At 34.2% G+C, this 72,089-nt stretch overlaps 4 protein-coding genes across 10 annotated transcripts; 3 read left to right on the forward strand and 1 right to left on the reverse strand.

Annotated features, from left to right (window-relative positions):
- The first annotated feature begins 4,600 nt into the window (after positions 1-4,600).
- LOC112755405 (amino acid permease 6) lies at positions 4,601-12,781 on the forward strand. The gene is made up of 7 exons (XM_025803479.3): positions 4,601-4,875; positions 5,462-5,695; positions 6,603-6,696; positions 6,809-7,023; positions 7,742-7,887; positions 10,628-10,855; positions 11,786-12,781. The coding sequence occupies exons 1-7, from the start codon at positions 4,773-4,775 to the stop codon at positions 12,209-12,211; spliced, it is 1,446 nt and encodes a 481-aa protein (XP_025659264.1). The 5' UTR covers positions 4,601-4,772; the 3' UTR covers positions 12,212-12,781.
- Positions 12,782-24,763: 11,982 nt separating this feature from the next.
- LOC112755406 (uncharacterized) lies at positions 24,764-32,854 on the forward strand. 4 transcript variants are annotated; one of them, XM_072221363.1, is made up of 7 exons: positions 24,764-25,371; positions 25,454-25,780; positions 27,178-27,238; positions 31,303-31,527; positions 31,602-31,937; positions 32,035-32,135; positions 32,338-32,854. In XM_072221363.1, exons 6-7 carry the CDS (start codon positions 32,073-32,075, stop codon positions 32,713-32,715), a joined length of 441 nt encoding a protein of 146 aa, XP_072077464.1. In that variant the 5' UTR covers positions 24,764-25,371; positions 25,454-25,780; positions 27,178-27,238; positions 31,303-31,527; positions 31,602-31,937; positions 32,035-32,072; the 3' UTR covers positions 32,716-32,854. The 4 variants fall into 4 exon arrangements, with proteins under 4 accessions (XP_072077464.1, XP_072077463.1, XP_072077465.1 ...); XM_072221364.1 differs by having other exon boundaries at positions 24,862-25,371; positions 31,756-31,937; XM_072221362.1 differs by having other exon boundaries at positions 24,804-25,371; positions 31,303-31,937.
- Positions 32,855-55,596: 22,742 nt separating this feature from the next.
- LOC112755409 (early nodulin-93) lies at positions 55,597-59,734 on the forward strand. 2 transcript variants are annotated; one of them, XM_025803489.3, is made up of 4 exons: positions 55,597-55,903; positions 56,583-56,644; positions 57,074-57,149; positions 59,285-59,734. In XM_025803489.3, the coding sequence occupies exons 1-4, from the start codon at positions 55,792-55,794 to the stop codon at positions 59,383-59,385; spliced, it is 351 nt and encodes a 116-aa protein (XP_025659274.1). In that variant the 5' UTR covers positions 55,597-55,791; the 3' UTR covers positions 59,386-59,734. The 2 variants fall into 2 exon arrangements, with proteins under 2 accessions (XP_025659274.1, XP_025659273.1); XM_025803488.3 differs by having other exon boundaries at positions 55,606-55,903; positions 58,724-59,734.
- Positions 59,735-60,069: 335 nt separating this feature from the next.
- Positions 60,070-66,559, reverse strand: LOC112755408 (endoribonuclease YBEY, chloroplastic). Of its 3 annotated transcripts, none has more exons than XM_025803483.3 (12): positions 66,023-66,559; positions 65,116-65,367; positions 64,907-65,002; positions 64,242-64,419; positions 64,022-64,105; positions 63,841-63,941; positions 63,624-63,716; positions 62,064-62,135; positions 61,717-61,836; positions 61,584-61,634; positions 61,219-61,407; positions 60,070-60,645 (listed from the first exon to the last, which is right to left on the reverse strand). In XM_025803483.3, exons 1-12 carry the CDS (start codon positions 66,419-66,421, stop codon positions 60,478-60,480), a joined length of 1,803 nt encoding a protein of 600 aa, XP_025659268.1. In that variant the 5' UTR covers positions 66,422-66,559; the 3' UTR covers positions 60,070-60,477. The 3 variants fall into 3 exon arrangements, 2 of the variants coding, with proteins under 2 accessions (XP_025659268.1, XP_025659269.1); XM_025803484.3 differs by having other exon boundaries at positions 64,022-64,090; positions 66,023-66,537; XR_011874609.1 differs by lacking the exon at positions 61,584-61,634 and having other exon boundaries at positions 61,219-61,426; positions 61,696-61,836.
- Between the last annotated feature and the right edge of the window lie 5,530 nt (positions 66,560-72,089).

Below are 72,089 nucleotides of genomic sequence, written 5' to 3' on the forward strand. Positions count from 1 at the left end.
CCAAATCTCGGAATCAACGAACCACTAAGCCAGGATTCTTATGATACAGATTCACAGTGCGGTTACACTACTTCGTTAAATAGAAATCAAGTCCGAGTAACAAAAACACAGTCAGAATTCACTACTCACGATAATCATTGTTAAGATATTATTCTGCGCATAAACTAACTTAAGCATCGGAGTCCTTTTTGCAAGTACTCCTCACTACTCAGACAAGACTCGCATTGGTGTCACGATCTTTGAGCGAGAGCAGCCATGCAAGCATCCTTGTAGCTGCCACCGACCTATACCTTGGCCGGAGCCCTAGGCAGGAACAACTCATATATTTCAATTTTCAAACATTACTAAGATTTACTTTTATGTTAATTTATGTATTTTTTTAGATCATTATTTTGATAGAAATGGATTATATTATACCATATATCTCAATACGTGTATTAATTTGTTTTGAGAAATTTTGATTTATTTTAAAAAAAATCTGTATATTTATCTTACAAATTTCTATGTTTATGTTATTGTCATGTTCATTAATCTAATGCAGGAAGGGACATGGAGTTACTAATTCATCTTCCTCTAAATTGTATAAATTAAACAATTCCTACTCAATAATATGAATTCCAAATACAACATATAAACAAACTTAGCTAAAAGTAATAACATTTATAGGGAAGTCAAAACTCTCTGAGATGCGGAAATTTCTGCGGAGACTGTTCCGAATGGGAATTCGATTGTGGAGAATTTTTTCCATGGAGATGGGGATGGGGACAAAATTCCCCTAAAGCAGGCGCGGAGACTCGAGCGGGGATCCCTGCCCCGTCCCCGCTATTCTCCGAAATGTATGAATTTCTTGAATTATCCTTAATAGTTTATTTCTCATATATGTTTTTTAGTCATTTGTCACACACACATATATATAGAAACCTACAACTCCTAATCTTTATTTACATAACCCTTCTTCAATTTAGAGATCCCTAACGCTGTTCATACTCCATCCAACCTCTCTGCAGCCAGCCGGCCACCCCCTCGCCACCCTTCTCACCGCATCGTTACACCTCACCGTGCCATCACCCTTACCGCGTCGTAATTTCTATTTGCAGTGTTCCTTTTCGTAACTCTGCCGTCGTGTCCATTCTTCTCTCTGTTGTCGCGTCTCCCACCTCGTCCACTATTTTGTCTTTTGCCTCGTCGTTGCGTCCCCCCATTGCGTCATTTCGAAAGAAGTCACCATCGTGTCATTTAGACTTTTTGTATAAAATCTTGCAGTTTTTGTATAAGATAGATACTTGCAACTATATTCATATAGAAACCAATAATTAGTTAGAACTATTATCTAGATGGAGAATTGGGTCCCCGCAAAGAATTGGGCCCCGTAGAAAATAGGGATGGGGAACAATATTCCCCCACGACGGAGAATGAAGATAGAGATGGGGAGCAAATCTGAGGGCGAAAATGGAGAACAGGGAGGCATCCCCTGTCTCCGCCCCCGCCCTGCCCTGTTGACATCGCTAAACATTTCCCTACTAAAACAGGATAACGACAATAGACAAAGTGATTAACTTAGATTAACGAGGACATTTTAGAAATAATAACAACAAAACGCGAGTAGCATTAGCCACATAGCCTCCTCCACAGATAAAAATATAGAAGATAAAAAAAATCTATATTTAGTATATATACTATATATTCAAAGTGTTTGAATATTACAGTATACACATTTTTCTACTTGAGATGTGAAATTAAATTTTTATTTTATAAAAAAATACAATAATATGAATTAAATTACATGTTTTATATTTGATAGTACATAAAAACTTTAAATAGTATATTAGGTCATCATTTCTTTCAAATTTTTAAAATATGGACGGAATACAAAAATTTTAGGCAAAAAAGTACAAGTTAATATGTACGTATAAAAATATATAAAGTAAATGTGATTATTTTCAATTGATAGAGTATATTTTATGTCAAATTTAATATTAAAATAATTTAAATAACTAATCTTAAATTAAAAGATATTTAAACAGCGTAAATAATTAACTTTATCCAAAATGTACATCTAGATCATTTTAGAATAAAAATTAAAAAAAAAATGAAACTTACTAATTAAAAAAAAAATGTATTCAACCTTATCCAATACATACGACTTACCAACATAGACAATTAGTGAAGAAAAAGATTCTCTTAAAATCCATCTAATTTTGTAGCTAAATGGATAGCAAGAAAACGTTACTTGTTCACATGTTCCATGCATCATTAATGAGCAATATATATATATATATAAACTGTTTAAAATGAGATTAGCCAAAGGGATATTATTGTTGGTTCCTATCCTAAAAATTTGACATGTACTTAATCAGAGACCTATTCCTTGCAATGTGATGGCCAATAATGTGACAACTTGCTTAGTCTCTTGTGACAGTAGAAAACAAAGGTTGTTGGTTTTTGTATGTCAGAAGTTGATTAACACTTGATCATCCAATTTCCTTTCTTACTATCCTAGGTGCTCCTCAAAGGGCTCTCAAGAAAAATACAAAATAGAAAAGTGTTGTAGGCTTGTAGCTAGTAATAAATAGTTTTGCTTTCATTTGGAAGTGATGAGGCATGCTTTGTCATTACTTGAAACTGTTAATGTTAGATACAAATCTTGAGTTCTTGTCAAAGGAAAGAGATGTCATGACATTCTTGGCAGAACAAATCTTAAATGTAATTTAAAATTTATAAAATTTACATGGACTATGCTATATGTCTCTGTGGGGAGACTTATAAATATTCAATACAATTTAAATATCCAACATAGTAATTTATAACTACTATAAATAAGAAAATTTTAATATTTTTTTTTCGGAAATTTCGCAAGAGATGATGGTGAAAAAGAAAATGTTGATGCATGAAAGTGTCGCATGAAAAACAATATAACAATGAAGTTTATTTATTTTTTATTTGAAAGATGAGGCTAAGTTGAGAAATACTAGCGTGTTAATAGAATTTATTATTTTTAACTAGTAGTTAATTAGTAATATTTAAAATGAGTAAACTGTTATTTCTAAAAAATCTTCCTTAACACAGCTACTCTTAGATATTTAAATGAAGTTATTATTCTTTTTATCCAATATAAGGGAATCAAGGTAGAAAGGCAGGGCCATTTGCGTAGTGGATTTCTGGCACTTTGAAAAATAAAACCCATAATCAATCAGTAGCTAAAATAGAATCAATTTTCCAAATGGATGGAGTTAAACCAAAATTCACAAAGAAGTAAGTGTGGGGTCCACACCCACACCAGAATTATTTGCCACCTTCAATGGTTCATAACCATACTAAGAAATCCCACGCCTTCAACCCTCCAATTATCTGAATTTTAGCTCCTAACTCTGCCCATTATCAGCTTTTCAATTTTCTTTTTGTACCCAACTATGGAGCATGTACATTTCGGTGGAAATTTCGGTGCAGTCGACTTTACATAAAGTTGATAACTGAAAATTGTTAGATATAAATTTAGTCAAATTAATTAAATTATCTAATCGTTTTTAGCCATCAACTTCACGTGAAGTCAACTGTGCCTGAGTTTTCATCTTCACTAAAATATATGCATTTTTTACAAGACACTTTTTTTTACTATATTTTTGAAAAAAATAAAAAATACTTTTTGATATATTTAAATAAATTTAAATATTATCATATAACAGTATATTCAACTTTATTTTTAATACGTATTTTTGAAATAAATTTAAAAATAATATGTTATTATTTATTAAAATAAAAAATTATTTTAAATATTTTATATAATTAAAATGATTAAAACTTACCTAATATATATATATATATATATATATATATGTGTCTTTTAATATGTCCAATTCTGTAGATTAAGATTTTTTAAAATAAAAAAGTTGATAAAATGATAAAATAAAAAATTAATTGATACGTATTTGAAACTAATCCATCCTAGATCAGAATTGTTTGTTACAAGACGAAAATTTAAACCTAAATTAATTAATAGAGTGTAAATTTGTATTTTGTATTTATATTAGGGGTAAGTTTGAAAAGTTTCAAAAAAAATTTTTTTGAGCTTTGAGTTACAAAAAATTATATAATGGTGTTTGGTACCATTTTTAAGATATGTTTTAACTTTTCAAAAATTATCTAAGAGCTTTTGAAAAAAATTAAAAAATTTGACTTTATTCTCTCATTCTCAAAAATTATTTTATCATTTCTATTTATTACACAACTTTAAAATAAATACTTCTATAATAATTTTTTAAACACAAAATAATTTATTTATAAATTATTTTTAATATAAATCCTTATATTTTAATTTTTTTTCAAAAGAATTTAATTAAATTATTTACCCAATCTTACCCTTAGTTTCCATACTTCGCAACTATTGAATATTAGCCATTTATAATCTAATGAAAAATTAATCACATGCAATTTGATAATAAATGTTTGGATTGTGTAAAAAAACTTTTTCAGTAAATTCTGAATTACATGTGCCGCCCAAGCGACGCATCATTTTCCGCCCAAGCGACGCATCATTTTCCGCCCACTTTGACTGTATATTCTCTTATTCTCTCATTTTTCTCTATTTAAGAAGTGACTCTCTTTTCTACTTCTCAAACTATCATAGTTTTCCTTTTCTCATTTTTACACTATATTTTCAGAATATATCTGTTCCTCCATATACCAAACACCAACAAATACAAAATAGAGTTCTTTCTGCCCCTCATCTTTTCCATTGCGATACTAAGAAACAAGAGAGAGGAAAGGAATTGAAGATGGCAACTGCATCTGAGAAGAACAGCATGTATATAGAAACACCGGAAGCTTTTGGAGATGCAGGCAAAAACTTTGATGACGACGGACGAATTAAAAGATCAGGTAGGTATTTATGGATTATCAATTAATCTTACATAACCTTTGCAATAATTTGACATACAAGAATTAGAGCATATACATGTACTAGATTTCAAAGCGGTAGAATGGTTCATATATACTAAAATAGATTGAATTATTAAAAATAAGTTTTTTATAACATGATATTAAAACTTTTTTGATAAAAAAATTTAGAATTCAATTCTGATTGAATCCAACAAAATGCAAACAAAATAAAAAAGAAGGCCTATAAAAAAAATTCTAACAAACTCAAAAAGAGATACTATTGCTAGAGAAGACATGGCCGAGCTAAGTTAAATTTTAGGGAGGTGTCAAAAATTAATTTTATAATAGAAAGAGAATAAAATTAATGTTTTTAAAAGAGGTTAAACTAAAATTTGTATACCATTTATAAAAGAAACATTAAAGTTTAGGGTCATTATCCCTTTTGTTGCATGAGACTCTGCCCTTTTAAATGTATTTTTTTATTAATTTAAATTTTTAGAAGAACTAATTTCATAATATTATTCAGTTTCGTTTTTTAATTATCCTTTGAAACGATTCAATTTCTATAATTTCTATTTAATTTCAGGGACATGGATAACGGCGAGCGCGCACATAATAACAGCAGTGATTGGATCTGGAGTTCTGTCGCTTGCATGGGCGATAGCGCAGATGGGTTGGATAGCCGGTCCGGCGGTGCTGTTTGCGTTTTCTTTCATAACATATTTTACTTCCACTCTTCTTGCTGATTGCTATCGCACCCCAGACCCTGTTCATGGCAAACGCAACTACACTTACTCTCATGTTGTCAAAGCTTCCTTAGGTATCAACTAACAACCACCACAAGGGAAAAATATAAAAGAAACACATGATACATAATATATATTATTAAATGTAAAAAGTATTATTTCTTTTACTAAAAGTCTTTCCAGTCATCCTGTTAAAGTTAAATATTATTAATAATTTAAAATTTTTAATTTAAGAGAAAGTATAAAAAAGTTAACTTTTAATTAAAAAATGCTGGAATATTGTTAAAATTTATTATTTTTTACTATCATCTTTGGCTATTAACTTAGTTCTTTTAATTTAGTAATCTAATAACATACTTTAACTCATATTTTTTAAATATTAATAATAAAAAATAATAAATTCTGATAATATTTTTTATTTTTAATTAGTCAATATTAATTAATTTTTTAAAATTTAATACATTTTTATTTTTTTAGAGAATTTAAAATAAAAAAAAAACAAATTTAAAAAAATTGACTTATGTTGATCGGAAAAAATTAACTTTCTAGTACTTTTTTAAATTTAAATAGTACTTGCTTCTGCTTAAATATTTTTCTTAGGAGCGAATGAAGATTACAAACAAATTACTAAAGAAAGAATCCAAATAAAATTATTCATGAAATATATTATTTTGTTGTGATCAAAGTTTTTTTTTGTTGTTGGAGGTATTCAACAAAGCAGCTCTTTTGAGTATAGTTGAGAAGTTTTAGAACTTTTTCTCGAATATATGAAATATTATTTTATTTTGATAAAAATATTCATCTTTTCAGAAAATGCTTTAATCACTTTACTTTATTATTTAGTAGAAAAAATGAAAACAAATTTTTTTAATCCAACAATCAATTAATATTTCTCTCTTCTTAATCTGTTGAACAATCAAAATCCTAACTACTAGCTAGTGATGCATCTTTAATTTGTTAAATTATGTGTATCCTTCACAGGAGGAAGGAAATTTCAGTTATGTGGATTGGCTCAATACATAAACCTTGTAGGCGTAACCATTGGCTACACTATAACTGCATCAATTAGTATGGTGTAAGTTTCATCAACAACTTTCTGACTTTATTATTAATTTAAAGAAGAAATTAAGCGCTTAAATTATATACTTTACATGCGTATCATGTGACGTCATACATTATTATTTCAGGGCGGTAAAAAGATCGAATTGCTTTCACAAACATGGACATGAAGACAAGTGCTACATATCAAACAACCCTTTTATGATAATTTTTGCGTGCATACAAATTGTTCTTAGCCAAATACCGAACTTCCATAAGCTCTCATGGCTCTCCATCGTTGCAGCAGTTATGTCCTTCGCTTATTCTTCAATCGGCCTCGGCCTCTCTATAGCCAAAGTCGCAGGCAAGCATAATAATATTGTACTTTTCTTTTGTTATTATATTAGAGATATAATTAATATGTTTTTCTTATCGGCTTAATTTTTTGAAAAAAAAAGTAATTTTCTTATTGAAACGTTTAGATTGTGTTTGGAATAGAGACTGAGGTTGAAAGACAAATATTAGGAGATTGAAACTAAATTAAGTCTCTCTATTATGTTTACTATAAAATATATTAGACTGAATTATGTTTAAGTATTATGTTCGGTTTAAAATAAATATAAAAATTGAGATATAGATTTAAAATGTTAAATGAGAGTATTTTTTTAAAGAAATGCTATTAAAATTTTAATTTCTAATTTCAAAAATTATAGTCTCTTCTATCTCTACTTTTTAAAAGTATTGAAATTAAAGAACTGAAATTTTGTTTCCAGTTTTTAATTACCAAACACAATACTAAGTTATAATAAGCTCCTAATTTCAGTTTTAGTCTTGAAAAACAAATATTACCCTAACGTTGGATCCTTGTTAGATCCCAAAAAAAAAAAAATTTAGCATACACAAATTTTAAAAAAATCAAATAAACTGAAAAAGACTTTTATTTTTACATAGACATATTAAAAATATAATTATTTATGTATTTTTTTTATTAGTGTAAATTTTGAAAGAAGTAATTTCATGATCTTATAAAAAAAATCATTAAATATGTATTTGGATGAATGTAATTTTGGAATGTGTTTCAGGTGGTAGTAATCATGTACGGACATCGCTAACAGGGGTGGAAGTTGGGGTGGATGTTACAGCAACAGAGAAGGTTTGGAGGATGTTTCAGGCTATCGGTGACATTGCCTTCGCTTATGCTTTTTCCAATGTGCTTATTGAGATACAGGCAAGCAACAATATTTATTTCTTTTATTTATTTATTTATTTATGAGTTTAATTTTAATTCACTGATAACATTTTTAGACCATTCAATTAGATTTATTAGTTTAATTTTTTTTAAGTCATTTTTGAAAATTAATTATTTTTACTAATATCACACTGCAATACACAATTTATTATATATGTACATTAACCTGTATAAAAATTAAATTATTTATTATTATTATTATTATTATTATTATTATTATTATTATTATTAGATCACTTTAATAATATGTTAATATTAAAATAAAGTGAAAATATATTGGAAAATTGTCCATGAAGGTCATATATATTTGTTATTATTGGATAAATTTGGAAAAACAATAATAAAATCATTCAATAATTAATTAGTAGTTAACATGAAGTTTAGATATATAATTTATAAATCTTTTGAATATGCAAATTTTCATTGATTAATTATTAATTGATTTTTTATTCGATCGTATGCTTGTTAATGTATAGATTTATATTATCTGTATTGTATTAAAGCGTGTTGGATAGTTGGAAACCTTACGTTACGTGTATTTATGGAAAAAGCTATACCCGAATACTACACATAGCGCTACACTGCTAGTGATAATGAGATTATGTAATTCAATATTTTTTTATAGTATTTTGTAATTCAATATTGTGACAAAGGTGAGAAATTAAAAATGGGCCCAAGTTTTTCTTCAGGAGAATCTAATTCAACGTAACGTGATGCATGCTAGAACTTAAACAAAGGACAAATAATATTATTAGTTAAGACAACATTGATTGAAATTAAATGCATGATGACCTAGTTAATTAAAATTGGATTCAACAAGCAACTAACTACTGATTTTGACCACTGTTCTTTTGTTGTAATATTATTATATTTTATATTTTCTTTTTCTTTTAATATTATTATAGTCTATAGATTCCGTTTTCTCCTGCATGATTATTTCATGAGAAGTGTGAAGTGTGAACTAATGTTGTCCATTGACCCCACGTTGTCCACCCGGTCAAAAATTTGGTCTAATTTATTTTTAAAATAAGACAATAATATTCATTATATATAATATAACATTATTTTAATTTTTTAACTTAAAATAAATCCACTAAAACAAGTCTTATGATCCTATTGCAAGGAGTATATAGAGATAACGTAGAATCTTAGACGTTTCTAATAATAAAGAATTTATCCACCTAAATGAGTAGGAAAACGACATTTCTATATTTTTGTGTTAGAGTTGTTGGAACATTTGAACTGATCATGTAGAGGACAAATAATTGCTTTGTTGGTATTGAGATATATATTTTGTTAAACAAAAATATTAAGTATAAATATATGTATAATTTATTTTATTTAGATATATATTTTATATTAGTAATTAATTTTAATATGTATTTTGCATGATTGTTATTAAATATAATGTCCATATATATATATATATATATATATATATACTTTCGTTGATTATAATGAGGCTAGAGTTAAATGAACCTTATCGAAGTAGTGATGATGAAGTGATGATGAACTTCTCCAGTTCTCATCCATCAAAATCAAATAAAGACAATTGGTATATATTCTTATCAGATCAAAACCTAGGATTCTTTGTAATCTTCACTCTTTTATCTATCTCTAGTTTATTTTCCTTGGGTACTGGAAAGATAATAGTTATCTATAGGAAAGATGCCAAAGGCAAATTTTGTCCCAACACAGTGATCCTTATTATAATTAAAAAAATGCTAAAAAAATCATTAAAATTTATTATTTTAACCATTATTTTTAATTATAAATCTAATTTTTAAATTTAATAATTTAATAATATATTTTATTTTACATTTTTAAATATTAATAATTTATTAGTAATAAAAAATAATAAATTTTAATAGTCTTCTAATATTTCTCATAATTATTTACTAGCGATTAACGTGTTTCTTTAGTTGTTTTTTGGTTTTTATTTAACAAATAAACATAAAAAAAAATTATAGTTCAGTGTTAAAAAATTTGAAAAAGAAATATAATTTGAGAGAATTAGGTTCCATTCTCTATAAATCATCATTTTAAAATTAGTTTTATAAAATTGTGTAAGAAAAAAATAAATGTGAGAGTGACAAAAAAAAATTTTCAGAGAATTAGGTTCCATTCTCTATAACTAATAGACCATATAGACCAAGAATTTATTATAAGCCACGATGCTGAAGCGTGGCCTTTCCGTAGAAAGTGTAGCATTTTCTTCAAAAGTCACACTTTTAAGAATAAAATGCCGCATTGTTTATTAATGGTAGCGGAATAACTCATTTATAGTGATTTGACAGTAAACGAAAATTATATAAAGAACTAATTTTTAATAAATTAACATTAGTTAATTTTTTATTATAAAACTATTTTTTAATCTTATAATTTAGAATTTAAAATTTAGAAAAAATAATAATTTTAAAAGATCAATTTATTTGTTGAATTCAAACATTTTATTCATCAATAGTTACATACTTATTACGGTGGAGAGCCTCCAAAAGAAGACGAATCTAATGATTTATTTGATTTGAGAAAATGTCTTTTAATTTTATTTTCAGTACTTTTAATTTTTTTTTTATTTTACAAAAACAATAAAATTTTGTTTTTTATTTTTATTCCTCAATTTTTATTTTATGCAATTTTAAAAATTAAAAATACTAAAAATAAAAACACAAACTAACCAAGTTCTAACAATGATCAATTTAATTAATTACTGTTGCAGGATACCCTGAAATCAAGTCCTCCGGAGAACAGAGTAATGAAGAGAGCAAGTTTGATTGGCATTTTAACAACAACACTATTCTATGTGCTATGTGGGACCTTAGGTTATGCAGCATTTGGAAATGATGCTCCAGGAAATTTCCTCACTGGCTTCGGTTTCTATGAGCCCTTTTGGCTAATTGACTTTGCCAATATCTGCATAGCTATTCATCTAATTGGGGCATACCAGGTAATTTAACAAATCAAAATCATGCTATACTTACTTAATTATATAATGTTAAAAATAATTATTTTTATTATTATATTTATAATTTTTAATAAGATGAAAATATAGTCATTCTTCATTGACCACTTTTAATACCAAAGATAAAGAGATATATAAAATTATAAATTAGGTAGTGTATATATCTTCTTTTGTATCTATATACTTATTATTAATTTAGAAAAATATTTACTTTTATTTATTTTTATGCAAAGTTAATACGTAAATATTATTAACTAATTTAATATATTTGACTAAATTATTATTTAACGATTTTTAATTATTAATTTTATATACAAATAACTACATATAAATTTTTCCATACATGGTATTTAATTATTGATAGTTTGGCACTTATTTTGATAAAAATATCAAAAATATTTTTTCATAAAAATATTTAGGATTTATCTATATTGTACTCTAAAGATACATGTTAATTTTACAAATAAAAAAAAGTTTTTGTTAAAAATATAAAAAATTTAAATTTTTAATGCATTTATTTTATATTCATTAAATAAAAATATTTAAATTTTTTTACTAATAATAAGTTTATCATGTATTCTTAGAATATATATTAGTTAAACCCAAATATTTGTTTACTCACAGCAATTTAAAATCGTGACTTATAAAAAAGAAATCGTTTAAAAAGATTAACATGTTTTATATAAATTAATGTGAAAACTCAGGTGTAGTCGGCTTCACGTGAAATTGATAACTGAGAGTGGTTAAATAATTTGATTGATTTGACTAAATTTTCATCTAACGGCTCTCAACTATCAACTTCACCTGAAGTCGACTATACCTGAATTTCGACCATAAATTAATGCTTTTAGCCACATTTTTAAAAGTGACTTATAGAGCGTTGTATCCATGATAATGATTATTTTGCATGGGCAGGTGTTCGTGCAACCCATATTCGGATTCGTAGAGAACTCAAGCAAATCAAGATGGCCAGAAAGCAAAATCATAAACACAGAGCATTCTTTGAACGTTCCCGTTTTGGGAAGCTTAAACGTGAACTTGTTCAGAGTTGTATGGAGAACAACCTACGTCATAATCACAGCAGTGGTAGCTATGATGTTCCCATTCTTCAATGACTTCTTGGGCCTCATTGGATCACTCTCTTTCTGGCCATTAACCGTTTACTTTCCAATTGAGATGTACATTAAGCAGTCAAAGATGGAGAGGTTTTCCTTCACTTGGGTTTGGCTCAAGATCCTGAGTTGGGTTTGCTTGATTGTTTCTATTATCTCCGCTGTTGGTTCCATCCAAGGCCTTGCTCAAGATCTCAAGAAATACCAGCCATTCAAACCACAGCAATAATACTTCTTGCTGCTTCCTCTTTTTATTTTGAGTATATACATAAATAGGTCGATATTTTCGTTCCCAAAAATTTTTTATTACATTAAGATTCTTAAACTTTATAAAAGTAAAATATATAATAAATACTTTCGTCACATTTTAAGAACTTATTTGTTTAAGAAAAAATATGTCTGAATAACGTAAGAATTTATATGTCTTACTTTTTTTTAAGTTCAGAAATCTAAAAGTAATAAAATCTTTTTGAGGACGAAAATTTTTTTAAGAACCTATTTGAGTATATACTCTTTTATTTGAATGTTCTTTTAATCCATGCAAAAGTAATACTTAGTTTCAGGCTAAGTTTTACCCTCCTCCCTTTTCTCAACTTTTTCAATCTATATGAATGTACTGTTATCTAATGAGTGTGGTTTTGGATATAGAGATACAACACCTAAGGGGAGAGTGTATGCCATGAATAATCCCCAAAATGGCCGTAAGAGGAAAGTGTATGCCATGAATAATCCCTCAAAATGGCTGTAAAATTATATACAGATACCCTATGAAATAAGAAAAAGTTGATTGTCGCCGTTATGATTTCTTTTTTTATTTGCAAAAGATAGATATATTCATTTTTTTGAGAGAAAAATATCAAAAGTTTTTTTTTTTTTTATATATGTGATTTGAGAGAAAAATTTAACTTAAGAAAACTTATGAAACGAATATTAAAATATCTTATATCAATATATCTGAGTTTAGAGAGTTTGAGTTTAGGGAGTTTGAAAAAAATATTTTAAATATTTTATAACACGGTTTGATATAGTAACAATTTTAATAGTTATTGACACTAAATGTAGACAAATATAAGCCAAATTGGCATATATTACTGTGTGATTGCTTTTGAAATTTTATCTTTTATTTTTTATATTTATATTTTTTTTAAATTAAAAGTTAACTTTTATATAATCAATAACTAATGTCTATCCGCTCTTACAAATCTAAACTCTAAACACTTGATAAGCTTTCCAAGTTCATTATTATGATGTTAAAAAAAGGTTTTAGGTATGATTCAAATTATTTCTCATGTTTTTAACCATTTCTTTTTCTCCTCTGGATTCTTCCATTTTTTAAGAAATAAAAATCCTCTTTAAAGGTAACGTTTGGTTATTTGAGATTTTTTTTCATTTTGTTTGTTTAACATAAAACAATCTTCTACTTTTGTTATTTGATATTTTTTTCCTTTTGTTCTTCCTTTTTTTTTTAAACATAAAACAAGGTTTTGATTCGTTCAATTCACTAATTTTCGACCAATTTTTTAAATCCAAATCCAATTTTTTAGCTACGACAATTTTATTTGTCTGAATAAGATTAGACTTGTGTTCGATAGTTCGTTGAACCAGTGGAGGAGAAATTGTTAAAAGTGAAGATTAGGACCTGAATGCAGGAGTTGAGGTGAGGAATCAAGCTATAGTATGTCATTGGCTAGTCGGCGGGTGGGGCCACCTGTAAGGACACTCCGATATCAAAGTAAGAATTCGTACGATAAAGCGGTTAATTAGGGTTGTAGTGACATACTTTAGGAGAGAGGTAGGTTCCTCTCCTTTATTCCTATCTTTTCGGGTGGGCCCTCCTCGTGTCAAGGCCCAACTCTTTAAAAGCTTTCGCCAAATAGCAAGATCCGTTGAGAAGATCAGAGTACGTGCAGCGCGTCACACCGTATGGATGAGGAGCGGGTTCGCTCGGTGGACCTTCAGCTGTTGGGTTGAGCCAAAACAGTGCCTCCAATACGCAAGTCGTGAGGTTCACGACTGGCGCATTCGTCTTGCTCCTGTCCTCACAGGGGGTGATCTCAGTCCAATGCGTCTTCGTCGGCAGGGGTTCCCCCTTCAGATGCCTTTCTCGTGCAAGAGGCATTAAATGCACTTTAAGTAATTTGAAAGATTACAAAAAAGTCCATTACACTCCTAACTATTTGCGCTTCTTTTCTCTTAGCAACAATTACCACCTTCATTTCTTGCCACTCCCTCATTTTCTCCCTGTCTTCTTTGCTTTTGCAACCGCTTATTACTTATTCATTTTCCATAACTGTCACCTCCGTTCGTCTTGTTTGTGCCATTATCCTCTGTGTTCTTTCTCGTAGATTCTTCTCTGCACCTACAATCGCCATTCTCTGCTTCTTGCAACCATCTTCATTCATTTTTGCTAGTAAGTGTTTACTTGTTTGCATTATTTTGCTTTACTTCTGCCATTGTCATGCTAGTTTTCTTGTTGTTGTTACCTTTTGGATTAAACTGGTTGGTTTTGTTAGATAGCCTATAGGGGGTACCATAGGTGTGTTTTTCATGATTTAGGCTAGAATGGTTTAGTGTAGGATAATTTAGTTTTGACCTAGGACCTACCTCCGACCTCACGATTTAATCTAAGTGGTGCTCCCACTGTACGTATGGCAATGCGACCTCCTGTGAACCGTTATACATGGTGCACGACCGATGTCACAAGTACCTCCTCTAGGGTAACCGGATAACCGCAGAGGACCTGCAGGAGCTTCACGATTCGGGGGTACTATGTGGAGGAGGTCCGAGGAGGCAAACTTTGAATCTTGGTCTCGGGTCCCCGAGAATGCGTTTGTCAACTTAACCTTGACGCTCCCCGCGTTCCTGACTGGATGTGGGTGTACAAGCCCATGTTTACTACCTTGGGTGTCCGGATCTCCTTCTCCTCCTTTATTATATCCCTTTTGAATAGGTGCGATGTCGCCCCTTCGCAACTCTACTCGAACAGTTGGGCCACCAACCGTTGCTTCGAGATGGTTTGCGAATACTTAGAACTTCCGGCCACTGTAGAGATTTTTCTCTTCTTCTTTTTTCTCACAAATCCCTCTCGAGAGGGTAAACACAAAAAAGGTTACTTCTCCTTCCAGGCCATGCAAAATTGAAGGATATTCGGCCTCTTTAAAGACTCCTTTCACGATTTAAAAAAAACCTTCGTCAAGGTGAGACTAGCTCGAAGTCGCCACCCCTTCTATCTCACACTTGAAGGAGAAAGGTACATTTTGACCTATTAGAGTTTTGGCGCCGGCTCCAATTACATGATTAAGGTGATTTATGAGGGCATAAATCGGCAGAATCAGTAGATTGCCGATGTCCTACTGGCGATATTTAGCTCTAACCCCCTTAATCCTCATCTCTTAATGGGTGACTGAAAAACCGATCAAGATTGTGTAGATAAACACATTCTTTCTATTGTCATTCTCCCGTTTTCCTGGTTTTTCGTATCACTGTTTAATTAGCGACTTCATAACTTGGTTTTATTTTTTATCTGTAGTTGGAATGGCTGCTGGAAACACCTTCCTAAGTCATTTGATGGCTCACTTCTTCCCCTGAGGGGGATGATGACGGCTCCGATTCCCCCAGCCCTCAGGCCAAGATCCCCCAACTCGACGAACCGGAGGTTGAATCTCAGCCTCAATCCAGCCCCGTCCTTGGGCACAGTGCTGTCAACGGGGTTGACCATGGCAAATTAGTGATGGCGGAGCATTCTTCGGGTGCTCGGGTTGAGGAGGAAGAGGTGGTCGTAGTCCCTAACTCCAAGAAAAGGAAATCCAATTCTAGCCCAGGGCATATCCTCACTGTGATAGAGAAAAATTTTGATGCAGGCTTCTTCATCGATTCTCAATTGTTGTCAGGCACGGAGAACTTCTTCCGAGAAGAAGACCTAGCCACCCAAGCGAGGTGGACGTATCAGAGCCTTCTCTAAGCTGCTGCCATTGCGAGAAAGGTGGAGCCGGTCTTAGCCCAGGACTAGGTTCTTGAGGGAAAGTACCGATGGCCTAGTGTGAAGCCAAGAAGAAAAATTTCTTGAGTTCCGAGAAAAGCTTGGAGTTCTTGAGTTCTTTAACAGATGTCTTTCGAGATCTCTTGAATCGTCGTATGTACTTGACTACCCTGGACGACAGCATGGAAGAGTTGAAGAGCATAAGAAAAGCCACAAAGTAAATGACTACATTGGTAAAGTTGTTGTGCACTCTAGCAAGAAAATGGAAAAGAAAACGAGAACAAAAAAAGCAAGTGTTGCTAAGGAAGGTTCCTCTCACTCATCGGACTCAAAAGCTAATAAGGAAGATCGATTATGTTTCTCAAATTCGCTTCTAAAAAGAGCATCAATTACTACAAATAGAAAACTAATGGTAGCTAGAAGGGGAGACAGAAATGTCAAAAGCTATAAAGGTTTGTCTGTTGTCAAGAAAATGGAGTGATTCTCTGCCAAATTTCAAATTATATAGACGTTAAAATTTCCTTTCTACTTGTTGGGAATAAGACACCATTCCCCCTTGAGAAAACACCTTTGACAGAGAAATAAAATAGACACAATCACAACACAAGAATTTAATGTGGAAACTCCAATTACCGGAGAAAAAACCACGGCCGTTGTCAAATGACAACCAGAGAATATCACTATGTGAAAATTATTACAACACATAGACTTCTTTCTCTCTAACACCGACACCCCAGTACACCCACACTCTCTCAAAGCAAATATCTAACTACACCTCACAACACTCTCTAATCAAAGAGTACAGAGGAAAAGAAAAATCAGATACAAGCTTAAAGTGTTTCTGACTGGTGCAAAAACAAATGGAGAACTTAGCCTCATATTTATAGCCTAGGCCACCCACTCCATTTGCTATCCTAAGCAATGTGGGACTAATTCAACCAAATCCTAACAATCTCCACCTTGATTGAAATAGTCACACATCTACAGCTTCCATAGTCAACACCGACAATTCTTTGCTGCCATTGTCTATACCGACAATCATAGTTCAGAGAACTATCATACTCCACCATGAAAGTATACTCACTTGAAATTAGACCACTCCAAGCATTTCGCCTTGGTACAGATCGAAACATTGCTGAAAATTCATGGTGCAACTTCCAAATTGGCTTTTCCTGGAAGTTCTTCAGCCATCGACCTAACTCCGCCACACACCTTGCATCTCAACGCCAACTAATGCCCGTGTGCAATTGTGGACCTGCTTGCCACAACTTATCCTTATCCATGGCAGTGCGGCAATACCATGAGGATACTTCTTATCTTCTAGAGAACATCATCTTCTCTCATAGAGAGAGCAATATTGCAAGTATCAGATTGAGAGCCTTTTTCTGAAACTACATTACCTGGACAATTTCTCTTTACATGCCTAGGCTTTCCATATTTCCAGCATGTTACACTCCTTCCACGATTTTCTTTTCCATAATTGTCACTTCTAGCTACAAGCGCCAAATCTGATGAAGTGCTACCCTCATTTTTCATTCTTCTTTCTTCAATAATGAGCTTACTGGCAACTTCTTCAAAATTCAGAGTTTCCTTTCCATACATTAAAACAGGTTTGATATACTCATAGGAAGAGGAAAGAGACAATATGAGCCTCAGTGCCTTATCTTCATCATCAATTTTCACTCCAATTGCCTCTAATTCAGAGACAATACCATTGATAGCACTAAGATGGTCGGAGATTTTCACATTGTGATCCATGCGTAGATTATGGAACTGCTCCTTCAATAACAACCGATTTGAGATGCCCTTTGCCTGATACAACCCTTCGAGTTTATCCCAAAGTTCCTTGGCTGTTTTCATTCCTTGCATATTTGCAAGAACATTCTTAGCCAAACACAGGCGAATAGCACTTGCAGCTCTCAAATCTAGTTCCTCCCATTCTTCATCCTTCATACCAGAGATCTTCTCTTTCAACGCCTTGTGCAAACCTGATTGTATCAACACATCCTTGACTTGTATTTGCCACAAGCCAAAATTGATTCTTCCATCAAATTTCTCTATTTCAAGCTTCACAGCACTTGAATATCCTGATGTTGTTGCAACCGTATACTGGAATAGTATAACTCAACCGTGCACTAGGAAGGGTCCCCAGGAAAGAGAGGTGGGTCACAATAGACACACTTAAATACCAAGTCTTTCCTTAGCCAGAATTTTTCCAAACTGCACTCTCACAGTATCACACTGCCTTCCAGCAACAACAACAGCAACCAAAAATCAACCTCAAGCCACAAGACAAAATTCTTTTCTGATGTGGAAGGTCAGACTAGGCTGCAATCACAGAGCATACTAAGAATAAATCCCACCGAACCGAAGCTCTGATACCACTTGTTGGGAATAAAACACCATTCCCCCTTGAGAAAATACCTTTGACAGAGAAATAAAATAGACACAATCACAACACAAGAATTTAACGTGGAAACTCCAATTATCGGAGAAAAAACCACGGCCGTTGTCAAATGACAACCAGAGAATATCACTATGTAAAAATTATTACAACACATAGACTTCTTTCTCTCTAACACCGGCACCCCAGTACACCCACACTCTCTCAAAGCAAATATCTAACTACACCTCACAACACTCTCTAATCAAAGAGTACAGAGGAAAAGAAAAATCAGATACAAGCTTAAAGTGTTTTTGACTGGTGCAAAAACAAATGGAGAACTTAGCCTCATATTTATAGCCTAGGCCACCCACTCCATTTGCTATCCTAAGCAATGTGGGACTAATTCAACCAAATCCTAACACTACTCTAGGTGCTAGCAGAGTTAGAGAGAACTAGAAAAGCAATAGAAAAGGAACAATAATATAAAAACTAGAATAAATTACGTAGATCTTCTCTAAGGATAGGTGACATGTTTATAAAAAGGATAATATTTTACAAACTATCAGGATGTTGAGTTTTATATAACCCATAGCTTAGGGCGTTTAATGTCTATTTTATATATGGAGCCATGGATAATTTACCCTAACAAGTAAATCAACTTGTTCTTGACAGTGGGGAAAGGATATTGTTGGGTTGGTGGTATGAGTTATGGATTATACTTATGCTTGAATTATATTCCAGTATATAAATTACTTGTTGAGTTCAATACATCAATAAATTCTTAAAATTTGATCCTCAATCAAAGTATATAAATTATGCTCTCTTATAATCATTGTATTGTCTATGAAGAATGCATTTTATTTTTCATCACACCATTTTGTTGTCCATGCATGTTACTATATATGTATTCCCTTATTAACTTATGACAGTCTCCATCTACAGTTATACACAATCAATTACATAAATTATAAATTTATAATATGAAAAAATATCTATGAATACCATAACAAGGTCTAAGCTGTTTTATGAAAAAATATCCATGATCATCGGACAAGGTCCCTTGCAGAGGTAGGGAGGCAAGTCAGATTTACCAAAGAATGGATAAGGAAGATAGAAAAGAAAGCGTTAACAAAGTTACAGAACAAAGCAATCGCCACAGATATAAATTATTATTTGCAAATGTAAGTGTGCCATCATTGGTTTCTTGGAAAGCTTCAATGGAACCTTTGTTGGTAAGGGTTGAAGGATGTATCAAAGTTCTTTAATGGCTACCATGATGGTAACTAATGCCGTAATTTATCAATATAATAAACATGAGAGGCCATTATTGGTTTATGTTTCTATTTTTAAGATTTTGTAAAAGCAAACGTGAAATAGTTATCATGCACAGACACGGGACACGTAGGACTGACAATAGATAGAGTAGGATAGGATTTAGACTCTACTCTAATCCTACCAAAAGGTTAAAAATTTTCTTAAAACTTTATCCTACCTTACCCGCGGTTGAAAATCCTAACCCTATCTGCACCCTAAAGTTCTAAACCCTACCCTACCCAACCCTACTCACAGAAACAAAAAAAGAAAATTAAATAAATATAAAATTCAACCATTCCAAATTTCATACATATTAATAAAATAGAAAATAAAAAACTAAGTTCAAATTAAAATTAAAAACAATAAAATCTTAAAGAAATCCAACATAAAATTACAAATAATATGATCATCAACTATCTTAGTGATTATTTCAAGTTTTTGTAAGAAGAAGATTGAGTACAAGACTCACTTTCTTCACTACATATATAAGTTTTACATATATATTATATAATATATTAAGGACGTGAGTAGGATAGGGTAGGATAGGATATACCCTATACCCTAAACCCGTACCCTACCCTACCTTACCATACCCTACCCACAGTGGGTAGGGTAGACAACCCTATCCGAACGGGTTAGTCCGGGTTGGATACCCGCGGGTAGGGTATATATTGCCAGCCCTAGGGATACGCGGACACGCGAATTTAAAATTTTTATAAGATATGGAGACACGATAGATATATATATATATATATATATATATATATATATATATATATATATATATATATATTTTTTGTAATAATATTTTGGTATTTTATTGATATTAAAATATAAATTAATTTTTAATTATTTTTAATATTTTTTTAATTATATAAAGTATTTAAAATATTTTTGTTTTAATAATTAATAATATATACTATCTCTAAACTCATTTCAGGAAAATATATTAAAAATAAGGGTGGACACGCTAATACATGATGATATTTAAGTTGTCTAAGCGTATACGAAAAAAAATTATTTTTTATTAAGATATGATTCGACACAAAAAACAGACGAGTCGGACAAATGTCAAAAATTATCGTATTTAAAATGTATCTGACACGTGAACACGACAAATTAAAGAAGTGTTCGTGCTTCATAGTAAAATAGAAAATAAAAAAGAAAAATAATATGTAATAATCAAAAGAAAGAAAGAAAAAATGAAGAAGAGAGGAGCACGTGGGAGCACATACCCCCACTTAAATCTCTTTTTCTCTCCTTACAACCCCGAGTTCTCTCTACTCTGTCTCTATCCCTCATTTTCTTTTCTTTTTTTTCTCATTCTTTCACAAGGAAAAAAACACTCAAACCCTCACCTTTTCTTCCTCTCCTCTTCCAGCCTACTTTATTCCAAAATGTTTACCCAACCACAGTATACTAGATTTCATTTTATCTTTCTATTTTATTTCTAGTTTAATACACCACTTATACCCAAAGAAAAAATTTATTTTCTCACAATCTCAAATCATGGAGTTCATCTTAATGAGTGAACGAAACATTCAAGTTTAGAGTTTCGGTTATTATTGAAGATTCAATATATCTCTTTGACTCAATAATTAACTATATTTCTAATTTTTGTCATCCTTATACTTGTGGGTATAGCAAAATCTAAAATTAAGGTTATTAGGTTAAAAAATTTGGGACTTTTGTCAAAGTGAGTAATATTATGTTAATTGACTATATTAGTAACTCACAAATATCATTATTGTCATATTTCTAGAATTGTAGAGTTATTGGACATCATTTGGTAGCTTGTTGACGCGCTCAGAGTTGTTTCTGATTCCTTGGAATCAAATTGTGAGTGAATATTATATCTGTAATTATTTTTAAATGTATTACCATTGATATTTAACTTGGATTTTGACTTTTTGCATATGAAATTAGTTGATTTCTATCAATTTTGAATTATTAGAATGGATATTTATTTTTAAAAACTCATAACTTTATAAAAATATACACGAGAAGATATTTATATATTTTATAAAGCATAAATATTTTTTTTATTAAACTTTGTTAAATTTTAATTAAATTTTTAGTATGCATTCTTATATATATTGTATTTATTATGAAATTTAGTAATATGTTACGAGTATTAGAGATTTGTTATAAGTGATTTGGCTTGAATTGATTTGGGAGATTCTAACTAGAAAATCGTAGTTAATGGCAGTTATGACATTAACTTAGATATATCTAACTCATACCTCAGCTAGCAGGGGCGTTGCTAGCCTAACATGTAGGCCACACGTTGGATCTGTTATACCGTATAGGCACATTGGAGAAAAGGGCTACCCTTAGAGGTAGAGCCACCCTAAATGTGTAATATTTGATTTAATTTGACTTCTGAAATAAGAATTCCCATTTCAATTCATCCGTTTAATTACTTGTCTAATTATTAGCATAGTTACTTAATATGAATTTCTTAACTCCAAAAAGAAATAGGACTTTTAAGGTAAAGTTTATATCATCTTGTGTGGGTTATAGATATAATGTTTGCTCACTGAGTTGCAAAATTTGCTCTATTATATTTTCATATTTTTCAGATACAAGTGTCATTTCAGATTCTATTCCACCTGCCCTTCAGTAGATCTTAGTCATTTCGGTAAGCCCTTCTTCTTTCCAATGGCTATGTGTTTACGTAATAGAACCTTTGCTCAAAACTCTAGATTATGTCAATGTTCCATATATTGCAGGCAGCGCTCTCGTGTGAGTTATATTATTTTGAATCTCGAACTGTTTAGATAATAATTATAACTTGATTATGTAGAACGTATGAATTTAACTATATACTTTAGTTATCAACTTAATATATATAATGCGACTTTTGACATGTTTTGTTGTGAATATGATTGGAATATGTTGTTGTTGTTGTTGTCTTTGAAAATAGATGCTTATTATTGATATAGAAAAATAATATTTATGTTGGTAAGGTTCTAGGAATAGAGGAGATTTTGTCCATTTTTCTAAAAATTTGGTCGTTTGGCTTGTTGAGGGACTTGTCCCTTGAGCACCAGTCATAACTTGGTTCGGGCCATAACATTATAATTACTCGTGTATGAAAAAAATAGCACTATAAACATATACTCTAAATCCAGAAAAGACGAATCTACATAAAGTTCGATATGAAAAACAAGATACCTCATAGTGGCTAGATAAATTGTATAGTTGAAACTCTCTAGACAATAAAATATTGAAAAGGAAAATTAATTATACAATTAGTATATCAATTTAAGATTCCAAGTAATCCACTAACATACATATGTATATCTCTCAAATGGTATATCTATTTAAACTTATATAATTTGACCAACTTACAAACCTAACTGGAGGTTTTGCATCATAAACCTACTATCTACAAGCACATTTTCTAGAATAGCAGGTTGTACATCTTTAATTGCAAACTATAAACATAATCAACACACAAATTATAATTAAATAAATAAATCAAAGTTTATAAATTGCAACAAACTTAGTAAAATTAACAACAATCAACAGCAAAATTAATTTAGAAAATTAATTAACTTAGACAACAATAAACTTAGAAAATTAACAATAATCAACAATAAATCAATAATTAACTTAAAAAATTAATAAGCTAAAATTAACTCAGAGAATTAACAATAATCAATACTAATTAATATTCAAAAAATAATTAACTCAGAAAATTACCAATCATAAAAAACACCATCAAATCAAAACAAATCCTAAATTACACCTACCTAACTTAACATTATTTAATTTCTAATTACACTAAATTAATATAACAAACCCTGATCACACACTTTATTAAAAAAATTAATCAATAATTTAATAAAATACCTAAAAAAATCCTAAACAAACAAACAAAAATTTTGAAAAAATACGAAATCTATAGAAAAATTTATCTGATGGTGGCTGTAGAATGGTGGAAGCATGATGGTGTCAGGGAGGCAGTAGTAGAACCTACCATGGTGGACTTAGGGTTTAGTAACATAACAAACAACCAAAAGAAAAAATGACAACCACCTTACCTTGGTGCGGTGGACCTCAACTACGGTGATAGCGACAGGGCGACGACCTCCGATCAATAGCAATGAACACCAGTAGCGGTGGCACGGTAGATGCTTTCCACGGAGATTCCAGCAGCAGTGACGATGGCATGCTGATCTACAATGATAATGTGGCTTACCGGCAGCGATGACAGCTCCAAGTGGTGACGGTGCAACCTTTTTTAATGGATCAGAGGGAAAGAGATGAAAGAGAGAAGAGAAGAGAGAGAGAGAGAGAGAGAGAGAGAGAGAGAGAGAGAGAGAGAGAGAGAGAGAGAGAGAGAGAGAGAGAGAGAGAGAGAGAGAGAGAGAGTTTGCAGAAGTGAGGGAGAATGGTTTTACGTTTGAATTTTATCCCAAATTTACCGTCGAATTTACTGGCAGAAAAATCTGACAGTAAGGTATCGTCGTTGCCTAAACGACGCATTTCACTAAATCTTGTTACTGTTAGAATTTTTCGATAGTAAATTCGATGGTAAACTCAGCGCTAATAAAATCAATTTTCGCACTTCTATTTACCGTCGGATTTAGCGGCAAAATTTTTAAATCAGACAGTAATTGATTCGAGGGACGAATTTTTACTCGTAACTGTTGGAAAATCTGCCGCTGAATTCATCGGTAATGTCCGTCGCTAAATCCGACAGTAAATTCGATGGTATTCGTTGTATTTCTTGTAGTGACTATTTTTTTAATAGTGACTACAAAGGAGAAAATTTCTATTTATCTATTCAACATATTTTATGAAAGTTTACTTCTATTTTTCACAGGGTTTTAAATATAGTTAGTATCATTTTCATGTCTATTGGTACTTTGGTAGCATTTAGAAGAGCGACAGAGAATAATGAGAGACAGAGATTGAGAGATAGAGATTAAATTGAATTTTTTTTATTGTGTTTGGTGTAAAATGTTAAGACTGAATTATGTTTCAATATCTTATTTGACTTAAGATAAAATAAAAGACTTAAATAAGTGAAATTACTAAAATGTCTTTACTAATTAAAAAAATAAAAACAAAACCCTACCTAACCACCCATCCCCTTTTTCCCTTTTTCCATTTCTGTTCTCTCTCTTTTTCTCTCTCATCTCAATCTCTCCCCTGAGCTTGAAGAAGCCGCAATTTCACTCCAATCCGCGAGCTTTGCCGTTACTGTTAGGCTCGCCTTTCAGTTGCATCCGTTGTTGAATGTTTTCCATAATTTGGCACCCATCTATTGAATGTTTTTCACCTACATAATAAAAATAAATCAAATAAACTCTCAAAAATTAATTTAAAGTGAAAGTAAATTAGTCGATTATTAATTAAAGAAAGAACAAATTTTAACGGTGAGAGAATAGATTACAATATCATCGTTACTTCATAGTGGTAGTAACATTAAAGTGCCAGATTGTGATTTTGTGGGACGCATAGCTTGTGGTAGGCTGAAGAACCCGAAAAAAGGCATTACTGAGGGACGAGAATTGCGGCGTGACTGAGACGAGAGGAGGACACGACGTGACGGTAACGAGAATTCTACAACAGGAACGGAGAATAGCGGCAAAAATTTGGGGGCCTTTCACCTTGCCGCTGCAAAACAAGGCTGCGGAAGAAGGATCCCTTCATGTGCCGCAACATCAGCGGCAATTGCTTAGTGAAACGCCGCTAGGTGAGGATCTACTCATAACTCAATTTCTCTTTTACCCCTTTTTATCTTATAAATTTTAATTGATTCCTCCCCAAATTTGCAGAAAGCCGCGAACAGTCCTTATAAGTGCGCGAACACTGCCGTCGCTGCTCTACTGCGTCATTGCTGCCAATCCATCGTCCTCTAGCCGCCGTCGAGCCTTTGCGTCATCCACAGTTCCTGAAACCCATACTCCCTCGTGCAGGGTATGCGAAATCCCTAAGATCTGCTCCACCCTGCACCTCTGTTTGGGTTGTCAAGTCGCGTAGCTGCCATCCGTGCTTCTCCCTCCGGCGTCGAAGTCTCACATCACCTTGGTTATGCGTGAAACTGTTACACCATCCTCCACCGTGTGCCATTCTGAGCTATCACGGCCTCTCCCTTGTCACTGGTTAGTTCTGACACTTTGATCTTTCCTTTTTATTTTCATTCTTAGTTCAGAATTTTGAAAAAGATTTTGTCTATATCTTCTGTTAAATATGGTTAATTGATGTTGTTTATTCTTTAATTTGTACTACTTTTAAGGTTATCGGCTGTTTCCATGTTTACTTTATTTGTTATCTTTTTCGATGTTTATAATTTCATAAGATTGTAGTATTTGCAGTTCCAACCCTTTAGTCTTATATGATAAATTAGTGTAGAAGTGGATATCTAGAGTTTCAGTGTAACTGGTAAACATGCTTGTATGCACTATGCAATGACCCAAAAGACTCTTATTATAATATTATGGGACCTTCAACTCTGCTTTGTCAATTTCATATAGGAAAATTCTACGGTGTTGACAGTGAAAATCACAATGTGATGCTATCACTAGGTGTCGCACAATAAGGTGGTAATTAATAATGACGAGAATATGAGATTATAATTTGAATGAATAAATCAGCAAAATATTTAATTTGTCAAAACCCATTCTAGCTTATTAGTCTAAGATTTCATGATTGAAATTAATTAAAAAAAATTTGAGTGCACAGAGAAAGTGAAAGTTGAACACTAAAACTAAGTTGGGACTCGGGAGTGTAAGATTTTAATCAACTGAATTAATTTTATTCTTTTAGTGCCGATTCTTTTATAAAACATGTTAGGAATAGCCCCATTGACAAAGAAAAGATCCGCCACCGAGCAATAATTTATCTTGAACCATCAAGCTCGTTTACAGCTATCTTGGGTTGTATGCTTTGCCACTCTCCATGTTGAATGTTTGTGACTTTATTTTGACAACGTAAGACACAAGTCTTATTAATTACATGCCTAGCTTACACATATTACTTTTGAAATATCTAAGTCTAAGGCATTCCTTGTCTTTAATTAATTCTTTATATATCCACACACATTATCATAAAGTATATATTTCATTAAACAAAAGGGACTTAGGACCTATGTTTGGTTGCTACTATGCTTACTGTGACAATGGACTGATTGATCATGATTCTCTTGATGTCATTCATGCTACTTTAGTATGCATTACATGTCAAAAGTAATAAATGTATTTTTAATTAAGCCATTGCTAGCTTCTGGTATGCATCATCATCATCATGTTCATTTTTATCTTGCAATTTATTTCAACTTAATTGTATGGGGTAGTTGCCGAATTATATTATGAATTATATATAGGAATCTGAGCTCAAGCAGACTGAGAGGGAAGATAAATACATCATTCTCATATGTCACCGAACTAGAATACTTCTAAGCAGTGATAATATATGATTGTGGCTAATTAATTATGTGCTATTGTGTTAATAAGTTGAAGTATGTCATTTTTACCAATAAATTTATTCTCACATGTTTCAGGGATTTATCTAATAACGAGTTGGAAGGACCTCTGCCTGAATTTTTGGTAGACTTGTCAAAGGTAAAAGTTCTGTAAGTTCAATTAAAATCTTAATTGCATATTTAACTTTGCCATTTTTATGGTGACTATGCTTTTATATTAACAATCAGTTAATAATACTCGTTTAAATTAAAATCAATGACCATGATGATATCAAGCATTTTGGTTGCCATTTTCTGGTCATTGTGTTAGGGGAATTACTTGCTCATTCTGATGCTAATTGTTGCTATTTTCTGGTCATTGTGCTTATTCTCCTACTGCTTATTTGCTATTGCTATTGGACCACTTTCTCATGATGCTGATTTCTTATCTTTGGTGTTCATTTATTAATTGCACACTTATGTTCCTCACAATGCTGAGTTGTTACTGATGTGTTGCTTACCAATTGTTATGCTGCTACCATTGTGGTGCTATTCTACTCCTAACCAATTTGGTTCATTTTATGCTAAGTACTGTTGTTTGGTTGTTACTATGCTTACTGTGACAATGGACTGATTGGTCATGATTCTCTTGATGTCATTCATGCTACTCTAGTGCTGAATTGCTATTTGCTTTTTTCAGTCCCTTTTTTTGCGTCTCACTCTTCGTGAGCTGCTTTTTTTATTCTTATTTTTTATGTTCTCTTTTGTTGAACCAATTATTTATACCTCTATGATAGAGGACATGACAGGAAACTACATTCAAATATTTTATATAAGCATATCTAAAATATTATATATATCTATAATTTCAGGATTATATTCTCTATCCATTATGATTATTTAGTTATATTTTTTATTAATTATTTTTTAAATCTAACTTTCACTCCTATTTTCTTTTTCATTTTTTAAAGAATCTTTTTCTTTATCTTTTCATTTTTTGGACTTGGACCCAGCAATTCTTTCTCCTAGTAATTTTTTAGAAAGCACAGAATTCTACAATGAGTAAGCAACCACCCAATACCTTTCATGTGCTACATGTTATCCGGGATGCAAGTAACTTTGTTTATGTTTCTGTTTTAAGTTATTCTGTTGCCCCCTACATGGTTTTGCTTGCAATAAATCGTCGAATATTACTCGTATATTACTCTCCCATCTCATAATTGTGATAAAATGTTATTAGTTCTCCTGACACATAGCCCATTTTTTTTAGTTTTTTTAGGTTTATGTCTTTGTTTACTGTTATTTATTTGTTTGTGCTATTTCATTAAATTAGACATCGATAAGAGCTAGATTACAAAGCTACGAGATAATGCAGAATATAGGGATGGTTTGAATAGATTCCTTGATTTTGCATTTGCCAATGCATCATCCGATGGGATGATACACATGTATGAGGTGTGGGTTCCGATTTTTCCAAACTAGAGAGGATGCATATGATCATCTTTTGATGAAACCCTTTCCCCCTAACTATACTTTTTGGTTACATCACGGTGAGAGGATTGTAGATGAGAGCTCCAGCGGTAGAGAAGAACTAGAACCCACTGGAATCTCAGGATATCAAATGCGTGACATGGTCTACGAGGCATTCAACTTCTCAGGACTGTAGGGTGATGATGAAGACTCAATGAATGAGCATGTCGGAGACGTTGCAGAGGGACTGCCGTACTTATCTGACGAACCTAGCCGCGAGGCTCATGCCTTTCATGACTTGCTTAAGGATGGCGAGTAGGAATTATATCTGGGATGCTCAAGATTCTCGAACCTATCTTTCTTGGGGAGGCTGTACCGTATAAAGTGCATGTGCGGAGTGAGCGACAAGGCTTTCAATTTGATTCTAGAGCTATTGAGGGATGCCTTTGAGCATGCAAAGATTCTGCAGACCTTGCACGATGCCAAGAGAATTATAGGAAAGCTCGGTATTGAGTACAAGAAGATAAATGTATGTCTAAATGACTGCATGCTATACCTGAGTGAGGACCAAGACCTGTCTAGATGCAAATGGTGTGGAGCATCCAGGTGGAAGCAAAAGACCCAGAAGAATTTTTTGGTAATGATCAACATCGTCGTCAAGAAGAATGGGAAACCTCAAGCGGCGAAGGTTCTCCGTTACTTTCCTCTGATTCCACAGTTGCAGCAAATTTTCATGTCTAGCAAGACATCCATGGACATGTTGTGGCACAAAAGATGAACTAACCCTGACGGTCCTTTGAGGCATCCCAGGGATGGCAAGGCCTGGAATCATTTGACAGGAGATATACTGACTTTTCTGGCAATCCGCGCAGTGTTCGCTTAGCCTTGGCCAGTGATTGCTTCAATTCTTTTGGAAACATGAGTTCAAAGTACTCAATATGGCCAGTGATTCTTATTCCATACAACTTACCCCCTGGATTTGCATGAAACAAACCAACTATATTCTCTCCATGATTATTCCCGGTCCTAAAATGCCTGGCAATGACATAGATGTCTACCTACAGCCCCTGATCGATGAGTTGAAACAGTTGTGTGCCGGTGTTGATACATACGATGCTAGTGAGAAGAAAACCTTCAAGATGCATGCTGCGTTGCTGTGGACTATCAGCAATTTTCCTGGCTTGGGCAATTTATCTGGCTGGAATACGTGTGGTGGGAGAGCTTTCCCCACGTGAAATCTAGACGCTGAGACTAAGCGACCCACCTTCAATCAGAAATGGTGTTTCATGGGTCATCGTCGCTTCATGAATCATGATCACAGATATAGATAGGACCGGAGTAGATTTGATGGCCATGTAGAGGATAGACCCCCACTTGTCACATTGACTGGCTGGGATATCTTGAAGCAGTTGGAGGGTGTGCACGTCTCACATGACAAGGTGCAAGCGGTGGGCGGTAAAAGAAAGTGCGGACAGCAGACCGTGGTGCAAGACGAGTCTCCCTGGAAAAGAGGAGTATATTCTTTGATCTCCCATACTGGGAGAACAACGAATTACGTCACAACCTGGACGTAATGCACATTGAGAAGAATGTGTGCGACAACATTGTTTTCACCATGTTGAACGACAGTGGTAAATCTAAAGACCACCTAAAAGCTCGAAAACATCTCTAGTTGATGGGAATCAGGCATGATATGTGGCCACTTGAAGGTGGAAAGTATCCCTCTGCAGTCTTTACCTTGTCCAATCCATAGAAGGATGTCTTTCTGAGGACCATCAATAATGTGGTCTTTTCAGACGGGTACTCTAGCAACATCTCTCACTGTGTTGATTTAAAACAGTGCAAGCTGTTAGGCTTAAACAGTCATGACTGCCACATTCTAATGGAACATCTATTGCCAATTGCTTGAAAACATGTATTGCCCACTCCGGGTCGTTACACAAAAAAGGCAAAATTGGGACCAGGAGTTCAGCAACCTCAAACGGGAGCGAATGCGGCTTTGGCTTCCCACCACGATGACTCTCGAATTCCCCCGGCCACTGGTGATAGTGTACCTGCAACTTCATGCCCGTTCCGTCCACCGCACAGCGAACGAAGGCCTGCTCCACAGATGAGCACAGATAGTACCCAGAACTCGCTGCCAGGCCACGTAAACTTGGGTGCTAATACAAATGAGGTAGATTCTCTTGAGGAAGAAGTTGATGACCTCATTGATGCTTCTGGAGCTCAGAGTCGCAAAGGACGAAAGACTACAGAGTTTTGGACGGTTAAGATCATCGGTGACATATTTAATTATTTTTCTTTGTTCAACATGATTTAGACTCCATTATATATTAATCTTCTAAGTTCCAACTATGAGAAGAGCATCAAACCCATTCTTAATCTGAGTCATGTTTTTTATTTCTTGTTTTCTATTTTTTAATTGGCTAAAGTGTATTCTAAAAAAATCAAAATATTTTAAAAACTTCTGAATTGTTAAATTAATTTAATTTTGTCTCCGACATTTGAAATAAATTTCAGATTTATACTTATTATTTCCTTTACATATTAGAAGTCAGTTCCTTATGTTTTTAATTTTTTTTAAGTATTCCAATTCTATTCCAATATATGCATGTTTTATGCTCGTGTGATCCATCATGCTTCTTTTGTTAAGCGTATTATAAGGTATTCTGTTAATATTATGATGTTATATATTAATTTTCTTGCATGCTGTCCACAACGGATACAAGAATAAGGTAGTATTTTTTTTTTCAGATTCTGACGGCACAATCAAGCCGGCAAAACTAAGCGTGAGGGAGGCGATGGAACGGCCTAACGGTAGAAGGATTCAACAACACAAAGCAAGCAATCAGAGACGAAGCTGGATTGTTGAGTGTCGTGCTTGGTCTGCTGGGATTTGACTATGAAAATTTTCCTATATGTGAGAAAAGTTGACGTAATATTACCACTAAAGGCAATGTTTATAACGAATGTGTCAAGGTAAAAGTATATATCCTTGTTAAACTAAATTTACTTATTTTTTCCATTATTAACAAATTGTATTATCTGTATAGCAAATTTTTCACTTTGATGAAGATAGTGAAGGAACTATCAAGAAAATTCTAAAAAGTATGGGGAAGTCTTGGAAGGAAATAAGGATGAGGTTGTATAGTGATTTTTACGATCCAACATTCACGACTGAACAAAATATTGATTACCGTCCACCAGGAATTGATCGAGAGCATTGGAGATGGTTCCTTGACTATCGCGCCAAAGCTGAGACAAAGGTAATCTAGTATATCATTGGTACACAATAGAAAAAGTGCAGGAAAAACGCGATTAATCGATCAAAACAACCATATACCCATACTGGCGGTTCGAAAAGCTTCGCGCGGTGGATGGAAGAAGAGGTACTTTACTTCTTTAGTCACTCTTTGGACTATATCTGTTTCTTAAGTTTCCTTGATTGTGTGGAATACGGTAATGGCATAAACTTTGTTGTCACAGTCGGAACAACAAGGGAGGAGAGTCGGTAGAGGAGAGTTATGGATCACAGTGCACAAAAAAGACATGGCTCCTATATCAATGATAAAGCAAGAGCAATTGTTGTAAGTACTACTTTTAAAAATTGATCGATAATCTATTTTGGTTGTTTTATATAAATAACTTTTGAGACCAATTTTTTCATTCATATTTGTGTGTTATTTTACTGTGATGAAAGTGATACAGTTAATTATCCTGTTTGGCGTGTTCTTGACATGAGATGGACCCATGATCAAAATGATTGTATTTGCTAATTTGTGTCTGTAGGAAAGAATTGAGGAGATAGGGCAACAGGATGAGTCTTCTAAAGTGTTGTCTCCAAATGATTCCATTGCTCAGGTTTTCGGAAAAGAAAGACCGGGTAGAGTACGTGGTGTGGGTTCCGGGCCGACTCCTAGTCAACTCTTCGGTCTGAATTCACATGTGACGGTCAACGGAGTCCAAGTAGAGGAGACCCAGAGGAAGCTGCTAGAACTGCAGGCAGAGCTGGAAGGCGAGAAGTTGAAGAGGAAGGTGATGGAGGATGAGGCAGCAGTAGAGAAGAAAAAGAGGCAGGCGATGAAGAGTGCTCTGATTTATCTGTATCAACAGCAGGGTGAGGAGCTCCCACCAGAAATCGCTGTAGGGATAAGTTCCGTCGATTGATAGAGTGAAGAATAGTGTATTAGGATTGGAGATATTTTGGTTTGAAGCACACTTTTTTTTTAATTAGACTATGCAACTCTTTGCAAGAGATTTGTTTTCTTCATACTTTCAAGAATATATTATTTTGTTTTGTAGATAATTTTTTTGGTTTTGATACAAGTTTAGATTCTAAGGTTGAAAATATTAACTCTTAAAATAATAAAAAATAAAAAACGCAAAAAAATAGTTCTTTAATATTCTAAAAAAATTGTACAATTTTTTTTAGAAAAACCCAAATTTTCTTTTATTTTAATTTTTCTTAATTTAGCGGCGGTTTTAAACCGCCGAAAAGTGTCTCGAAGTTTGCATAATCTGTACCATATTGCAGCGGTTTGCAACTGCCGGTAACTGTGCTCAAATCCTTACTCCCGTTTTGTGGCGGTGTTAAAACCGTCACAAAACACACGTCCAGTTGAAAACGTGTAAGTAAATAGCGGCGGTTTTAGAACCGTCAGTAAACATGCCGAAAATCGTGTCACTTGCATTTGGCGGTGGTTTTTTCAATGATTGCTGCGAAATGTTGATTTAACAGCAGTTATACCGGCGGTTGCTGAAAACCGCCGCCAAACCTAATGCCGACGCCCATAACCATGGCGGTTCGGTGAACCGACGGCCTTTGATTTTGTGGCGGCCGCTAATCAAGAAAAAAACTGCTAGTATTTTGCGCCTCCCTTGTAGTGGAAGAAGACAACAACGCACCTGAGAAGCGGACGACGGTTTGACTGAGAAGAGGAGGAAACAGAGGCATTACTGTGTCGTTATCGGAGAAGGAGAGCTTGCTGACTGTCTTGCCCAGTCCAGCTTTGTTTTGTTTTGTTCTGTGTGTTTGGAAAAGGGAAAGCCATTCAGTTGGATATTAAAAAGTTAAAAGAGGATATTTTGAAAATAAAATATTATTAAAATTTCAGTCACCGTTTTCTAAATTTTCAATCTCCTGTGTTTTTAGTTTTTTAGAGGCATTAAAGAGATTGATATTTTATATATCAAAACTAAAATTTTAGTTTTAGTCTCTAATTACTAAACACAATACTAAATCTCAATCTCACGTTCTCAATCCTAATACTCCAAAACAAAAGGCTGGAGGAATTTTTGGACTACATTTACTAATTAATTACTCCATTAGATTATTTCATTTTCACTCTCATGTGTAATTAGGGAGTTAATAATTTCTAACTCCTTTTATTTGAAATTAAATTTTGAGCCGGGTAATTAAATTGTGTTGACCTAATATTTGAAAATAATTGAATGCAGCTTTATTATCTTTTTCAAATCTTTTATTATTAATTATAAAAATATTATGTATATATAAAAAATTAATTATTAAATATTTGTGTATAAGTATATATATTATTTAATTTGTTTTTAATATATAATTTATATTTTAATATATATTTTATATAAATAATTAATTTAATAATTAATTTTTGATATACACCTAATATGAATTATGTTAGATTTATGTCAAAATCAGTAATTAAAATTATTTGTTAGTATAAAATATATATTAAAAATAAATTAAATAATATATATTTATATATAAATATATAATATCTAATTTTAAATTTTAAGTGATTGATTTTTATGTATAGATAATATTTTTTATTGTTTAATGTGTTTGTCACGTGATACCAAATACCGATGTATGGTTGACTCATTAATGTCACTTAATTGTAACATCACTAATATGGTAACAGATTTATCACTCTCACAAAGTATCACATTATTATACGTGTTACATTATTCCCACGGTCAACATCGATTTGAACCATTTATTTATATGTTCTTTAATTTAATATATTTTCAAAATTAAAAATATTATTTATACACTAAAATTAAATATTATGTATTTATATATAAATATAAATATTATTTAACTCATTTTTAATGTATATTTTATATTAATAACTTATTTTTATAATTGATTTTAGTATATACTTAATATAGTTGTTCCAACATTATAATTCTAATTTTTTTTTGTTACCAAAGATAAAGAAACTCGACCGATAACTCGCGATCTCTACACGAGTATAAAAAGCAGGGGCGGAGCTAGATGAAAGATTAGAGGGAGCCAAAAATATTTATATAATAAAATAAGACTAAAATAAAATTTTAAGGAGTTAAACTGAAATTTACATATAATTTACATGTAAAAAATTAAATTAGGGAGCATTATCCCCTTTTGCTATAATGTAACTCCGTCCTGATGAAAAGATTATGCTATTTGAGTTATAATTCATTAGTATTCTAATTTATTTTTTTTATAAATTAGATCTCGAATATTTTTTATTTGAATAAAATTTGTATGCTTTTGAAAGTGCATCTTCTAGAACATATTACTCCACTATATAATCCCGATTGGTTGTGTATTTTAACACGAAAAAAAAAAAAAAAAGAGAATGATTAACTTTGTATCCAGAAAGATGATCATTCAAGAGCCCTTCCAATATTATGTTGTGTTTCGTGGAAGAGTTCCAGGGATGTATAATTCATGGGAAGAAGCTAGTAACCAGGTGATTGAGTATCCTGGTTATTCATACAAAGGATTCAATAACTGGTTTGACGCTCATAATGAATGGATGAATTACTTAATTAGGAAAATGCGTGAGAGATCCCACCATGGAAGTCCTATTAGTGTGGTTGCTGTACCATCTATGCATTCCAATGGCGGTGGTAAGAAGAGGATTGTTTTGAAACTAGTACAAATGGAGTGTGAACTGTGTTTGCTTGAGAAACAAAATGAAGCTCTTCACCAACTTGTTGATGGTCTCAGGGATTGTCTTGTGAAGCACAATTTAGCGTACAAGTTGGATGATTAGTAGTAGGATGATGGTGGGGTTTAGTTTATGTCATTTATTTGTCTGTCTTTGTTTTTTCTTTTAATTTGAATTACTTTTCATGTTTTGTGTTTGTGATCTTGTTTTCTTGTCAAAAGCCATGTCTTCTTAGTGAGTTTTGGGTCATTTATGTCATATCTCTTGTTTGGGTATTTGCATTTGATCATGAATTTGGATTTAGAAGAATTTACTCTCTAATAATTATTATAACAATTGATACGATAGTTATAAAATTTTGAGAGGATTTAAAAAATATAACTAAAAGAAAAATCATATTATTTGACAATTTTTTTAATTTAATAACATTGTTTATTATCATCTCATATTTTCACTCTTCTTTGTTTTATCTTATCTTCAATGAGATCCGCAACAATTTTTATCACAACACTCCACCTTCATCTACGGATATTTATGGATCAGATAATTTCAATTCGCAAATTTGCAGTATTTATCTATATTTGATTTGCAATTTGCAAATATAATCTTATTCGCATGATAATCAAATTCGATCTAATTTATACTCTAATAATATTGAATTGCGAATATTACAGTTATATTTATAGATCCAATCCTCAAAGTTGTACTTAATAAATAATATATATGTTAGTTTACAAACCTTAATTTCTCTCTTCTTTCTCATATAATGATGCTTTTCATTCTCACCCAAACAAAGTCACGCCACTCCTACCCTTGGATAAACATTGATATTTAATTTTGGAGTAAGCTACAGTCTTTATTCATTTTTTAGAATGATAATGCGATTTCTCAAAATAAACGTTTCACTTTGGTCTCTATCTTTTATTTTCGTGACACAACACGGTCTATGTAGGTATTTTTTCGTTAAGTCCTGACAGAAAACAATGATGTGTCAGATTACATGGCCGAGCTATCACGTTATGTTTGCTGAGGCGGTCCTTATGTTGTCAAGGTGGACAATCAGAAATGAACACAAACCTAATTGTCTCTAAATAAATTCAAATTGGTTAGAGATTTATTTGTTATTATTCTTTAAACAATATCTTTTTTTAAATTATTTTTATATTCGTTATATTAATATTCTTTTTTTCAATAAAGTATTCAATATATGGTATAATAAGTACAAACTAATTAATAAATTATTTGAATTTAAAAATATCATTTATTATAAAACTAAATAAATAATTCTTAAATATAATTTTTAAATATATAAATAATAAATATTAAAGTACAGTTAATACATTAATAATAATAATTCTATAATATATTATTAGTATTATGATCTAAATAATTTTCATAATAAAATAGAAACTAATAAACACATTATTGATATATAGTAAAATTTTTTGAATAATAACAAACTTAATTTTTTATCTCTTTAAACTATATTAATAATTTCATTTGATATCTTTGCACTAAAATACACAATCAGTAGGCTACTAATACTAAATGAAAAAAACATAATATATATATATATATATATATATATATATATATATATATATAGAACATTTATAAACTCAACAAACTCAAAACATCAAATAATATTATTAATCTATTAATAATACATATTGTCATAAGGTTATAGATCCATGAAAATTTATCAATATAAGAATAATGTAAATTAATTAAAATTTTGCGTATATTAAAATTCAATTACTTACATAGTATAATTAATAATTAAAATTATTTATTTAGTTTCATAATAAATACTATTTTTAAATTTGAATAATTAGTTTGTACTTATTATACCTTATATTTAATAATTTATTGAAAAAATATTAATATAATGAATAAAAAATAATTGAAAAAAGATATCGTTTAAAGAATAAGGACGAATAAATCCCTAACTAATTTTAATCTAGAGACAATTAGGCCTCTGTCCATTTTTTATTATCCACGTTGGTACTTAAGGACCACCTCAACAAGCATGACATGACAGCTCAACCATGCAACCTAACACGTCATCGTTTTCTGTCAGGACTTAACGGAAAAATACTCACAGGAACCGCGTTGTGTTACGGAAATAGGAGACAGGAGCCGAAGTGAAATGTTTTTATTTTAAAGGATCGTGTTGTCATTCTAAAAAATGAATAGAGTCGAGTTGGTAATTCACTCTTTAATTTTGTTTGAGAGTTCTAATTTTGGGATTTTTTTTCCAATTTTATTGATTTATTTTTCATCATTTTTAATTTATTTCCGATCCAATTCGAAAATTGTCAGATCGTATTGAATCCTAAGATAAAAAAAAACTTCAATATCCGATGTTATCTGATTTATAAATTTAAATGCAGATCAAATTGCGAATTTACCCAAATCCGACCTAATTCGATCCATGAAAACCCATTCCTCCATCATCAACATAATCTTCATCTTCCTCTCGTTTCAATGTGTATCATTACACGTTCACACCACCTTTACTCTACCATCACCACTGTCATCGCCACCACCACCTTTCTCACCTCTGCCTCCACTCTTTACCCTCACCGTCACTTTACTATACCCTTATTCACCCTACTTCCACCATCTCGTTGTCACAACCTACCTTAGCCTTTACCTCCATTAATGTCTTTGTAATTGCACGCCTTTGTCCTCATTATTGCTCAACTAATGGAGCATGAACAAGCAAGGCCTACACCCTTTCAATATTTGGGTTTACCCATTTATTTATATTCCCCTCCAAACTATGTCATTCATCTTCTCTTCCATTGTCATCGTTGGAGCCATCTCCCATTGAATCGAAATTCTGAGTCACTATTGTCGTTAGTGATGCAATGGCTAATGTGGCTGTAACTCTAACTATGGTTGTGGTTCTAGTTTGCAAGTTGGGTAATCGAATCAGATTTATTAGCTATGGTGGCAAAAGAGTGGAGGTCATGGGTTTGACAAAGGGTGGATTTATTTTTTTCATTTTTATGTGTATTTTATGAATATGAGGGAGTACATTATTGTGGAGATTGGTAAATTCGAGGATTGCAAAGGGAAGCAATGCAAATGATAGTGGTGATTGTAATTTCGGTTTTGTAATTGTTATGAATGATGGATTGTTATTGAGAGTGAGGGTGAGGAGGAGAAAGTGGAGGTAGAGGTGAAGGAGAGGCCGAGTTGGGGGCAAGGGTGGTTGTTGTGGACAGTATATGCTCGTATCAAGATCTAGCAAGGAAGTCCAAGGCTTTTTTCGTCACTAAAGGCTGTGTTTCTTTATAAGTACGAGATTTTGAGATAAGGATAGGTACAAATTTGTGTCTAGTAGATGAGATATGGATAGAAATATTATATATGTTCAGAAACATGAATTAGTATATTTTGTACGTGTCTATTCTAACAAGAAAAATACAAAGACACTAACAAGAGACACAATTTATTTTTTATTTTTTCTTTTATTAAAAAAATAAGAATAAATTGAACTTTCACAATTTATTTTATTTTATCACAAAACAAAATATAAGACTACTAATTTTTGTATTTCTATCTTTTATGTCTTGTTTTCAGTATTTTGTCTTATCTTATTCTTAAAACCAAATGCAACCTAGGACCTATTGCTTCTTTTGAGAGAATTTTGACATGGAGAGGCTCAATAAAAATCCAAGAGGTGTTTGGACAATTTAGACTCAGATAGTCCTAGTGGCCCAATCCACATGAACCAGGTATGCTCCTAAAGCTATTATCCTATTACCTGACCCTATTTGAAAAGCATATTAGAGGTTGATAGGGTGGAACTCAGAGATAATAAGAAGAGGAAGAAATGTGGTATGTATTTATGTTTAATTGAAGAAATTTATAAGTAATTGATAAGTGAAGAGCATATACGAGAGTTGTGAGTAGAAATGAGAAATAAAAGAAATAGTGATGCAGAAGGGTATAGTAATTCCTCAATTACTCCAAGCATATGCAGTACCTGAAGAATTGGAAAAGAACTATAGATGAGAAATGGAACAGAAAAAAAAGAAAAAGAACAGGAAACAAAAATTGTACCAGCAATCACTGCCTCTCAACCAACCAGCCTCTTGCTATTAATTCTCTCTCTAGTGCTCCTTCTTGGGTCCATATCATGCTGATTGAGTGCCAACTGTCCTGCTGTAACAATATTTCCTTCTGAAGTTGCAAGTTTTTCAATTATGTGCTCTTCTTCATTCAGTGCCTTTACTTTCCCCATCAAGAGCAACTTTGTCCCCAAGGTTGAATTCGGGAAAGAGCTTGAGGAATTGATCAACATCTCTCTAACTTGTTTCTGTGATAGCACCGTAGCCCCACTAAATTTTTCACTGTAAAAATTCCTTGTCACCACGCAAGATGGAGTGTTGGGACAAAATTCGAGAAGGCTCCAAGATTGGTCTGAGCTTCGGTGTAGTTAAAGGTAGTGGTAGATATTGAAATTCGTGGTCACCACGAAATTACTTGAGTGCCGATATATGAAAAACATTACAGATACGAGCTTCTGCTGGTAATTTCAACGGATAGGCTACCTTATTGAATTTTCTTCCAATTCTAAAAGGGCCAAAATAACGCAACCCAAGTTCTGATGCTTTCACAATGCCACCGAATGTTGGCGATATGGCTGCAATTTGACTAGCACTAAATCATTCAAGCTGCTAAGACAGGAGACTCTCTTTGCCAATATTTCTAAGTTCCTCTTTGGAACTAATGAGGTGGATTACTTAGGCCACACGATTACAGGTGGTGGTGTTCTCATGGAATCGGCTAAGGTGCAAGCAATTCAAGATTGGCCTGAACTTAGTAGTGTTAAGCAGCTTCGTGGCTTTTTAGGCCTCACGAGATATTATCGCCGTTTCATCCTTTTCGGGTGGGGGCTTTTGCTGCTCCTTAGCCTAATTTAATGCTGCTACAACTCCAGTATTCATCACCTTAACCAACTCGTCTACCAATATTAGGCTTTCTTGAGATTTTTCCATGTTAGCTGGTGGTTCACCCTCTTGAGTAAGTGTAGCTTTCTCACTTGATTGAGTAAAGTCAAGGCTAAATGATAGTGCAGCAAAGTCATTCTTCAATGCAGTATTGACAACCATCATTCACGGCTTGAGCAGGTGGATGACTGTATGGTGCACATAAAATAGTTTAAGAATACACAGAAAATATTAAAAAAGAATTTTATTAAGTAGAACTTACACATTAGGAGGAACTACTTCCTCATGAGGTTCTTGTTGAGGTTATTGAGGTTGTTCTTCGGTATATTCCTCTGTGGGAGATTTTGCAGCAGGTTGTTGAGGTTGTGGAAGACTGCAGGATTACATAAAAAGAATTAAGCAGCGAAACTATTAGAAAAGGAATTTAATTAATACAACCAAAATAAGTGAGCCCAATTCACGTGAAATACAAATCAAGTACACCATTATTTATTTTTTTATTGCAACACGGAATGTTAGTTAAAAAGATATGTAACTCAATAAAACATGCACAAAATAACATCTGAAGAACTACAACAAATTTCTATGAATTAAGTACAACAAATGTATGAATAAAGTCCCTCAAAATGGACAAAATCACTCAAACATGCAAAAAAAAAATCATAAGCACTACAACATTTTTTTTTGTCTAGTTACAACAAAAAGAGGACAACAACATCAAGTGCACCTCAAATTACATGCAATACACCGAAACCAAACACCGAAACTATTAGAAAAGAAATTTAATTAATGCTTATGCATTAATAGATTCTTCTTCTATATATTCCTCTGTGGGAGACTTTGCAACAGTTTGTTGAGTTTACAGAGAGCTTGAGACAAGTGTTTCTGAAGGAGGAGCAAATACTTGAATTGGAACTCTAATAAAGACAAAAATAAAAAAGTTAATATGGAGTAAATATTCAAGTGTAAATGATTAACTCGCTGATTATAACATTGAAAGTGAATTGGAAAACTCATATGTCCAGTAGTTCAGATTGAGAATGAGTTTATTTTCAAAGAACAATTATTTATTCTTTAGGATTATTATCTATATTGCTTTCTGAACAGGGGTTGGTTCATTCAATGATTCTTCTGGTTCCTTAAATCTGAAATGCACTGAAATCACATCACTATTACATCTCAAGCATTTAATAAAAACACAACTTCTTTTGTATTAAAACTTACATAGGTGCAGTTTTTTCTTTTTTTGTTGTCTTTTTTCTTGAATAAAATCTTAAAGGGCTTTGTCTTCTAAAACAATATATAAAATCAGAAGTAGATTATGGTAGCACAAGAAATAAAAAAATGGTAAGAGAAATAGAAATTACATGTTATCACTTGGTTATTTTACAGAGTTCTGATAGTTTGTCTGTGTTTGAAACGCATGATCATTTTCACTCGCCAAATTTACATGTAACATTCTAAAGACAAAATAAACATTATTCAATAAAACTAGAGTAATTATATTAGGTTTTAGAAAATTTTAGCAAAGAAAGAATTTCAGATATTGAATCTTACGTTTGCGAAGAATCATAGTGAGCTTCTGTGGAGTGGAGCCCACTTTCTGAAATATCTATGATTTTTTCCTGCATCCTCTAAAAGCAAACAATCATCAGACAAAAAACACAATAAAATTAGCAAAATACACTGAAAATTAACACATGCTTTTGTGCAGGCATATTATTTATTTTCTTCAATCTTGTTTTTTATTTTTTGCATTTTTTCACTTTTGACAATGCATGCAAAAAAAATTCTATTAATAAATAAAATTATGATGAAAAAAAACATAACATTACAATGATAGTTTCTGAATCTTACTCATTATTAGATTCAGTTTCTTTTTGCGAAGATGAATTCTCGATAACATGCTTTCTTTTTTTAGATTCCATCCTAGAAAAGCAAATAATCATCAAATAAATAAACACAATAAGATTGATAAAATACACCGAAAAGTAATACTTACTTTTTTGCAGGCTTGTGAATTTTTTCTTCAATCTTCTTTTTGTTATTTCCTCCATTTCTTCACTTCTGATAATACATGCAAAAAATTCTATTAATAAGTAAAATTTTGATGAAAAATAAAACATAGCATTACACTGATAGTTTCTGAATCTTACTTGTCATCAGATTCAGTTATTTTTTTTGGAAGATGAATCCTCAATAATGTGCTTCCTTTTTTTTGGATTGCATTCTATAAAAGCAAACAATCATCAGGCAAATAAACACAATATAATTAACAAAATACACCAAAAAATAATACTTCTTTTCCATTCTCTGAGATTGTTTTCTTCTCTTCAATGTCTCCTCCGAGTCATGTTTAGAATCAGACTCAGACTAAAAAATACTTGCTTTCACTTTTCAAAGTTGAGTAAGATATAACAGTCTTCTTTTTTGTGGATTCTTTTGTTCTTTCTTTTCTTCGTTTCTTTTTCCCTTATTTTTGTCTTTTGATTGATCTCTCAGCTGTGCTCTTCTCATAATGCCCTAAAATAGAAAAACATTAGTTTGTGTTAGAAACAAGAGACTGAGAAAGTAATCTGAAGAGTGTATTATTCAGTGTGTTGAAAGGTACAATATACAAGGGGTATTTATAGGTGCTAAATGAATCAGAGTAATAAAGGTATAGAATCCTACAATTAATATACAGATATACTATATAAATATAGACGATACTAATTGGTCTAAATTGATGCTAATGATTCTCTAACATCCCCCTCAAACTCGAGTGGGAGCTAAGGATACCAACTTGAGTTTGGATAACAAAGTCCGGAAACGAGTCGGGTGATGAGCTTTCGTGAAGATATCAGCAGTCTGATCTAGGGTTCTAACAGCAATGAGACGAACAACATCAATAAGGATACGTTACCGAACAAAGTGACAATCAATCTCAATGTGTTTGGTGCGTTCATGGAACACATCATTATGGGCGATCTGAATAGCACTGCGGTTATCACAAAAAACGTCAGTAGGGGACGACAGAGGAGCACCCAAATCTTCGAGAAGCCAACGAACCGAGATAACTTCAGCAGTGGTGTCAGCGAGGGCACGGTACTCAGCTTCTGTGCTTGAGCGAGCAGTGAATGTTTGCTTCTTAGCACGTCAAGAAATGAGAGCGTCGCCAAGAAACAAACAGTAACCAGTAGTAGAACGACGATCAGTGGGATCACCAGCCCAATCAGCATCGGAGTAAGCCTGAAGAGACAAAGAAGAATGGGCAAAAAAATAAAGGTCATGAAATAGAGTGCCTTTGATGTAGCGAAGAATGCGAAGAACCGCCGCATAGTGAGTAGTACGAGGAGCTAACAAGAACTGGCTAAGTACATGAACCGGATAGGCGATGTCTGGTCGGGTGATAGTCAAGTAGATGAGACCGCCAACTAACTGTCGATAGAGAGTCGGATTATCCAAAACAATGCCATCCATAGGGGTAAATCGAACATTAGGCTCAAGAGGAGTAGACTCAGTGCGACTATCTATAATCCCAGCGCAAGCAAGAAGATCTGAAGCATACTTAGCCTGAGAGAGATAGATGCCATTATCGGTGGAGATGACCTCGAGACCAAGAAAATAGCTGAGAGAACCAAGATCTTTCATCTCAAAGGTACGGTGAAGTGAGGCCTTGAGATCATAGATACCATCAACATCATCCCCAGTAATGATCATGTCATCAACATACAAAAGTAGAAGAACAACTCCACGTTCGCTTTTACGAATGAAGAGGGCATTCTCATGAGGGCTAGAAGTAAAACCAAGACTGCATATGGTAGTACTAAACCTGTCAAACCATTCACGAGGAGCTTGCTTAAGTCCATAAAGTGCCTTGCGAAGGAGACAAACCTTATTAGAAGGACAAGGATATCCCGGAGGTGGTTTCATATAGACTTTATTTTTCAAATCCCATTAAGAAATGCATTCTTCATATCCATCTGACTGAGAGACCATTTTTTAACCGCAGTAATGGCAAGAAGAGCTCTAACAAACGTAAGACGAGCGACAGGAGCAAAAGTCTCTTCATAATCAATACCATACTCTTGCGTACAACCTTGAGCAACCAAGCGGGCCTTAAAACGGTCAATAGAGCCATCAGAGCGAGTCTTGATCTTGTATACCCATCTACTGCCCACAACTTCCTGATCAGAAGGAGGATCAACCAAATCCCAAGTGTGTGCTTTTTCAAGTGCATGTATTTCTTCCTGTATTGCTTGTTGCCAATTTGGGTTTGAAGAGGCTTCTCTGAATGACTTAGGTTCATGTTGATGAAGGATAGTAGAAAAGCAATGATAATCAAGAAGATGAGGAGGTGGATTCCTTACCCTAGAAGAACGAGCGGGAGGAGGAGGCATGACGGTAGGAGCAGGATCATCATACGGTCTGGAATCATCGAGAGATGGAGAAGGCAGAAGAACAGGAGGCTGTGGAGGGTCACTCGAGATAGAATCTGGAGAATCATCACTAGGAAAAAGATCAACATTGGGGTTAGTAAACAAAGGTGACTGAGTAGTAGGAATGGACTCAAAGGATGAGAACTGAGAAAACATGTGGTGCTCCCAGAAGACAACATGACAAGATATACGAATACGTTTAGAGAGAGGATTCCAACAATGATAACCCTTGTGTTTAGTGCCATAACCAAAGAAATAATACATACGAGCCCGAGGTTCAAGTTTACTATGTTCATGAGGCTGAAGAAGAACAAAACATACACAACCGAAAACTTGAAGAGAACTATAATCTGGGGGGTATGATAAAGACGCTCAAAGGGAGTAACATTACGAAGAATAGAAGAAGGGAGTCTATTGATAACATGAACAGCAGTAAGAACAGCTTCACCCCAAGCACGCTCAGGACACGAAAAAGAAAGGAGCATTGCACGGACGGAGTCAAGAATGTGACGGTGTTTGCGTTTAGCTCTACCATTTTGTTGAGATGTACCAGGACAAGAAAACTCAGGCAAAGTACCCTGTTCTGCAAGAAAGGCTAAGAGTTTGGAATCACAGTATTTCATAGCATTATCACGTCGAAAAACCTTAATGACCTTAAAAAACTGAGTTTTAATCATAGTAGCAAAGTTGATATAGATCTGAGGTAACTCATGGCGATTAGTCATCAAATAAACCCAAGTAAAATGGGAATAATCATCAATGAAAACGACAAAGTATCGAGCTCCGCCCATAGAGGCAGTGGGAGCGGGGCCCCAAACATCAGAGTAAATGAGATCAAAAGGAGAGCAAGCAAGAGATGAATTATTGTGAAAAGATAAAGCAGGTTGTTTGGCAGTTTGGCAAGAAATGTAATCAAAAAATTTATTTGGAACCTGACCTAAAACACCTTGAGACACAAGAGGACGCAGTTTTCCTAAGGAGGTGTGGGCAAGACGTTGATGCCATAAGTGAAGGGTAGAGGGAGAAGAAGCAGCACATAGATTTGGTACATGAGAAATATGAAGATTCTCGAGTTCAAACAACCTTCCGACCTTACGTCCAGTCCCGATGATTTATCCCGTCCGAGGATCCTGTACACGACAACCAGAAATGGAAAAAGTGACTTCAAAACCCAGATCAACAAGTTGACCAACAGAAATAAGATTGAAATTTAATTTGGGAATATATAAAGTATCAGGAAGATTAAGAGTTGACTGTGATATAGAACCCTTGTGTGTTGCGTGCAAGAGGGAGCCATTTGCAGTATTAACAAAAGGTCCATTTGTAGTGGTAGACATGGACGAGAAAATATTACGCAGCGGAGACATGTGATTAAAGCAACCCGAGTCAAAGTACCATTTAGAATTACCTGGAGGGGTCGATAAAGCAACAGGGGTATTACCAGAAACAGAGAGAAGACGCTGAAGAAGAGATGCAATATCAGATAGAGAGACAGGAGACGAGTTGAGTGGATCAGGACGTGGTGGGCGAGTAGGACAGGCAGTAATTAAATGTCCCGAGATCTTGCAGTAATGGCAGAACAGCTGTGAACAATGGTAGCTAATATGACCTGTCTGGTGGCATGTGCAACATTCAACAGAAGGACAGTCGGGGAAGAGGTGCCCAGAATGGTTACAGTTTTGACAGAATTTACCCTTTCTGTCAGTGGCAGCAAAAACATCTGGCTTTGCCATGATAGTGGTCACAAAGATCAAAGAGAGGAGAGAAAACGGCAATTTCGGAGCAGAAAATGAGAAATCGGAGTGCAAAATCGGAAAGATCTCACCAAAAAACCTTAGGAAGGGTCCCGCTTGTCTGCCACGTCAGTGCCATGTCAGCGGAACGGTGATACATGGCAGCCCGTGAGAGGACGGAGAGGACAGGCTGGCGGTGAGGTGGCGAGCGGGTCAACCAGCTGGCCGGGTCGGGTCAATCGCGGGTGCGCGGGTCGCAGGAAAAGCTAGCGGCGTGACACGTGGGCGCTCCAGGATCGTCTGATCAGCAGCAAGATCCAACGGCTACTAAAGCATCTGGGTTGAGGAAGATTGAAGGTGGGTAGGGAGGTTCCGACGGCACGTCCGGTGGCCTCAGGCGACGATTCCGGCGGCGTTGGAATCCTGACAGAGAGACGAACACAATGATGGTAGAGGTGACGAACCCAAGCGTCGGAAATAGAACAAAAAACCAGAGCAAAGAAGCACTGTCGGAAGAGAAAGATAAGGAGGCTATGAACAAATGTTCATTGAAAAAAAAAACTTTTAAGCTCTTGATACCATGTTAGAAACAAGAGACTGAGAGAGTAATCTAAAGAGTGTATTATTCAGTGTGTTGAAAGGTACAATATACAAGGGGTATTTATAGGTGCTAAATGAATCAGAGTAATAAAGGTATAGAATCCTATAATTAATATACAGATATACTATATAAATATAGACGATACTAATTGGTCTAAATTGATGCTAATGATTCTCTAACATCGCCCTCAAACTCAAGTGGGAGCTAAGGATACCAACTTGAGTTTGGATAACAAAGTCCGGAAACGAGTCGGGTGATGAGCTTTCGTGAAGATATCAGCAGTCTGATCTAGGGTTCTAACAGCAATGAGACGAACAGCATCAATAAGGATACATTACCGAACAAAGTGACAATCAATCTCAATGTATTTGGTGCGTTCATGGAACACATCATTATGGGCGATCTGAATAGCACTGCGGTTATCACAAAAAACATCAGTAGGGGACGACAGAGGAGCACCCAGATCTTCGAGAAGCCAATGAACCGAGATAACTTCAGCAGTGGTGTCAGCGAGGGCACGGTACTCAGCTTCTGTGCTTGAGCGAGCAGTAAATGTTTGCTTCTTAGCACGTCAAGAAATGAGAGCGTCGCCAAGAAACAAACAGTAACCAGTAGTAGAACGACGATCAGTGGGATCACCAGCCCAATCAGCATCGGAGTAAGCCTGAAGAGACAAAGAAGAATGGACAGAAAAATAAAGGTCATGAAATAGAGTGCCTTTGATGTAGCGAAGAATGCGAAGAACCGCCGCATAGTGAGTAGTACGAGGAGCTGACAAGAACTGGCTAAGTACATGAACCGGATAGGCGATGTCTGGTCGGGTGATAATCAAGTAGATGAGACCGCCAACTAACTGTCGATAGAGAGTCGGATTATCCAAAACAATGCCATCCATAGGGGTAAATCGAACATTAGGCTCAAGAGGAGTAGACTCAGTACGACTATCTATAATCCCAGCGCAAGCAAGAAGATCTGAAGCATACTTAGCCTGAGAGAGATAGATGCCATTATCGGTGGAGATGACCTCGAGACCAAGAAAATAGCTGAGAGAACCAAGATCTTTCATCTCAAAGGTACGGTGAAGTGAGGCCTTGAGATCATAGATACCATCAACATCATCCCCAGTAATGATCATGTCATCAACATACAAAAGTAGAAGAACAACTCCACGTTCGCTTTTACGAATGAAGAGGGCATTCTCATGAGGGCTAGAAGTAAAACCAAGACTGCATATGGTAGTACTAAACCTGTCAAACCATTCACGAGGAGCTTGCTTAAGTCCATAAAGTGCCTTGCGAAGGAGACAAACCTTATTAGAAGGACAAGGATATCCCGGAGGTGGTTTCATATAGACTTTATTTTTCAAATCCCCATTAAGAAATGCATTCTTCATATCCATCTGACTGAGAGACCATTTTTTAACCGCAGTAATGGCAAGAAGAGCTCTAACAGACGTAAGACGAGCGACAGGAGCAAAAGTCTCTTCATAATCAATACCATACTCTTGCGTACAATCTTGAGCAACCAAGCGGGCCTTAAAACGGTCAATAGAGCCATCAGAGCGAGTCTTGATCTTGTATACCCATCTACTGCCCACAACTTCCTGATCAGAAGGAGGATCAACCAAATCCCAAGTGTGTGCTTTTTCAAGTGCCTGTATTTCTTCCTGTATTGCTTGTTGCCAATTTGGGTTTGAAGAGGCTTCTCTGAATGACTTAGGTTCATGTTGATGAAGGATAGTAGAAAAGCAATGATAATCAAGAAGATGAGGAGGTGGATTTATTACCCTAGAAGAACGAGCGGGAGGAGGAGGCATGACGGTAGGAGCAGGATCATCGTACGGTCTGGAATCATCGAGAGATGGAGAAGGCAGAAGAACAGGAGGCTGTGGAGGGTCACTCGAGATAGAATCTGGAGAATCATCACTAGGAAAAAGATCAACATTGGGGTTAGTAAACAAAGGTGACTGAGTAGTAGGAATGAACTCAAAGGATGAGAACTGAGAAAACATGTGGTGCTCCCAGAAGACAACATGACAAGATATACGAATACGTTTAGAGAGAGGATTCCAACAACGATAACCCTTTGTGTTTAGTGCCATAACCAAAGAAATAATACATACGAGCCCGAGGTTCAAGTTTACTATGTTCATGAGGCTGAAGAAGAACAAAACATACACAACCGAAAACTTGAAGAGAACTATAATCTGGGGGGTATGATAAAGACGCTCAAAGGGAGTAACATTACCAAGAATAGAAGAAGGGAGTCTATTGATAACATGAACAGCAGTAAGAACAGCTTCACCCCAAGCACGCTCAGGACACGAAAAAGAAAGGAGCATTGCACGGACGGAGTCAAGAATGTGACGGTGTTTGCGTTTAGCTCTACCATTTTGTTGAGATGTACCAGGACAAGAAAACTCAGGCAAAGTACCCTGTTCTGCAAGAAAGGCTAAGAGTTTGGAATCACAGTATTTCATAGCATTATCACGTCGAAAAACCTTAATGACCTTAAAAAACTGAGTTTTAATCATAGTAGCAAAGTTGATATAGATCTGAGGTAACTCATGGCGATTAGTCATCAAATAAACCCAAGTAAAATGGGAATAATCATCAATGAAAACGACAAAGTATCGAGCTCCGCCCATAGAGGCAGTGGGAGCGGGGCCCCAAACATCAGAGTAAATGAGATCAAAAGGAGAGCAAGCAAGAGATGAATTATTGTGAAAAGATAAAGCAGGTTGTTTGGCAGTTTGGCAAGAAATGTAATCAAAAGATTTATTTGGAACCTGACCTAAAACACCTTGAGACACAAGAGGACGCAGTTTTCCTAAGGAGGTGTGGGCAAGACGTTGATGCCAGAAGTGAAGGGTAGAGGGAGAAGAAGCAGCACATAGATTTGGTACATGAGGAATATGAAGATTCTCGAGTTCAAACAACCTTCCGACCTTACGTCCAGTCCCGATGATTTATCCCGTCCGAGGATCCTGTACACGACAACCAGAAATGGAAAAAGTGACTTCAAAACCCAGATCAACAAGTTGACCAACAGAAATAAGATTGAAATTTAATTTGGGAATATATAAAGTATCAGGAAGATTAAGAGTTGACTGTGATATAGAACCCTTGTGTGTTGCGTGCAAGAGGGAGCCATTTGCAGTATTAACAAAAGGTCCATTTGTAGTGGTAGACATGGACGAGAAAATATTACGCAGCGGAGACATGTGATTAAAGCAACCCGAGTCAAAGTACCATTTAGAATTACCTGGAGGGGTCGATAAAGCAACAGGGGTATTACCAGAAACAGAGAGAAGACGCTGAAGAAGAGATGCAATATCAGATAGAGAGACAGGAGACGAGTTGAGTGGATCAGGACGTGGTGGGCGAGTAGGACAGGCAGTAATTAAATGTCCTGAGATCTTGCAGTAATGGCAGAACAGCTGTGAACAATGGTAGCTAATATGACCTGTCTGGTGGCATGTGCAACATTCAACAGAAGGACAGTCGGGGAAGAGGTGCCCAGAATGGTTACAGTTTTGACAGAATTTACCCTTTCTGTCAGTGGCAGCAAAAACATCTGGCTTTGCCATGATAGTGGTCACAAAGATCAAAGAGAGGAGAGAAAACGGCAATTTCGGAGCAGAAAATGAGAAATCGGAGTGCAAAATCGGAAAGATCTCACCAAAAAACCTTAGGAAGGGTCCCGCTTGTCTGCCACGTCAGTGCCATGTCAGCGGAACGGTGACACATGGCAGCCCGTGAGAGGACGGAGAGGACAGGCTGGCGGTGAGGTGGCGAGCGGGTCAACCAGCTGGCCGGGTCGGGTCAATCGCGGGTGCGCAGGTCGCAGGAAAAGCTAGCGGCGTGACACGTGGGCGCTCCAGGATCGTCTGATCAGCAGCAAGATCCAACGGCTACTAAAGCATCTGGGTTGAGGAAGATTGAAGGTGGGTAGGGAGGTTCCGACGGCACGACCGGTGGCCTCAGGCGACGATTCCGGCGGCGTTGGAATCCTGACAGAGAGACGAACACAATGATGGCAGATGTGACGAACCCAAACGTCGGAAATAGAACAAAAAACCAGAGCAAAGAAGCACTGTCGGAAGAGAAAGATAAGGAGGCTATGAACAAATGTTCATTGAAAAAAAAACTTTTAAGCTCTTGATACCATGTTAGAAACAAGAGACTGAGAGAGTAATCTGAAGAGTGTATTATTCAGTGTGTTGAAAGGTACAATATACAAGGGGTATTTATAGGTGCTAAATGAATCAGAGTAATAAAGGTATAGAATCCTACAATTAATATATAGATATACTATATAAATATAGACGATACTAATTGGTCTAAATTGATGCTAATGATTCTCTAACAGTTTGCATAATATATTGAAAAGAAATACACTAAAATTAAAGAAAAACTTCTGTTGAGTTATCATTTCATCCTTTATCTTAGCTTCTACTCTTTCAATCAACATCTCCCTAATCCAGTGTTGCACCTATGGTGGTCCAAAAATTGTATCCACGGGCTTATTCTTGTGTGTGGATTCATGATATATAATCATCAGAGCAAAGATGCAGCTATCAACTGCATATTTCCTTTTCAATGTGTGCTATCTGATACCCTTGATGAGGAAGTTGAGCACATGAACCACCCCAATTCCATTCTCGTATTGTGTCCACATGAAGAATAGGCGACATGTGAATTGGAAAAATTTTGTTTATCGTTGACGGCAACAAGAAGCACTTCTGAATGTAGAAGATGAATGTCCTCTTGAATTTCAACTGATTTTCCTCCCTATCAACACTCATCTCTATCATAAAGTTTGTCAATTGCGACAAAGTCAAATCTTGGAAGTTTCTAATAACTTCCTTCTACTCCTCACTAATATTTTTATATTTAATTTTTCTTGGATAGCGTGCCCCTACAAAAGCAGTAAAAATATTTCAATGATACAGAAATAATTTGAAAAAATATCAAAATTTGATTTACAGAATAGATTACAAAATGAATTTTTATAAGATGCATTCAAGTTAAGTACATCTCATATATTTTCTTGGGTGATGTCGATTATACCGTACCGTGTGTGCAGTCTGCTATTGTACTAATCAAATGAATATGCTAATTCTTTCAAGAACTTATACGACACATTCATGGCAGGGACATGCGTCATAGCACCAAATTCTAATTCTTCAACAATTGCTTTCTTCTCATTGCTCATGTTGTGGAATATATCATGAATGGATCTTGTGGAGCATCTCAAATAATGAATTTTCTGTAAATAAATGAGAATCATATAAATAAACTATATTTATACAAAAAATGTGAACAATGAGAATCATATAAATAAATGTGAAGCTTACATTATATTTTGGTGCTTCCTTTTTGCGGTGCTCCCCCAGTAATTTTTTTAATTGTCTTTTTTTTTTTTTTGTAAGGAATAAAAAATAGAAAAGTATAGGTAGACACTGAAAATATTAAACAATGTGAACAATGGATATATTGGATGTTCAATTCACTATGTGTGTGGATCGTTATTCTAATATTAAGATTTAGGTGAGTAATTTGGAGTGTAGTATGTTTTACTTGAATTGGGTCAATTTTAGAACCCGTTATTCCTATTGTTCAAGAAAGTCATTGGTTACCTAACATAACCCATAAAAAATAAGGTTAATAGGCAACAACAGCACTAAATACACCTCAATTTAGACAAAATACACCAAAAGACAAACTAAATACACCTCTATTTCTTGATTATATCACACAATGTGAGTTCAAAAAGATATGTAACTCAATCAACATGCATAAAATGACACTAGAAGCACTACAACAAAATTTTATGGCTAGTTACAATAAATCCATGAACAAAATTCTTGAAAAATGGACAAAAACACATGTAAATCACTCAAATATGTACAAAATAATACTAAAAGTATAAGAACAATATTCTGTTGTCTAGTTATAGCAAAAAGAAGACAACAAGACCAAAGGTACCTAAATTCAGACAAAATACACCAAAAGTTATTACTAGTTGCTAAATACGAATTCAATTCAAAATATGTAAACGCTCAAACATGTACAAATATATATTCAAATCTCTCAAACAAATGTAAATATAAGTTAAACTATACGAGAAACACTGTAAGATTTTTACACCGACCTAACACAGTTATCACCAAATGAACAGTATAATGAGAAGAATAATATGTACTTTAATGTAAGAACACAAAATGAATCTACGAATTAAACAGAAATATAACTATTTAGTGTTTCGCGATCAAAATGAGAAAGACAAAAGTGAAAAAAATGGTTTCAGTGAGTGAGCAGTACCTTGAATAATCTTTCGCTTTCTGTTTCTGTGTTTCCTGGTGAAAATTCGAACGTAACTTTGAGATTTTTTTGAGTTTTTATGACGAATTTGAGAGATTTTGAGTATCGTTTAAATTTTGATCGAGGGAGAAGAAACATTTTTCATTTTAAGTTCGTGCTATATATTGATGAACAGGAGTGCGTATTTCCACACACTCTAATCTAAAGTTGATTTTTGTTGGATTTGGATCAATTTAGTTAGACTTAATTGACAAAAAAACTTGTATGTACAACGGAATTATAAAACTAAAAATGAGATCAAAATATAAATTAAGATAAAAAAATTCATTATTTAAAATTGTCCATTTATTTTATTTTAGCATTTAACATTATTTTAATTTATTGTCAAAAATAATACTTTTTTAAATTTATTTATGAAAAATTCCTTTTTCTTTACGTAGCAAGTAGGGCTCATCCTTAAACGCTCCTTGCTAAGTAGGGAGTGCTGCACACCTTGTTAGTTGGTTAAATCTGAACTCTTCATTTATTATATTTTATTTGAATAGTCTGAATTTAAAAGGGCAACCTGTTAATCAGATTAACCACCTTTTTTTTTAATTTGAATTTTTTTTGTAAGTTTTACATATTGGGCTGAAGTCCAAAAAAAAAGCATATGAATATTAATTATAACATGTCTGTACAAAAAATAAATTTTTGGGCTTTAGAATTAAAATAAATAATACATAAGAAATAAGTTAAGAATTCATACACCAAATTTAAAAAAAAAAGATATATTAGAATCTTAAAAAAATTAATATTAAATGTATAATACGTATATAATATTAAAATTTAAATAAATTTTATTTTATGTAAAAAATTATAATTTTAAATATAAATACAATGATAAAATATTTTGTATTATATAAATTTAATATATATATATATATATATATATATATATATATATATATATATATATATATATATATATATATATATATATATATATATATCGTAAAAAGCAAACAAATATATAATAATTTTATTTTGTGCAAAAAAAAATTATAACATTAAATATGAAAACAATGATAAAAGATTTTTTTATTATATAAATTTAATTTAAAAAATATATATACTCACTTAAAAGTATAATTTGTTTTTCTTATTTACACTTTAAATAGAAATAATATTTTTATAATATACTAAAATTAAATTTTATAATTTATTGTCTAATAATAAAAAAAATTCATACCAAGATGACTATAAAATCTTTGTTAAAGTATTTACTTTTTTCATAAAAAAAATTGAACAATAAGTTGTGTAATGATGTTTTTTAGCTTTACGAGGTAAGAGGATTAACTTACAATGATTTCAAGAAGGCAATGACGGTCATCAGACCAAGCTTAAAGAAAAGCAAGTGGAAAGAGCTGGAGTGCTGGAATGAAGAGTTTGGCTCTAATTGAACTTGCTTTTAACTCATCCTCTGGTGCATCATCATGTATGAATGTGCATATAAACCTCTGTTTACTTTAACCGAATCAAATATGACAAGGATATCAATTATCATGGTTGGTAGCTAAAATCATGATCAAATTAGGATGCTGCTAATTTATAAATGGCAACCCTAAAATGGAATAGATACCATTATTATTTCAAGCTTCATTTGTACATTTATACAATTTGTACATCTTTCTAAGGACAATAAATTTAATTTTTAGGACTCCAAGGTTGCCCATTCGAGCATATGAACTTTGAAACGATTATAGTTGATTTTATTGTAAACGAAGCCAAATTATATTAAGCGTGTTTTCTTTTGACAATAAACAATTTTAATACTCGTTGATTTTTTATCTTTAGCATGTGCCTTTTTTTTCATTCTTTTTTTGAGAAGTAAGTGTCCATTTAACAAAATTGATCATAAATATTTATTTATGTTACAAGATAAAGGAAGAAATTTACATGCAATATGTCTTTACATAAAATTAATATTTAAAAACGATTAAATAATTTAATAAATCTAACTAAATAATAATCTAATAATTTTCAACCCTCAATGAACATGAGCCTTCACCTGAATTAAAATTAAAATTTAAGAATGATTAGATTCCATTCAAGAAAATAATAATGAGATACTTCAAAATAATAACGCTTTGCCAGCCTAAGTTGTAAAGCTGTAATTCAATTTTGCTTTGTCGACCGTTGGCGGCGAGTGGCGAGCCACCACCTATAAAATAATAAGGCTTCTTACATTCAAAGAATCGAAGGAATCCTTCCTTATTGCTTCAAAATTCAAATAATAACAATGGGAATTCCGTCTGAACTGCGAGACATGTGGGTGTCCCGCAGAGAATCCTTCCTTATTGCTTCTCCCGCCGAAGAAAGGAAGATTGTTAGGACTAAGAAATGCACCCATGGTATGATTTCTCTTTTCTTTTCTTTATTATGTTGTTAGTAAACTGGATGCTTGAAAATCATGTAAAGTAGTTACTTTAGTTTTTGAAGATCTTGAGGGGGGCAAAAAATTGCTATTGCGTACTCAGATCAAATTTATGGCATCTTTGTTGATTATGTGATAAATTGTATTTGTGTTGAATCCAGATGTGTCTCTACCACTATGCCAACACCCTTGTTGGTTGTCACTGGTGATTTTGAAATTTGTTAATTTAATTATTTTATTTTATTATGGGGTAAGAACTTTTGTCCCTTCATTTCTTCTCTGGAAAAAATGCTTTCTGGTTATTGTATAGTCTACTTAGTTCTTTGTTAAAAAATTTCCAAACATAGCAGAGTAGGGGATGGCTATCTTTGATGCACAATGCATTAATAGTTAAAATGCAGGCTGGGTTTTGCTTGGTGAAATTGTTATGCACTAGTTGCAAACTTTCTTTTGATTGAAAAAAAATTAGTAAAATAACTGTTAAACTTGATCGGAGGTACTTCAGGTAATTGATGTTTGCTTTGCCATACAACAAAAGAAATCTACGCAGCATCCGTTGTCTTTGGGGCTTTTATCAACATAGTAACATTTTTATGATATCTTTCTAAATGTTGGTAGGGGCAATCGGAATTTGATAACAATTTTCTGATATGCAGAGGGTGTAATTGCTGGATTCAAAGCAGCTTCCGTTGCATGTGTTGCCAGTGCCGTGCCTACAGTATGTAATTTCATTTTGTTCAGGACTTGCTGATAAAGTTACTATCCTACATCTTTCTTTTTAATAATAAAGAAAACTTTTCAGTTAAAACAATACTTTTTCTTTTGATAAAAGCCTTGTATTTCTCTAGTTTGTAGGCATTTATGTTTGATTGCTTTCATGAATTTGTGGAAAAGAAACATGTTCTAATGTCTATATAGTGCTCTCTCCACCATTTAATACCCCACTAGTTGGCATTTGTTAATGTGTTCCATGACACCATGACTTAAAGGTCTTTATTGGTTTTCCTACCCTTACTGAGTGCATTGGCCTCGGCATGAATTGTGGTATCAGCCACTCAATGATAGGGGTTTATTCCACTAATTTACGAATGATAGGTTAGCCTACTAAAGTTTCTTTTGATTTAATGTTGCATTTTTCAAATTGCAGCTGGCTGCAGTTCGCATGGTTCCATGGGCAAAGGCAAACCTCAATTATGTTGCGCAGGCACTTATCATATCTGCTGGTAGGTTCTCAACTCTCAAGTTACATTTAAAGTTAAAGCTTATGTAGGAACTTCTGTCGTGGAATATTAAGGGAGACATTTTATTATGTTTTGTACTAACGGAAAAGCTTTTCATTCTTCCTGCATGGTTATGTGTAACTGATTATTTTATCGTTAACTTATATATTTTGATATTCTTTTGTCGAAATTTAACCTTAAAATTAATTGGCTGAAAGTAGTCTGTCAAGGGGTTGAATGTTGATGGTCAAATTTTGGTCACCTAGGTGCCTATGCTATGTTGTCTTGTTAATTTCTTCAATAGTCTCCAAATCCAATTGATTTGGATGTTCCTTTCGAAGATGATTGTTAGCTTTTCCCTTTCGGAATTCAATGGTCTGCTAAATTCTTAGCATTGTAGTTGGAAGGATCCTCTATTTTCAATTGGGAGGTTGGACTTTTCTTTTGTCTTGGCTTTCTAGCATTCCTTATCTGTTCTACCTCTTTTTTTGTATTTCGGTCGTTGTTGCCCAAGATATTGAAAGAAATATGCAGAACGTTGGACTACTGAGTACTGACTATCCTTATAAGTAACATGACATGCTCAAAACTGCAGATTTGTAATTGCTTCCTCCGCTGATCTGTTTTGTTTTGTTTGGATTTGTGATTCATCTATTTCTATATTTCTGGATTATATTGTCCTAAGGTCTTCCATTAGTTTCTCCATAGTTCTTGTTAACTCCAGACGTTTTTGCTTTTGTAAACATGACAAGGTTCTGTATCAATGCGTTAGGATCCTAGATATTGATATTGATGCTAAGAATGTCATATCTCATTTTTTGCCAATCCCCTAATAATGTTAACTCCATGTGTGTGTGAGAGAGAGAGAGAGAAAGAGGAATTTTAAAAAATGGAGAGTTTTAGAGGGGTTAACTTCACAGGCTGATTCTCTTTGCCTTGGTTCTGTTTTTCATCAATACACGACATTGTTATTCTCTTTTACTACTCCATGGCCAGGGTTATTATACAATGCTCATTGTTTAGAAAGAAACTTTAGCCAGTCAATGTGTTATCTATAACATAAAAACATTCCGTGAACCATACTCACTTTTAAAATTCAGATAACACTGCTCTTTTCAAAATTAAAAGTAGAAGGTAGAGAGCAGATCTTCTACATATTTGACTAACCCACCAAAAATACCCATGAAAGATCAATTCGCTGACAAGAGTAACCATAGAAGATCATAACAACCCAGATGTCCACAATTGTTGAGTTCCGTTTGTCAAATGTGACCAAGCGTTAGAAGAGTTTGTTAACATGTTAAAACATATCCACGCCCATTCCAATGTGGCAAGAGGATTTTCTTAGGTGGAATATTTTATTTTTTTCATGGAAATTGTATTTATTTACTTAATTAAAAGGAAATTCCTTACTCCTTCAAATTTCAATTAAACAAAGAATAGGAAGTGTCACCTCCCCTATTGAGCACGAATCTCAACCATGCACTAATAGAGGAGCTTTTGTTCTTCTTCTTTAGCTTAACCTTACGCTTGTCTAACTGTCAAACTCATAACTAACGTTCCATACCTTTCAAAAGGGGAAGCAGATGAACCATCTTTTAGGGTTGGCAACTGTCGAAGATTCCAACAACACAGCATACTCACCACAGTGACATCTTCCATCCAGAATTTTCTCCTTGTTCATCTTTGAAGTTGAAGCTCCTGAAAAGCTGCAACTTTTGCTTGTGGTTATTTTTCTCCTTGACATTGCTAAAATTCTTCCAACTATATTAGCGTGAGTAGCTGGGAATGATGGATGGCTGTGTCGGGAACGGTTTCACTTTGTGAACATTGGGCTCCAACAAAGAGCGAAGAATTAGGGTTCATATTGTTCCCAATTAGTACTAAATACACGTCAGCTAGCAATACATGCCAATGTGAAAGAAAACTGCCCACGTAAAGTACTTTGGTTAGTTTTGTAACGGGATTAAACTTATGTGGGTATGTCATGGGTTATGATCTTCTATGGTTATCCTTGTCAGCGAATCAATCTTTCATGCGTACTTTTGATGGTTTAGTCACTTTTTTTTATTTAGTTTGATTCTGTGATTGAATAAATTTGAAGTTTGACATTTGTCTCTGGTGTGGTTGGCGAACAGCCTCCATTGCGGCATACTTCATCACCGCTGACAAAACTATCTTGGAATGTGCGAGACGAAATGCTCAGCTTGAAGATTCGTTAAGAAACACCAGACAATGACAATGCTACTTGCGATAAAGGATGAGCAGGCCTACTGCGAAGTTTCGAATCTACTGCTGTGCTTCTAATGTGTTGGAAGTTATATTTCTCAAATAAAGTTTAATGTATTGTGCAATAGACTGAATAGAGTAGTATAGCGGAATTGCATCTCCCTTTGTTTGGCTTCAGAAACATACAATTTTTAAGAACGTAGAGTTGGTGACTCATTTTGGTGGTAGCTTTGGTTGCCATTTCTACTCGGAAAAATGTTGTATTGTGTCTTACATGAAGAAAAATTCTTATTTCCTGTGTGGTATGAATCAATTTCTTATTGATATATGAAATAATGCCTCTTTCATTATTCCTACAACCATTATGGTGTATAATTTACCAGGAAACTATCGTATCGCCTTGGTATCTAAAGAAACTTTGTTAGCGATGCATGTTTGTATCTCTATATATTTCCTAATTTTAGTGTAGTGAGTGCATGTGAGTTAAAGAATTAATTAATTGATTCTAGTGTAGTTGAGCTTTTCAATGCAATGCATTTCTTAGGAGAAAAAATTTTAAAATTTCTATTAGTGGTAATCTTAACCGATTTCCTAATAATACTTGTTAGCAAAAACCTTAAATTAACAGGGATTTCAGTATCAATGAACAATCGCAATTATAAACTTAGAAAGATAAATTAAATAGATACATTGATTGTGGCTAAACTTTTGATAATGGGTACATTCATAAAATTTGACAATAGTCTATATTGCCCTTAGGGCCTTTCACTACAAATTTCAACAATCCACCTAAATTATTTATCATGCCAAATGCATATAGCCCTAAACAAAACTCATCAATCTGCTACAATTACAGCATGTGATTCCTTTCTTTAATAGATATTGTGAAAGAGAAAGCACAATTGACATGACATGCCTCTTGAGGCATAAAACCTTTGTTATACTCAAAGGAATGAATAGTTATAAAAATTCTTCCAATGATTAATACAAATAAAATGGTACAATTTCTTCATCTCTAACCTTTTCCTTTTAATTGGTGTTTATGTTGTAGACTCTTCTATTCTAGTATTGGTATAAAATGCCTAATATAGTTTCCAGCATCTCAGAATGCATACCGGTAGATAGCGTCTGCTACCCCATCTTCATCATTGCTGCAACCAATTATGTTGGCCACAGCTTTCGTCTTCTCTGCTCCATTGCTGAGTGCAATGCCTACAGAAGCTAACTCGAGCATCTCGACATCATTTTCTCCATCACCAATAGCCATTATCTACATTTGTATGATTTGGAGTTCAGAAAAGCTAAGATGGAGGTCAATATTGCCACATTGTAATCTATTAGAATTTAGAAATATAATAGTATTGACACCTCAAATCAGCAGTTGTACTATTTTGCCCCAAAAGGTATTAAACTCAATTTTTACGACAATTTTATGAGTAATCTTCTAGAGAACTATTGACTCCATGAGCATGATTCAAGTTCGCCAAAATTGTTCGACTTTAAGGAAAGTCGAGTTTGACTACATTGATTGCCATGTTTACCAAACAGAGAAGTTAATAACTTCATAGTTTAGGGGGCTCCATACATGATACTTTATGTCCATAACGATGTTATGACTATCTTCTCTCCAAAGCACAATAAACTAAAAAAAATAAACGACAGTTATATGCAGCAGCATGTGCAGTGTGCAGAAATAAGTTTGATTAGCAAAACTGTAAGCATTGTCATTCAGCTGCCTATACTATATTAGTTCTGGACTTCTGATAGTATCACTAATATCATATGTCTTTGTCTCTCCTAAACAATGACAAGAATACTTTTGACATATAGATATTTGTGGTACCTCCTTAGGAGTCACCCCAAGATGATCTAGCAACATTTTCACCCCATTCCCTTTGCATGTTCCCAATGGAACAATCTCCAGCATATCTGGCACAGCTTGAACAACAGTTGCACGATCTTTTGTTGCCTCTGACCAGTATGGCCGTATAGTACTAGCCACACTCTTCGCAGTGTCTAAGAAAATCATTTTCTGCAGAAACAAAAATAAGCTTTAGCAACGTACAAATGCATCTGCACGCTTCCATGCATGTGTGCTTGTGTGTGTCTGCAGGTGTATTAATGAATTGCAAACTTTTCTATTCAGAATCCATGCACATGGTGATCAGACACTGAAACAAGGGAGTAGGGATGTATCCTAGTGGATACCTGTATGTCAGCGGAAGCCAGAAGATGTTCGATGGAAGGCATGATCTCAGCCTGCAAAGATTTTTTGCCTAAGACACAAAGTGATGGGAACATTTAATGAAAGGGATCATACAGGATTCTGAAAATGAGGTACCTTTGGTTCATGGTATGTTGTATGCAGTGAATCAACAAGTGGGTCATGAAAAAGGGTGAGGCAGCGGCCTTCACAGAATGCAATAAGTGGAATCTTATTCTCCAATGAGTAAATACATGCCTGCAAGATAAAGGGGCCAATTATTTCATGCATACAACACCAAGAATTTTCCAGCAACGCAAATAAATATTTTAACTAAATTTTAGATTTGAAACTTGAAGCCATCAACTATCAAAAATCTTAAGTATCTTCAGGGTCCTAGAATAACATACATATGTAACATGCTTGATGTGGGTAACAAAAATACACATTCAAGTGGAAGATAAAAAGGAGAACTAATAAATTACCTCTCGACAAACGCTCAGATCTAAGTTGCTCCTAAATATTTCCTTCCCTTGTCTACCATAAACAAGCAACCCCTGGAATCATTGGTGCAAGGAATTTTAAGGAACAAAATATGCCCACAATTCAAGACAAACTACAATCTAAAATAAAGAAACTATGGAAGAATGAAAACCACATACAAACTAAAATTCAAACATTTCATACCGTTTGTCAGTTATTCAACTAAATATGAGGTTAAATTAATCAAATAATTGATTTGCATATTATATAGTTAACTACATAACCTTGTAGTTCCTGTCATGCTTGTAACACCTATAATAGAAGAAGAAAAAAATAACCAATGATACACATTCGATGGCTGAAACTTTTTCTCCACCAGATGCAGTGCATTATCATGACCTTATGGGCTTTGTTAACATGTTCACCACTAGGTCGGTGAAAACAAAGGGAATAGAATGAAAAGGGAAGGAAAGTGGACAGATTCCCACATTAAGATCTTTTTTCTTTTTCAGAAAATATAGATGGAATGGAATTGAAGGGGCCAAAATAGATTCTTTCTCATGTTATATATCAATTCTTTATGAATACTTTATTTATAAAACTCACTAGTTTATCTCTATGACTACACCTAAAATTGAATAACATTTAGGAGACCATAATTCTTGCACCTCTAATAACTAACATTTGGGAGAGAAGCCCTGAGTAGGGTTAGGTGCATTGCGTCTACTTGGTGAAAGGTGCATTTTTTGAGGTGTATATCTATCAAAGATGTTGAGATTGGAAAGTATTTCTCTTTGGATGGTTTTTATTTTTCTAATCCTAATCTTTTGTATCAAGAATCTTTGGTCCACCATGCTTGCTGTAATATCCTCCTTGTTGATATAATATCTCTTTTATCGGGGAAAAAAAAAGGGAATAAGAATACTATGTCATACAAGGGTAACAAAGAGGGTAAAGAAAATAGAAAAATAAAATAAAAAAAATGAGTGGAGTCTAACTCAACCACAGAATCCAGTCCATTAAAAAGGGGTTTTCTAAGTACTTATAAAGGCAGCCATCACTCTAGCCAATCAGAACATCTGTGTCTCTACTGTTCTCATGCCTAACAATGAACTTTGTGAAATTTGTAAAAGTATACATTTAATGGTGGCCAAATATAATGTGTAGCATAGTCTTTTATACTATCTCGGAGTTGAGTGAGACTTAAAACGAAACTAAACTAAACCCAAAAGTTACCTCTATGGAATAGGGCTGTCCATAGAAATTGACTGCAATGGAGTGACGATTTCTCTCTTATCCATCCTTGAATATCAAGTAAGAGTGAATTATCATAACTATATACAGTTTCCACCAAAAAACATAAATAGGTAACTAGATACAGTAATAATATGCAGTAAACTTTGTCGGATTATTTTATGGCAGCTTCTACATGCCTCTACTCCTGTATACAAAATTCTTACACACACACGAGTTCAAAATACTGAATCATGCTTTCAACCACACATATGGACTTCCTTCCCAAACCAAGCAATATAATTATCAAAAGGGGATATAGAAGTAACCTGTAAGAAAACCCCAGGAGAAAATTCTGAAACAATCCCATCTTTTCCAGCTAAATCCACCATCTTAAAAACATCTATCACAGCTGGACGAGCCTATTTACCAAATGTCCCGAAATAATGATGAGAAGATTATTAAACCATCTCCATAACATCTATATTAGAAAGTAAATCATTCTAACACAATACCCTAAGAAACCATTGATCAATTTCATCTTACTTTTCCAGTAGCTATCACAATTTTCACACCCCTTGAAGTGGCCTCTCTCAAGGCCTGGGCAGTTGCAGGACTGATTTGACTTTTGCTGTTAAGCAGTGTTCCTTAATGTGAAATAGGAATGTATTAAAGCTAAGAAAAATGATGAGAAATATCAAATAAGTATGTTTGCTTATGATCTTACCATCCATATCGCAGAAGATATAGCTGAACTTTGGTTTGTAAAATCTAAGACTGCCATCTTTCTTCCTGTCTTTTGACAGTTGATCTGTAAGATTATTTCCCCACATACTTTTATATATGCAAATGACACTTATTTGGATTAGAGGGAAGCATATAAAACAAATAAATAAATAAATAGAAGTTGAGAAATGCTGAAAGTACTACTAAGATAGTACAATTACCATCAGAACTGTGATGGTGGGAAGTTGAATTTATTTCAGCTTCATGTGTGCTCTTTATTAGCCCTTTTCCTTTCCATCCAAGACTCTTTAAAAGAAGCTCCTCCTCTTTCTCCATTTCTACTTCAGCCTCTTCACTTAATTCATGATCAAATCCCAAAAGATGTAACAAGCCATGAACCTGAAAAGTTATTTAATCACTATTCTCAAGTCACTGTTCAGCATATACACATCATACCAGCTTATTTAATTTCCTTTTTTTCCCTTTCAATTTCACTAAAAAATAAAAATGTAGACATCATGTTTGTCTTTTCCATTTTGATTTGATATGAAACTGAGCTGCCATTTCTGAAAATACTGAAAACCACAAATTCTCAGTTTTAGCATCTTACTTTTGACTGTTGCCATCTTTTAAATTCCAACCAAATCTCAAATGTTTTTTTTCCCCATGCTTTTTATTTATACCGATTTCCTTCTCGGTGTACAGCTAAAATAGTAGAACCCAGTTGTTGAAGAACACTGGGAACTTGGTCATGATTTTTTCTTGCTTGAATTTAAGACCAGGGAGGGTATGAATTAAATGAAAAAACATGGCAGAAACACAAATGGAAGAAAATTAAATGAGATATTTTTCATGAAACCAAGTAATATCATCAAACCAAACCAACCATGAGGATACGGATCTCATCAACAAGAGTGTGCCCTCTTTCCTCTGCTTGTCTTGCAGCTGTCTCAACAGAAATTACAATATCACCCAACATTAGCTGCAAATATCACAATTATCAAGCACTTAGCATTCCGGGTAAGTTGTACAACTTTTATTAATTGGCATCAACACTGTCACTATTTGTAATCAGCTAGAGAATGCAGTTCTTACAATTGGCAGCTTAAGACCAGGAATATGTTGTGACATTGATAGAACATCAGTAGCACGATCCTCATCTCTCCATTCCTTATTAAGTTTTCGAATAAACTCATCATTGCAAAGAAGCAATGATAATTCTACGCTTTCAAACCCACCAACATCATCTATAGCAGCATCTCTAGTTTTATACCGTGAATCTTTCAAACCATCAAATGCAAGCTTCATTGCCATTGGAGCATTCAGACGAAGCAGTTCCGCAATGCTCTGCACTCAGATAAAACATTTGCACAGGATTTCAATCAACCACAGAAATAACTAACCTACTTCAAGGCATCACATTATTAATTTTTTTCTTGTTTTTATATTTTTTCATGTCAATACTCTCTGCTCAACATCATACAATCTCCTTATTTCTTGGGATTGCAAAAGTAGAGTGCAACAATTTAGCTCATCAAAATAGAAACCCAAAAACTTACATGTACCAGTCAATTAGTAGGTAACTTTCAGCAAGTGAAATTGTAATTCATAAGAGACATGCAAATAGTTTTTATTTAGAGTTTGATTTCTATGCTATGTCAATTTAAAATTCTCTTCCATTGTCGTCCAATCAATGATGTTACTGAGACAAAAGCAGTAAAGTTTCCACAGCTAGCTATCTTAAAATTAAACCACTCTTATCTATGCTAACAACACTTGAATGGAGGTCAGTGTGCAAAGAAATTAAACTCATTTTCCTCATTTTTTTTTCTTCAAGACACTGCCACTAAGAGTGTGTTTGATTCGAGCCAAAATATCACTTTTTTAAACAGAAAAGTAATTTTTCAATTCACAAAATTACATTTCCTTTTCAAACTCCAAAGCAATAGCACCCTAAATAAATAAATTTTCTGAAAAACATAAAAATTGGAGTATTCAGTACCAAGACTTCAGGATCATCAGGCAAATCTTCTTCGATGCAAATATCAACGCAGAGTTCTAACTCCTTTGGTTTCGCTTTCGCCTTCGGCGCTCGCCTCCTCAGCTTCCGATACTCCCTCTGCCCCGCGCGTACCGCGCCAACCAATCCCAACCGCTTCTTCTTGGCTTCGTTTCTTTCGCACAGAGCGTGGAACCCACGAGCGAAGAGCGAAGAGCATTTCGAAGGCAGAGAAAGGGAAGAACGGCGAGAGTTAGATGGAGTAGCGAAACGGGAATAATGCAAAGAGGAAGAAGAGGTATAATGGCATTGGGTGGAGCACGTGATGGCACGTGGCATGATTCTTTGTAGATGAGATTGAGAGTGAGGGCGGAGAAGGAGTTGAGAGAAGCGGGGAAGCATGTCATGAACAAGGTATGGTTCGGAGGTAACGTTGAGTACGTGACACTCACCCCGGACACCAATATCCTATCGATGACCTTGAGGGTACCTAGAGGAATTCAGAACAAGTTTGGGGCGGGATTGTAAATATAAGCGTTTTGCATAAAACCCTAATGTACTCAGATTTTTTATTTTAATAAATAAATTAATTATAATAATTATTGAAATAAATAATTTAAAAAATATTTATCGAAGTAAATATTCCTCTCTTGCAGATAATTTTGCATGTATAAGACGGATAGACACAAAATGTATATATCTCGTTTATAGTGTAAACGAGATATATGTATTTTTTTTTTAATTTTGAAAATAATAAAAAAATATTAACATTATCAATAATCCAACTAGTAGTAGTACATAAAAAAGTTGGTAGAAGAGATTAAAATAGATATATTTAATCAATTAGTACTCAAAAAGGTTGATGGGATAGTGGAAAGAAAATTGAAATGCTTATCTCTCACGTTATCTGTCACTTTCAATTTTCTTTTTACTATCCCATCAATCTCTCTTAACAATTAGTAAATTATTTTTATTTTTTAAATTTAAATCAATTCAATTGAATTATAATTTAATTTAAAAATTTTTAAAATTGATATGTTTGATGATTTGATCAATTAATACTGAAAAATAATACATAATAAATTTTAGTTGTTAAAAACTCATATATGTTGTTAGGAGAGAGCGGGAACGAGTGTTTGAGGGCGAAACACAGTGAGGATGACGGCCATGCCGTCGGAAGAGATAAGGGGGAGAGTGTGGGTGGGGTGCATCCTACAAAGATCTCCTTTAGAGATAAAGTCATTGGTCCAGAGAAATCGAAAGCGTTTACACTTGCAGGATCTCTATCTGGGGATAGTATAGCCCACGGTGGTGGGTAAGCAGGGCGATTCCCAACCTCCGTGTGTAAACTTCACTGAAGAAGCCAAGCTTTGTTTGGCAGAGCCTTATCGAGAAGCTTTAGTGATCAAGGTTCTTGATAAAAATTATAGTTACACAGCTCTTTCACACAAGTTTCGGATGGTTTGGCGCATCAAAGGTGGCTTTGATCTGCTTGATGTGGGATTTGGGTACTTCATGGTAAAATTCGATGCATGTGAAGATCGTGAGAAGGTCATGCTTGGTGGCCCGTGGTTGATTGAGGGGCACTATGTTACTGTAAAACCGTGGGATATAGATTTTCGGCTTCGGGTCTACGCTTGTATGGGTTCGGATTTCGGGGCTCCCAATCTGGTGCTATCAGGAACAGGTCATGATGCGCATTGCTTCTGCAATAGGAGTTCCCATCAAAGTGGACTTAGCCACTAAGTTGACTGAGAGAGGACGATATGCCCGAGTATGTGTTCAAATAAATTTAGGACTGCCAGTGATCAAACATATCATTGTGGAAGGCGTAACTCATGTAGTGGAGTATGAAAGTTTAAATTTAATTTGTAACTCTTGTGCACGTTATGGTCACGATATGGCACAGTGCTTAGGTAGAGACTTTAGAGAAGGAAAGAGTGCTGATTCCGATGCCACCAAGCCACGGGACGGTACAAAGGCAGTGCCACATTCTGAGACCAAAATTCACAATTCAAATGAAGTAGAACCTAATGTGGTAGGTGGCGTTACTGGCGAGAATCCTGCATCGAATTTGCAAGAGGATTTGGAGGCTAATAATTTGGAAGAAAATAATGTTGAGGAGGCTTGCATGCATGATGAACCAGGCTGTAGGGGTGTGCATGGGCCGGGTGAAACCGGGTTTGATGTGACCCAGACCCGATCCGAAATATATATCGGGCCTATTTGTTAGACCCGAACCCGACCCTAGACCCGATGAAACCTATACACTTTCGGGCCACGATTATACCGGGTAAAAATCGGGTGAAAACCGGGCCGTTAACATTATATTACCTTGATACATTCTTGTAAGTTAGCATGTAAAATATCCAAATTTCCAAGACTCCAACCATTATTTGACATGGTAAAATTCACTTAGAAAAATATAATAAGAAGTAACTCTTCTCTAAAATTAAAGTATAACCATAATCAATACTAATATTGTCTAATAATACCAAATATTTAAATCAATACAAATAATACAAAATTATGCATTAGTCTAAAGTCTTATACATTTTAAACATAAAACATTAACTTATAGTCTTATATATAATGACTAATAACACAAAATATTAAGGTTTACAATACTTAAATTTCACATAATAATAGCCATCATCCATCACTAATAACACAAAATATTAATTGTGTATGATGACCGGGCCACCGGGCCGATTTCGGGTGACCCGAGCTATGGCCCGGACCCGACCCGAAATAATGACTGGGTCTACTTTTGAGACCCATACCCGGCCCTAGACCCGATGAAATCACATCAAATTAGCCCCTAAAGTGTTCGGGACCGGGCCAGGTCTTCGGGCCGGGCCGGGCCATGCACACCCCTACCAGGCTGGGAGCAAGTTGTGAGGAAAGGTAAAATCAAGCTGGGTCAGAAGTAATCTAATAAGGTCCAAAGAGGCATTCAATCAAGAACCAATTCGGGTAGAGTAATCAGGCCCACCATTCACTTCTCTCACACGAATGGATCCAGCTCCTATCGAGTTAGGGTCGGGTCACGAGTCAAGGTCGGACACAGCGCTTTCCGTGTTGGTGAGATCTCGATTGTAAGACCCAGAACTTTTGAAAAGTCATTACGAACTAATTTCAAATTATATATTTATTTATTTACAGTTTTAAGTTCATAAATTATTTTATAGAAGATAATTAAAGGTAGTTTTGATTAATTGGATTTGAAATTAATTAAGATTTCTATCCAACTCTAATTTTGGATTATTTTCCTATTTACTATTTAAAGTCTTAGAAATTCAATAATAATGATGTTTGAAAAATTAAATTAGAGTTTTATCTAATTTTTTAATTATTGAATTAATTCTTATATTTATATTATAAAATTAGTAGTTGTAGAATAATAAGATTTTTATATAATACCTTTATAATTAAATACTTTGAGTCTTGTTAATAAAGAAAATTAATTTTATTATCTTATAATTTCAATTAGAGTACTTGATTTCAAGCCAAATAGTATTTTGATACAATTAAAGTAATTTTAGAGATTCAATTAGCTTCCAAATTAAACCTCAAAATCCTTAGTTCTATATACAAACCCTAACCTAATTAATCTATAATTTTTTCCTTTACCCCCAAGAAAACCCAGCAGCTTCAGACAAATAAAGAAAAGAGAGTCAGAGGGGGGGGTGGAAGAAGGGAAGAAAGGGAGGTGAAGAAGAGGAGCGAACCGAGGGAGAAGAGGAGGAGAAGAGAGAGGCTGCGCCGACGCCACTGGTTCTCGCCACCACCGCCGACGCCGCTGAAGTGAGGAGGCGCCGAACTGCTGCACGCGGGAAGCCGTGTTGTCGCCGCCATCGCCGCCATCGCGGAGCCCGACCCTGCGCCTCGCCGTCGTGTTGCTATTAAGGGAGAAGGGAGCGCGAACGACAGCCACGAACGGAGAAGAGAGCGCGCATGCAGAGGAGGTGAAGTCGTCACTGTCACCGTCGCGTGAGGAGTCGCCGCCGTGCCCAGCCGTCGTCGCCGCCGTTCCTCCACCGTCACCGAAGCTATTGGGCTCGCCGTCGATGCACCCATGTTGCTGCTGCGTCGCCGGAGAATGCAGATGAGGCCTCTGTCTTCTTGGGTTTTGATTGTTGCTAGTTACTCGACCGTACGCCAGTCAGAATCGGGCCAGATTTATCGGTAACCACTTCCTCCATTCTTGAATTTGTTTCATTTTTATTTTGCTCCGCTATTCTGATTTTGCTGGTATTTTTGCTGTCTTACTAATCAGAATGGTGTTATTGCCACTAGAACGGATGCACAGGTCCCTGATTCTCTTCCTTGTTGCTCCATCGTTCTGTTTTCTATAGCTGCAGTAAGTTATTCTAACCTTGATATCCTTACCGCTGTTATTCTGCTATAGATTTTTGAGAATTTTGTGATGTTGACGTTCTAGGGTGGAGTTCTAGTAATTGCATGGTTAGAATAGAAGCAGTTTCTGTTGTTGTGGAAGTGAACGGAGCGGCGAATGCAGCTGCCGTTGAATGCGAGTTGAGAGGAAAAGGTTTCTTGGACGTATTTGATTTATGGGTTTTGATTATTCGAGGTAGGGGCGCTTTTCTTAAACTTGATTTACCTTCCAGAGTTGTTATAAATCGATATTAATGCGTAAGATAGATTTTTGTGATTTCGTAAGTCTTATGAATTGAATTGAGTTGTTTTGGATGAATGAGATTATTAATTTGATTGATAAACTGATCGATTGAGAAAATTGGATATTTGGATTAGTTGATTGATGTTGTTAAAGTGGTTTTCTTTGAATTATTAGAAAAGATTTATTATTGCCTTTTAGGTTAATTTTGGAAACGGTTTGATTTTAGAAAAGATTTAATATTAAAATTTGATTTGATATTAAACCCAATTTGATATTGGAATTTGATTTTAAAATAAATTTGGGAAAAGACTTGACATTTGAAAACGGGTTATTTATTGAGAATGATTTGCTATTTTGGAAATGATTCGAAAAGTGTTTGAGGGATGGTTTGGTTTGAAACTGTTTGAGAAGACCGAGAATTCTTAACTATTAATTGATGCTGTTGGTTGAAGTCGGTTTAAATTGTGATTTATAGGATTGGTTGATTGAATTCTGGATTTTGTAATTTCCTTGGGTTGAGTGCTGTTGTTGTGATAATAGTTATTGAAAGTGATTTGACTGATTAACAGGTGTTTGGTTTGTTTTGGTTGGGACCCGAAAAGGGTGGCAGAATCCGAGTTTTAGAGGAGATGCTGCCGAAATTTTATAAAATTGGAAGTTTTGTTTGAAGTAATTGTTTAAAAAGATTTAGTTCTTAAACGTTATTTGTTTCAGATTTATTTATTTAGAAAAGAAAGAATTATGTTTTGAATTGAGATTGTTGATTAACGAAAAGAAGGATGTTGAATGAATTTGGAAATGGGATATGGATTGACGAATGATGATGATATTGAGAATGTTGATGAATGATGAATGAATTATTTATGTGGCTTATGAATTTGAAATATCTGAGATACGAGGTTCTCTGGATTAAGTTCCGTGGCTTGCCACCACGTGTACCAGGTTGAAAACTCGATACTCTGTTGACCCTGCGACGTAAGTGTAACCGAGCACTATATAAATTCCCGAGAATGTTACCCCCATTGAGAAATATTGATTATTTGAGAAAAAGCTATGCATAGACTCTTGGGGATGCACGTCGGGGGACAGTCTAAGGACAATTCAGACTTGTCGGGTTGGCTGGATAACCGACAGATGAGCCTCATCAGCCATAGGACAGGCATGCATCATGTGCATTTGTATGCTTTGCTTGGGTTTGAACTTATTTTGGTTTGCCTAATTGCTAAACTGTTCTTAACTGCTACTTGAACTATTTGCTGTAACTGCTACCTACTTGTGCTTTCCTTGTCTGTCTTGCCTGTGTTTGTCCTGACGTGCTACATTTGAGAATGAACTTTAGTGCTGATTAATAATTGTGTTGTTTGATTGCGTGGTTGGTTTCTGATTGAGATTTTCTTATATTAAAGGAAAGGTTTCGGATTCCTGAAA

This window comes from Arachis hypogaea, chromosome 16, assembly GCF_003086295.3.
Source record: "Arachis hypogaea cultivar Tifrunner chromosome 16, arahy.Tifrunner.gnm2.J5K5, whole genome shotgun sequence".
NCBI classification, from domain to species: Eukaryota; Viridiplantae; Streptophyta; class Magnoliopsida; order Fabales; family Fabaceae; genus Arachis; species Arachis hypogaea.

Coding starts and splice junctions, on each gene's coding strand:
- LOC112755409 (XM_025803488.3), top strand. CDS start 55,792: ATGGGAATTCCGTCTGAACTGCGAGACATGTGGGTGTCCCGCAGAGAA. Junction 56,645..57,073: donor TTGCCAGTGCCGTGCCTACA/GTATGTAATTTC, acceptor TTCAAATTGCAG/CTGGCTGCAGTTCGCATGGT. Junction 57,150..58,723: donor GGCACTTATCATATCTGCTG/GTAGGTTCTCAA, acceptor ACCTTTCAAAAG/GGGAAGCAGATGAACCATCT.
- LOC112755408 (XM_025803483.3), bottom strand. CDS start 66,421: ATGCTTCCCCGCTTCTCTCAACTCCTTCTCCGCCCTCACTCTCAATCT. Junction 65,368..66,022: donor CTGATGATCCTGAAGTCTTG/GTACTGAATACT, acceptor ATCTGAGTGCAG/AGCATTGCGGAACTGCTTCG. Junction 61,837..62,063: donor ATCTGAGCGTTTGTCGAGAG/GTAATTTATTAG, acceptor TTTATCTTGCAG/GCATGTATTTACTCATTGGA.
- LOC112755405 (XM_025803479.3), top strand. CDS start 4,773: ATGGCAACTGCATCTGAGAAGAACAGCATGTATATAGAAACACCGGAA. Junction 4,876..5,461: donor CGGACGAATTAAAAGATCAG/GTAGGTATTTAT, acceptor ATTTAATTTCAG/GGACATGGATAACGGCGAGC. Junction 5,696..6,602: donor TGTTGTCAAAGCTTCCTTAG/GTATCAACTAAC, acceptor TATCCTTCACAG/GAGGAAGGAAATTTCAGTTA.
- LOC112755406 (XM_025803480.3), top strand. CDS start 25,710: ATGCGTGAAACTGTTACACCATCCTCCACCGTGTGCCATTCTGAGCTA. Junction 25,781..27,177: donor CGGCCTCTCCCTTGTCACTG/GTTAGTTCTGAC, acceptor CACATGTTTCAG/GGATTTATCTAATAACGAGT. Junction 27,239..32,337: donor TTTTGGTAGACTTGTCAAAG/GTAAAAGTTCTG, acceptor TTGTGTCTGTAG/GAAAGAATTGAGGAGATAGG.